This window comes from Saccostrea echinata, unplaced genomic scaffold (genome assembly GCF_033153115.1).
Source record: "Saccostrea echinata isolate AGI-Se365-2 ecotype Australia unplaced genomic scaffold, CSIRO_AGI_Sech_v1 ptg000015l, whole genome shotgun sequence".
NCBI classification, from domain to species: Eukaryota; Metazoa; Mollusca; class Bivalvia; order Ostreida; family Ostreidae; genus Saccostrea; species Saccostrea echinata.
The window spans coordinates 1156108-1217500 of NW_026889764.1; the positions used below are offsets into that span (position 1 = coordinate 1156108).

At 32.7% G+C, this 61393-nt stretch overlaps 3 protein-coding genes across 3 annotated transcripts in view; all 3 read right to left on the bottom strand.

Moving 5' to 3' along the window:
- LOC133187975 (serine/threonine-protein phosphatase 6 regulatory ankyrin repeat subunit A-like) overlaps nucleotides 1–7552 on the bottom strand; it is a 10157-nt gene extending 2605 nt beyond the window's left edge. The window contains exons 1-2 of the mRNA XM_061323366.1: nucleotides 7531–7552; nucleotides 5057–5092 (exon numbers count right to left, since the gene is read on the bottom strand). Of these exons, the coding sequence (XP_061179350.1) occupies nucleotides 5057–5092; nucleotides 7531–7552 (58 nt within the window). The remainder of the gene's footprint in view (nucleotides 1–5056; nucleotides 5093–7530) is intronic.
- Nucleotides 7553–29419: 21867 nt separating this feature from the next.
- Nucleotides 29420–37041, bottom strand: LOC133187698 (putative ankyrin repeat protein RF_0381). The gene is made up of 3 exons (XM_061323101.1): nucleotides 37008–37041; nucleotides 36438–36461; nucleotides 29420–31174 (listed from the first exon to the last, which is right to left on the bottom strand). The coding sequence occupies exon 3, from the start codon at nucleotides 30916–30918 to the stop codon at nucleotides 29815–29817; it is 1104 nt and encodes a 367-aa protein (XP_061179085.1). The 5' UTR covers nucleotides 30919–31174; nucleotides 36438–36461; nucleotides 37008–37041; the 3' UTR covers nucleotides 29420–29814.
- A 3049-nt stretch (nucleotides 37042–40090) lies between these two features.
- LOC133187976 (uncharacterized) lies at nucleotides 40091–45857 on the bottom strand. The gene is made up of 7 exons (XM_061323367.1): nucleotides 45804–45857; nucleotides 44412–44601; nucleotides 44059–44166; nucleotides 43724–43787; nucleotides 42721–42881; nucleotides 41701–41727; nucleotides 40091–40155 (listed from the first exon to the last, which is right to left on the bottom strand). Exons 1-7 carry the CDS (start codon nucleotides 45855–45857, stop codon nucleotides 40091–40093), a joined length of 669 nt encoding a protein of 222 aa, XP_061179351.1.
- Nucleotides 45858–61393: the final 15536 nt, after the last annotated feature.

Consider the following 61393-nt stretch of genomic DNA (forward strand, 5'->3'; position numbering starts at 1 on the left):
TTTCCCTCTAGACTCACTCGCCGTACGATTATCGGCGGGGGTATGCACGGCCTCCGCACAATGTCTGTTGCCATGACAGATGTGTTAAAGGAGTACTTGGACGATGAGGACCGATGTTAGGGCATCGTTCACCTAACAACAAAGCTTTGTGATAAACGTGATGACTTCAACTTTTCAATCGTCAACTTCCCTTACTTGTGTAGCAATTATATACCCTTATTACCTGCATATGAGGTTTATGTCTCTCAGTTGATTCGATACGTAAGAGCATGCTCTACGTATGAACAATTTCTAAAACGAGGCAAGCTATTGACAAACAAGTTAACGAAACAAGGACATCAACCATCTCGTTTGAAGTCATCTTTTGGCAAGTTTTTCGGTCGATACAATGACATTGTCACCACATACAACCTATCATTGAGTCAAATGCTGACTGACATTTTTCATATACTAATTGTTAGGCCATTATTTACACACTGAACTATCTACGGATTTTCTGGTTTTGGTTTCCCGATCATGACAAGGTGCAAACGGCGGGTGTGATCGGTTGGCAGGGGATGCTCACTACTCCATGGCACCTGATCCCACCTCTAAATTTTGAGGTCCGTGTTTACTCTGCTCCTCATCTGTATCGTTTCATTGGACTTTCGAGATTGAATACTGTTCGTTATCTTCATATTTCACATCACTGATTACCACCGGTGTACGGCCACCGGACTGGAAATCTGACTGAGGCTTTATAATTTTATCTGCGTCGATGGCCGATTCTTTCAATTGAAGCAGTCGTTGAATAGTCCGTCGACCAACGTTAACCTTCGATCATCGTCCGACCATCGGCAGACAGTTCGTTAAGTCGGTTGTCGGTCGGTCGACATTTAGGAAAGGGTTTTCGTAAATGTCGGGCGACTGTGAAAATCAAACTGCGGCTTAGCGAACGATGATCAGGTGACTGTTGGCCGACTTAGAATTAATTTTTGGAAATTTTCGGTGTTCTTAGGAATTTTAAAATGTGACTGCTCGTCGCCCGATTCCAGTGTCGGCCGATCATGTTTTTCAGCCGACGACACGAGAAAAATTTGATCGCCCGACCATCGGCTTTAAGGGGACTAGACACAGATTTGAAGTCAATATTTTCTCAAATTTTCTGTATTATATCATGACTTATAAGTTGCTATAGGATTTCACACGGAAATATAATTTTTAAAAAACTCATTTTATCTGGAAATTATTGTACCTACGAATTTCGGGACGTGTTTGATTGAAACATCCTTGCACTTTCACAAAGTAAACTTTATTCTTTAAACTTAAGAAAAGAAGAAATTTTGTTGTGTATTAATTAAAAAAATATTAAAACAATAATCCAGAAAATTCATAGTAGAAATGTGAGAAAACAGAACCAACTCACTAGTATTTTCATTCCGTGCTCAGTGATGTGTGCAGAGTTTAACAAATTGAACACACCCGGTGAAATCTAACAATCCACAAGATTCCCAAAATTCGTAGTTTCAATAATTTTCAGATAAAACAAGTTTTTTTTTTTATTATATTTCCGTGTGAAATGCTATAGAAACATATAAGTCATGATATAATACAAAAAATTGAGAAAAATTAACTCCAAATCTGTGTCTAAGCCCCTATAAATGTGACAGGCATAACACAGAGTGAATAATTCTTGTCTTCAAAGAAAGTGTGCTATACTAAGGTATAGTTCTGCTTGACTGTGTTTTATTTACAATGGAATTTACGATTTGCTTTCTCTTTAGTGTCTTTTATATCAAGAATGGACATGCATAAAAGATAGATAATTGAAAGAAAATACACAAGACCCTATAAAAAATTAGAATAGTTTTTGAAAAGACAAGAATTTAAAAGTGTATAAAAGTGTGGCACCAGTTGGATTTGAACCACGACTCAAAAAAGTATCTTCTGTGTATATACCTAGCTGTTTTACCAATCTAGCTATTCTGGCTTTGAAAACAAAGGGTATAAATGCGAACTAGGTTCATAAAAACAGGTCTCCTTATTTTTTGTAGGTTTTTTTGAATTTCGACCTTAGAGCAGGAGTGTCTCTTAAAAATTCCCTCCTTAAATTATTCTTTTCATCACAACCTCAAAATATCATAATTTTATTTAGGGGCAGGCCTGCCCTGAAAGACTTCTAGGCCAAATTTCATGCAAAAATCTGTGCTTTAAGGGACAAAATGCTGTTTTGGCCAACTTTGGAGGTTAATTTTTAAGTTCTAAATAATAAATTTTAGGTTCAAAATACATTTTTTTTTTTAAATTTAAGAAATATATACGTTAGTTAACAACTAATGAATATTGAATTTAAAAAGTGGCGTTTTCCGGAAAAATTTTCTCTCCTATATATAGGTCAATTCGAATACATCCTTTGAATGTATTGCTTCCTGTTTTAAACAAATTGGAAAATGCCTCTCAATCCTGAAAAAAATATAATCAAATTGAAGAACATAGGTTAAAGTTCTTTTTCGGACATCGAACGCCTTTTCAAGAAGTGGGGAAAAAGTACTAAAAATTATTAACTCTCTTAATAAAACTATATGCATGGCATTGACCACAATTAATACGTCTAACAGTTGAACATAAAAGAAATATTTTTAGAAACCTTCCCACGGATGGATTGACATATATTCTAACAGATAGAATTAGATGAAATTGTGCAAAATATATTGTGCAGAATATATTTAACTCATTTTGCATTTTCCCGAATGTTTCCAACTTAACATTCATTTATTTAAACTTCCTTTGTTTGGTTTGAGAAATTTTAATTGAGTATGTACACTGAAATATGAAGATAACGAACAATTTTCAATCTCGAAAGTCCAATGAAAAGATACAGATTTGGAGCAGAGCAAACACGGACCTCAAAATTTAGGGGTGGGATCAGGTGCCATGGAGGAGTGAGCATCCCCTGCCGACCGGTCGCACCCGCCGTGTGTTCCTTGTAATGATCGAAAAAAAAAACCGGAAAAAATCCGTAGACAATTCAGTGTATAAATAATGGCCTAACAATTAGTATATGAAAAACGTCAGTTTTTTGTTCAGTTTCAGTCAGTTTAGTTTGACTTAATGATAAGTTGCATGTGCTAAAGGGAAGTTGACGATTGAAAAGTTGAAATCATCACGTTTATCATAAAGCTTTGTTGTTAGGTTACCATGAACGTATTTTTCTAGTAAAATATCTAAATATGAAACAAATGTGTCAGAATCTGTGGTATCTTTTATTTCAAGCTCACTGGGATATATCGAGTCGACATATGAATGGAAGTAACTATTGTTAATTAATAATACGTCGTCGATATATCAAAATGTCGAGTTGAAAGCCACAGCAAGTGTTTTCTTCTTCTCATATAGAAGGTTTTGAATAAATTCTGCTTCATATGAATACAAAAATAGGTCTGCTAATAACGGGACGCAATTGGTACCCATGGGATTGTCAACAGATTGTTGGAAGACCTGATCTCCAAAAACCACATAGATATTGCCAATCAGAAATTCAAGCATCTTTTTAATATCAACTTCAGAGTACTTGTGTGTACAATCAGAATGCTTTTGAACAAAATGATTTTCTAAATGACCAATGACAAGGTAAGTATATATTTAGAGTTCCATTTTTATTGAAAAAGCAGCTGTCTATGATCTCAAAAAGCCTGGACTTAAATTTATGGTGGGGAATGGTTGTATAAAGTGTTGAAAAGTCGTACGTTTTGATGTTATTGATTTTAGTAAAATTTTGTGATTTAAAATTTTCTAAAAGTTCCTTGGAGTTTTTCATGATCCACATCTGATTTACACCACTTCTCAAATATATTGTTGTACAGTACTCCTGAAGTTTCTCCTTCATTACAGTAAATTTTTTAGTGAGGAGCTAGTAAAGAAAGAGGCTTGGTAGAACATTTATTGGAACCCGCTTTGAATCTTTGTTTGTAAGGATTTTTATGAAGTTTAGGAATCCAGTAAAGGTATGGTAATTCAAATTCATTTTGATTGTTGGGAATATTAAAAATGTCTAAAACGGACATATGAAAAAGGTGAAGATAATGAACAGAGATCGATCACAAATTTGTGAATATGGCATAAAACACAGATCCCAGAAATTCCAGAGGTGGGATCAGGTGCCTAGGAGCAGTAAGCATCCCTGTAGACTATGTTTACAAAAATCTATCTTTCGAACATCAATTTTACGCATTGTCCTGCCTGTAATGAAAACGTCCTCATCACAATAGAGATGATTCTTGATGTCATCTTTAAACAGCTGCAACTATTTTGTAAAGTACGAACTTTTTGTGTATTTTTGTCACACAATTATTTCTTACTTTTTTTTAACATTGACTTGTCTTATTAACTTTGAGTAACTTTCAAGACTCTTAACCTGGTCCAGCACAACTTTTTTGGTATGATTTTACTATTTTTTCGTAACATAATAAGATCCAATTTACAATATTCCTCCGTTTATCTTGTAATTGCTAAGATGTAGTAGATAGAAGAAAACTGACCAAAATGAACTTTATTGTTTTGCACACTGTCTTCAAATTATAAGCACTACAAACACATGAAGTAACTTTAGAAGATGGTATCCAACATTTAAAAAATGTCATTTGATTGAAGAGGATTTTTTTGTATTTTAATGTATAGAAGGGACAATTATCGAATATATTTATGCAAACAAAAATTAGCATTGATTTTTTTAACCAACTTTCTAGCTTGAAGGATTTTATTCACTAACAAAAGTTTACAGGTACGACAAAAATTCTCGTACGTAAGAAAGTAGATTATAATTACCTTGATCTTTTGGAACTTCTTTCTTTTCTTGATCACCTGTACTCAAAATTTTTATTCATTTGATTGAAGAGGATTCTATTGGTATTTTTGTTATTCGATAAAGTATAGAATGGACAATTACGGTATATATTTATGCAAACAAAAATAAGCATTGATTTTTTTACCAACTTTCTAGCTTGAAAGATTTTATTCACTAACAAAACTTTACAGGTACAACAAAAATTCTCGTACGTAAGAAGTAGATCATAAATACCTTGATCTTTTGGAACTTCTTTCTTTTCTTGATCACCTGTACACAAAATTCATATTCAAATTTACTACAATCAAACCATTTTATAGAATTTCAGGGATTTATGAATCAAAAAGTGTTTAGTCTACTGCCTAAGATAGGAAGAACTACCGTATATACTCGCCTATAAGTCGGTTGTATTTTTTGAGGTTAGTTTGGGGGGATTTGCCATTGACCCGCTTATAGAATCGGTTGACGATTTCAGATCAGTGCTCTGATCTTTTAACCTGGTTTGAATTAACATTTTAAGAAATGACACTAATATGTAATTTTAAATCATTAAAAAAAATAAGTAATACACACTTAAAGAGACACTGTGACGGACAAGCGGGAAAATAGACAAATGTAGAATTTTTGCAAGACACTTGCAAATTTTATTCTATTCTTGAAAGTATTATGTTTTAGAAAATTACAGGTTTCAGAAATCTACTTTTATGGAGAAAAATATAAGTAAAAATAATTTTTAGTTTGCCCCAACACGAAAATATTGCTTCACTTCTTCCTCTTTAAGGTACGCATGCGCAGAAAATTTGAAAAGGTTACCATGGTGTCAATTCCATAGATTCAAATGTCGGATGACCGAGGATTTTGATATAATCTTCAAAAAAGATGATCAGAACTTATTCCTCACTTTTGGTTGCTCTAATTCAATGTTGTTTACAAGTTTCACGCTTAAAATAAAAGACACCTGACCTTGTTGACATTGACGATAACAACCACGCCATAGATACAACTTTTCTTTTTCCGGCACTTGCGCGATTTGCAGTCTTTTCTTGCTTTTACCGTGCAGTTGAGATCTCAAAATTTTGCCTTAAGCTTATTCATATTTCTCATAGATCTTTAGCTTTATGATACAATTTTCTTAAAGGAAACACATGATATTGACTCACAGTGTAACTTTCAGATAAAAATAAAGTTATAAAAATATGTAAAAACAAATTTAACTCCCCAAAAACCGACTTATAGGCGAGTATATACGGTACGCACACTAACTCTCGATTCCCGCCTACATTTTATTCAATACAAATGACAATTTGGACATTAAAACTTGTTTGAATGCAAAGAAGAATTCATTAGTAATTGATAAATAATTTTAAAACCAGTGTCAGACCGTTAACTGCTCTTATTTACTTGCTTTCTCAGCTGGGACTAGTACATATTGATTGTGCAATCTATCTAGAAATAGGTCCATAGGATATGACTTCCCAGTCTAAGGTACATTTGTATTGCACCATATAAACAAACGTGCCTTTCTTCTTTAGTATGAGATAATAGTAAAATATGATGAAAATAGGAAGAAATTTTCATATTTTTTTCATATACAGATTGACGACCTCGTTGTCTTTTATTGCATGGAATATGTATTTAGCGTAGATTTAACTAAAGGCAAAATGAAATCTTACTGTTCTGAGTTCATTTTCTCATATTTAACAAATTTCTTTATACTCTCATATATGAGTATGGATAAATTACACTTACAGAGATTCATCTGTGTATGAGTTTTAGGAAATTACCCTTTATGAAATTAAGTGCAAAATGAGGAAAAGTATCACTCAAGGTCAAAGGAAAGGTCAAGAATAGAAAATTATGACATAATATAATTGCTCTTACAAATATGTACCAGTTGAAAAAGTTTGAAGAAAATATCTTGAACATGTTTTTTGAAACTGAGGTAACTGTAAAATGAAGGAATAGTGAGGTCAAAGTCATTGGAAAGATCAAGTAAGAAAATTGGAAGAGAGAATTGCGGAAGGACGTAAGACCACTCATAATAAGTCATAATAAATGCAAACACCTCGAGGTAGTGCAGAATCATATATATGTTCAAATCACGACCCACAGTGGGATTCGAACCTGCGATGTAAGGATCAACTCCTTACTCCGCGACTCTAGAGCGAATGCTCTAACCACTGCACCACGCGGGCGACACATGGAAATGATAAATCATATTAATATGCAAGCATCCCCAAGTAGTACAGATTCAAATTTTTTTTTATCATGATCATCGGGGGTAGGTTTGAGTTTAGTAATTACATGTAGGTATGTAGGAAACAACTTTTTAAAAAGTCTTGAATACGCAATTATCCTCAGGAAGTGCAGATTCAAGTTTGTTCAAATCATGGCTTGGGGGGGGGGTTTAAAATGGGGCCACAATAATGGGATTAAAGTTTCATCAGGAGATACAGCTGTATTTATGAAAAAAAAAACTTTAAAAATCTTGTCAAGAACAAAAGGACTTTCCTTGTTCAATTTATTTTAGGATTTTTCATGTTTAGCAGAAGTTCTTTGTAATTTCCTAACATTATTGATTTGTAAGAATTGTTCATTTTTCTTATATATCTTAAAATGTTTCATCTATAACAGAGGTTCCTTTTAATTATGTAATATTTTCAATAATAATTCATATCATGTAAAAGCCAAGGAAATTTTGCACTTACCATTACTATTGTTTTTCTGCATTGTTGTGTATTTCCATATTACTAATATTGCAGCAAGTAGTAGTACGATCGCAGAAAGGGAATCAAAGAATGGGATTTTATATTCATCATTTTTCTCCTTTATCTGGTTTGCTGTACAATAAGGATATTAGAGGTTAGTATATTTTGACGACCTACGATAAGAAAAATTCTAATTCATCTATCCTAAAACAAATTCTTAGAATTTTATTTTTAATTAAAATTTGTGCAGATGCCTTGTGGAAAACGTCATTTGTTTGACCAAATTTACCATCCTTTAACAGGCTCTAAATTCGCTCTTTAGTACATCTGGGAGGACAAATAAAGAATTTTGTAGACACGTTTTTTTCTTAGATTTCTTTATGTGTATTTGAAGTTTTGACTCTAAATAGGACAAAAAATGTTTTAATTGATAATCAATTTTAAGTCAAAAATTAAATATTTTATTAATGTTTGAAATATGTGTCACGTAACACATGACAGACATATAACGTAACATGACAGACGTACGATAAAACGTGACATGATTAAATTACATTTCTGATGCTTAGCAATACAAATAATCTGTAAAAAATGAAATTAAACAATTCCTTAAACAATGCAAAAAATTTTTTCACTCTTACGTAGAAGAAAAAAGATTTTAAAGCTACTTTTGATGCACAAACTGATGATCGTAACACTGACAGACTCCTATACTTAGCCAGCCAAATAAACCATAAACTTTCATTATTTTATTAAAAAGATAATGTTGCCGTAAGAAATGGACATTATTCAAATTTTGATTCCTTATAGATTCTTAATTTGAATTTTTAAAAAATAAATCTCTGCTATACGCTTGGTAACATACAAAATTTCCATCATGTCTGTCATGTTACGATATTTCTTGAGCAATACCTGTTTGAAACGAGCCAATAAAATTTATCATTCTAAGCTTATCTTTTATTCTTGGAAATTATAATACACAAGACATTATTATTTATGAAAATACTAATGAAATTTAAAAAAATAAATTATTTCATATAGATCAAACCTATATCGTAACATGTTCGGATGCACGTAACCCTGACAGACTCGTTTTAAAAACTGCAAGAAAACAACTACAAAATTGTATTGTTAAGTTATAAAGACAAATATTGCCTTATGATACACTAATATTCTTAAATAAAAATACTCTTTGGTTTAATTCACTGAACGTATAAATCTGAATGCACCCGTTTGATTCACGTAACATGAACAGACATTTGTTTTGTCCGTCACCGGTACGATAGTATTCAGGCAATGTCTGTCAATCGGTACGTTATGTAAGAAATGTCAAATTTTAAGTGTTTATGTAGTGATGAAGAGCGTGCAAGTTCATATTTAAAAAAAACAACTAAAATACACCTACTAGCTGACAATATTTGATGATATGTGTTTAAAATCTAGGATAAAGACAACTAATAACATACTTTGTGTAACGTAACACTTGACAGACAAAGGTTCGTGGCTTCTCGGGCTCTCTCTGTAGCTCTTCTTATCGAAATGTAAACATATTTGCATAGAACACTGGAGAAAATCTAAATATTCATAACCTTTAAGTCAAATGTATAAGAAGAAGCATCTCCGAGCTCCATTCTTAAAATAGAACGTAACGCCCACTTGCCATGACAGACACAGGAAGCATCCCACAGATTTGTTAATTTCTAAACACACGTGCTTTTCTGTTGAATCTGCGATCACTTAATTGATAAACAGGTAAATTTTTTATCAGTAGACAAGAAAGATAAAATAGTTTGCATAAACAATGGGCCATTTTATAACAATGTACCCGGTGTATTGAGTCTGACAGACGTTACGTTCAAAATATGAGAAGAAATAAATTCCACTTTTTCTTTTATTTTAGACAAAATGTGCATTAAAATACGTTTGTATGTTAATTTTATCCTTCCTAAACAGTAGTGAATGAAGATATTCTGTGTACAAGGTATTATCGCCGTATATTTGACTTTTATTTTGTCATGGTTGAAAATGTCCCCCTACACATGCGTAATTCTAGTGGAATTATCAAATTCATTTCAAGAAAAAAAAAGTAATTTGATGAAAAAATCTGCTTATTTTGTCTTTTTTATATATTTGCATTATACTTTTCAATATAAAACATTTCTTATTTCAATTTTTTAAATAATTTATTTTATATTCCTCTTGTTAAAATCATAGGTCAAGATGTATTCAAGAGCGAATTTAGAGCCAACATTCTGGTCAGACGTAAAACGCGATATTTAAAGACAATGTAAGGCAACTTGGATCTTACAAAAAAAAAACCATATTTTCCCTTTTTCTCTTTAAAGGAAATTTTACTTTCCAAAATCTGGAAAATTAAATCTTTATAGCTAGCATTATTAATATTGCGTATATCCATGAAATTTTTGTGATAAATCTTTTCAATTTTATTAATCTGTAAAGAGCTGCATATTTTTATCCTGACAGATATTTGTCAATAATCATTTGTTTCCCCATGTTTACATTCACGAGACCTTTTTGATTTCAGCTGACGTCATAAATTACAAATGACGTCATTGATCGATAATGGAAATTGTTAGCTATTTATAGAAGTTTATAGCATTAAATACATCATACCATACAAGTATCTTACTTCTATAAATAGCTAACATTTTTTTAAAATGATTTTTTCAAAATCATCGCGCTATTTTTACGTTTGTTCATAAATATATGGCACAATATTGTAGATCTAGACGAACAACTAAAAAGATTAAAAAGACATCAATGAAGAACTAAATAGAATAAACTCAAGAGGACCAAATAACAAATTACCTGCAGGGAAAGACATGAACACAAAAAATAGATGGAAGAAGCGGGAAGGAAGTTACAACAGCTACTGATGTTAAAAATCTTTTTAATATGGAAAAAACGGCACGGATTGTCGAAATACTGAGACGTTATTCTTTCAGTATGTTTCATTTTACTTTATTATACTTTCATGTTAAATACTAAAATCTGATTGGTTTAGACGCATATAACAATCCGTAATGTTACCCTCAGCGTTAGCAACACACTTGGCAACGGGTAACATTACGAAAATGTTACATGCGTTCAAATCATGCGCGTACGGTTCACCGTAGAATTCTCAGAACGTCAGTTGTGCGTTTGAAAGAAGTCGAATAAACGACGTCAATAAAAGCTTTCGTCCGATGTAGCTTACTTGAAAACAACAAACGACAGACGAAACATCCTAGCGAGTGCAAACTTTAGATGATAAAGGACTTTTTGAGTAGCAAACAAACAATAAAGAGGTTGGTAAATCTTTTCCGAAGCTTTCTTATTGAGAAAAATATAAGCGGGGAGTTTGAGAGCTTTCTAAGAGTGAACTTAACGACGATCTCCGAATTTTTTTTAATGACATCCGAAATCAAAAAGACATTCAGTATAATAAATTAAATAGTGCACGTTTTTGAGGGTAACAGTTGAAATTGACACCCCTCGGAAAACCATTGTCAACCTCCGCTGACGCGTCGGTTGACAATGGTTTTCCTTGGGGTGTCAATTTCAACTGTTACCCTCAAAAACGTGCACTAATATAATAGCTGTAAACGTTGTCAGTCCTCAGTGTCCAATATATGTGGAATGTTTCAGTAACAAATTTTTCAAACTGTTTAATCTTTTGTTATTTTATTATATATACAGCAGGCGTTAAATGCATCTCTTTTTTAAAATGACACTAGAAAAAAAAAAGATATATACAGGAGAATAAACATAATCAAACAAGTGATCTGACAGCTGATAAGGTGCTGTTACTACCTTGTGTGATTAAAATGCTTTAAAGTCATTACGCTTTATTTAGAGAATATACATGGATAATTTTTTGTCGAAGTCTGATGGATGGATAATTGGGTTGCCTTGTATACTAGTACACCTAGCTGGCTTTCGTTTTCGCTCACTTCATCATATGTCCTGTATTGAACAGAAGTGTTATTTGATATCAATAATTACTGGATGTTTATTAATAAATAAATATACATTGGTATAGAATAGATCATGGATTACAATTTATTATTCTTCAAGATTTTATTACTTACTGCATTCTTCAAAACCCCAATCCGTTTGTGACATTCTTTCCTATGCATCTGTGACTAAAAAAAATTAAAATGACAAGAATATACATGATTACGGGTAAGGGATTATCGATTAAGTTGTGGCATTTAATCTGACTGTGTTAAATATTTAAAAAGAACATACAAGGGCCATTTAAAGAATTTGTAGACTTTTGTCATAACTCTTTTTATTTAACGTCATATTATAACCAAATTTGGTACACAAATTTTAACTATAAATTCAAATAATTTGAGTCAAAAAATTTTAATTTTTCTTGATATTTATCAAAATTATAAAAGATTTAAGGCAGCAAAAATTGGGTCACGGAGAAGGGTCAAAATTGAGTTATTTATTAACCATACACTTTATAATGTCTATAGTCATACCTCTAATAAATGACGCTTAAACGAAATAAAACTCAAATGTTCAAATTAAGGTTTTGCCAAAGGTCAAGATGTCCAAAAACTTATTTTTACAATAGCTCCAAAACTATGTGAGATATAAAGTTAAAACTTTCACAGTTTAAAAATATATCATTGATTAACAGATGGAAAGTATCACTTGAAAACAAATATTTAAAAAAATATTTTTTGAGAGAAAAAATTTCAAAAAATTTACATATTTTAAAAAAATGCACCTGCTTAATTCTGCACTTTTAGTGAAAACCATCATTGCAGAAATAATGTATGTTTATCAATGAAGCGCAAGTTGGACGTGAATGCTCTCTGAAAGGCTGTTATTGAAAGCATGACATGTATTGAAGGAGATTGTGTAAAATCATCTGCATCAATATAAAAGGTTGTTTTAATTTTTAAAAGGCATATTTCAACAAAATATGTCATTTTATGAACTTTCTGTGTGAAAGCACATATTTTAAAAATTAGAAGTAGGGTTGAATTGAATTTTTAGAGATTTCTGTGAAAAATACTTATAATATATCATGTTTTACCCTCAAAACTTTAAATTATGACTTTCAAAGTAGGATTATGCATCTGACATGTAGAAAGAAGTTAGAAAATGTTGGTTTTTTATTTTAGATGACTTTAAACTATGTGCACCACCTGACCGCAGTCAATTATAGTGTCTACAGACTTTGCCGTAAAAGTACTCTAGGCTGATTTTTTCAAGAAAAGACTAATTCTGGGTTTGCGAATGAGTTTTCAACAAAAGTGACAACTGCGATAAAATGTGAAGAAGTAAAACATTTTTTCACAGAGTGATAAATTTTACAGAGAGTGGATTTACTTTCATTTTATTCACCTGAAGTGATGCATGTATTACAGCAGTGGAGGAATATAAATAATGAAATGAGGTAAATTTGTCTAATAAAAAAAATGCACAAGTAAAATTTATTTAGAATTTTTCAAAAATAAGAAGCTTATGACCAAAAAATGCATAAATACTGTCAGGGCATGAGAGTGAATACTTATTCAGAGTTCTAATCATGTAGCACACATGTAGTACAGAATGTCACTTAGCACCATGGTATGCCTGTTATGGTTCTCTGGACTTTTTGCATGCTTACGCAGCTGACATCCATGATTTTTCAGTTTGTCGGAGAATGTGTTTTGTCATGTTAGCACTTTTATGTAGGTTTTGACCCTCTCTTTTAAATTAAGTCTCAGTCAGGATGCTTATTTCAGCATGATTTGTTAAGCATATTAATATACTGAAATATTAATAAATTACAAATTAAAGTGATGAAGAAATTTGACATATTTACACAATCAAAATATCAGAATAACCATAATTCAGCTAATAAAGTGTCCTGTTTTTCTTATGTCACTTCCTATAAATTTTATCAGCAGTTTTTGTACACCCACCCACCCCCAAGAACCATGTAGGATGGCCTGATATTAGTCTTTTTGTTGCATTTTTTCACATTTGAAAGTGTTAAAACTCATAAAAATGTTTAAGATTTATATTTTGGAATTTAAATGTTGAATTTTTATGTAAATTTGGTGAAACAGAAAGCTGTAATCTTGAATTAATCATGCAAATTCATCAAACACCTTTGGAATTCCTGAGTAATTCAATGAAAAGAGGATAATTATGCATGTTCAATTGGAATTTCATGGCTAATTTGTGTCTGCAGAGAAAGCCAGTTACATAAATCCAAACAATAAATTACATCTGAATTGTTTCCTCCATTTTCTTATCATCAAAGCAAGTTTAATGGAGTGTCAGAGCTGTCCAGATTCTCCCTAGGTGCTGATATCATTTGGACTGCCCTGTGTTACAACACAGCTTTTAGATAAACTTCTGCACATCAGCTTGTAGACAAGTACCTAGGCTTTATTTGGAACATAAATTGACCAGATGCAGATTTTATTATCAGTCTAATATTTAACAATTTCTGTGAATTCTGTCATTCTTAGGAGGGCAAAATGCAATTTTGTTATGTAATAATTGCATAATGGTCTCAGACTTGTGAACTATTTTTTGTTTGTTGTGAAGAACAATGTATATACTCTCCACGGATAAGAAATTGTTTGCCAGACTTAGTCTATTAATGATGAAATTCTGCTTCAAAATATGCACAAAAAAACTTCTGTCAGAGTGCTCTGTGTGTATTCTTGACTGCTCTGGAGTAAGGGAGATAAATGCATATATCTCCAGCAATAAGGGGAATTAGATCACCAAACTTAAGGATGTTGGTGGCAGTTATTTAAGAAATCTCAGGTGCAAAAATGAAAAAAATCTGACAACTTCAAGGGTCCTTCAAATAAAGACAAGATCCCTATAAAGTCCGCCATCTGCAATGTACTTTCGGTTTCAAATCTTAACATTTGGACAAAATAAACAGGGAAAACAACTTTCTAGAGGCTATCGATGTCCAACTTGCCCTTCATTGATAAACATATATTGTTTCTGCAATGATGGCTTTCACTAAAAGTACGGAATTAATTAGGTGTATTTTTTTTAAAATTTCTAAAAAAGATTTTTTCTCGATAAATATTTTTTTAAGTATTTGTTATCAAGTGATACTTTTTATCTGTTAATCAATGATATATTTATAAACTGTAAAAGTTTTGACTTTATAAACCACATAGTTTTGGATTTGATTTGAACATATTTTATTGTTTAAATGTTACAACAAAAGGATCGGACACAACTTAATTACACAAAATAATGTTCAAAAATTAAACTACACTGGAACCAAGGGTCAATATGATTATCAGCTTACATAGTTTATGCATGTTCAAAATTGATTTGATGTAGTATGTACAAATGAATCTAAATATATGTATAGTTTTGGAGCGATTGTAAAAATAAATTTTTGGACATGTTGACCTTTGGCAAAACCTTAAGCATTGTTATATTACTTCAGATGCTAACATGTATTGTAATACATTGTTTCGTTTAAAAAATATCAATTTATAAAGACAGATAGATTTCATTAAAAAAGCAAAAAGAGATGACGTCGAAGGACGTCACAGTTCAGCGAGTAGCATTAAAATATTGCTTTGCATTCGGGAAACCTCTAAAACAAACTCTGAAAGTGCTGGGGAAACCAGGAAATATATCAAAAATGAGCAGTGCATTTGTTATACATGGAAAAGGCAGTTTTTGAGTGGTAGAGACTTTGGATCGGACGATGGCCGACGGTCTGCGAAGAAAAAGATACATATATGTATGTAATAGTTTAGAAATCTGGTCAAGAGTTAATAACGTCATGGAACTTGATTTGCGCTTCACTGTTGCGGAACTTGTGAAAGCAAAGTTAAGCGGTAAAGAATTTGAAAACACTGACAAACTAACTTAAACTATTGGAACAATTGTTAGCAAACTAGGTTTAAAGTGATATGGATACGTTTCTATGAATGTGTAAGATACTTTAAACAGTGTATGAAATGAAAAGGCAGAGTAATTTTGAGAAACTTTCTTGTCGTTGTTTTTGACTTTACAATGTTGTTAAGCGTGCTCCGTGGTGTCAAAACATGTTGATTTTAAAATTGTGTATCATGAGTTCCATTTAATCAAATCGAATGAAACTTCAGACATCGACAAAAGAAATGTTTTTACATATGAAAATGTGTTGATCTTAAATTTTGTAAAAATAATATGATGAGGGACATTGTCTACGTATTTTCTGAAAGATCCTCGTAAGGGAATAAATTCAATATATACCATGTTTATTCCATGCAACAGATAAGAATCACTTAAACATGTTTATACTGCAATTTTTAAACACTTTAACGTGTCTAATTTACCAAATAAATAATCATTTAAACGTGTTTAAGTTTTCAACTTTTTTTATTTTGAAACATACATAAAACAGTAAAAAGCACACTGATCTACAGATGAACACGTGCAAATAAGGCTTAATTAATAATTGGTTTAAGATGGAGCGCAGTAAAAAAATATTAAATGCAAACTTTATAAACAATGATTATATACTGTAAGTCATTTTAATTCCACGGTGATAAAATTTCACGATTTCGAAAAGTAACAATCGCGATATTTTTAATTTCACGCTGCAATAAATTAATTTAAATTTCGTATAAGCATTTAAACGTTTTTAAAAACTAGTGATAGCATTCACTATGGGTTTAATTTTGCGGAAAAATGATGAATCGCGAACACAATAAAATTTAAACTATCGTGATTATTTGCCAATCTACAGTATACGGTGGAACGTAAACTGTTTTGTAAACAGGGCACGAGCTCTGTTATTGTTAACGTTTACGTTTCACCGGGTGTCTTCATTCTGTTAAACACTACAGACATCACTGACCACGGACTGACAATACTGGTGAGTTGGTTTTGCTTTCTCACATTTCTACTCTGAATTTTCTGGAGTATATCTTTAAATTTTTTCATTACTACACAGCAAAATGTATACTTTTCTTAAGTATTAAGGATAAAGTTTACTTGTGAAAGTGCGAGGATGTGTCAATCAAACGCGTCCCGAAATTTGTAGTTTCAATAATTTCCAGATAAAATAAGTTTTTTTAATTATATTTCCGTGTGAAATGCTAAAGCAACATATAAGTCATGATATTATATAGAAAATTTGAGAAAATATTAACTTCAAATCTGTGTCTATGTCCCTTAAAGTCATTTGATATACAGAAGTCACAGGGAGGTCAAGAAATTTCTCAATTTCCAAATTTTCTAATTTTTATTCAAATTTCAAAAATTTTAAGCCACGTTTTGATTGAGAAAATAAAAAAAGCACAAGTTTCCCTTATTTCAGGCACAAGTATCAGATATATCTTGCGTATAAAAATCTTAAATAGGCAAACTTGTGCTCCATGATTCCCGAAGTGAAAAGTATCTCAGATTTTACAAAATTCCAACAGAATTGAAGAAATTCGTTAAAATTTTATACTTTGTCATCTTCTTGTGGCCAAATTAATTTTGATTTTAAAACAATCATTTAAAGTTCTTAATTGCAAACTATCACAATTTTAACAGTTTCGATTTTAAATAAGGGGCCAAAATTGGCCTTTACTATACCTAGTTCTTTGCACTGCTTCCATATTTTTGTGCCAATTTATGTAGAGTCATTTAATACGTTTTCAAGGAATTTTGATTGCTTTCTGAGTAATTACATTGTTTTTGAGTGAATAACTTAATTAAACTTTCTGAAATAACGACTTTAAGTTGACGACTACAACACGTACATGTTTTTTTGTGATTTGGCATTGTGGTAAATCGGCCTCTTGTTTCATCTTGTATGTTGATATTTTGCTTATGACCTTTAAAATTTAAAAACATTGTTTTGACCTTCCATTGTGTATACGACATTTTAAAGAAACAAACTGAATATTAATAAGAGGGATCATATATATATAGAGAGAGAGGCTATTCAATGTTTTGTAGATGAATATGGAATTTATTTCACGAGTGGGACAGTATTTTTTGATATTTTCACGAGTGCGAAGCACGAGTGAAAATATCAAAAAATGCTGTCTCACGAAGTGAAATAAATTCCATATTCATCTACAAAACATTGAATTTTCTGTTTATTACATTTTCTTTGATTTTCCTTTTGCCTCTGTCTTCTCTTAAACAGTGTCATAGGCTTGACGTCATAGTTGAGCGGTTGAGACGTCATAGTTGTGAGATGGAAAACATTACATAACATGGATTTTAGCAACATATTTGGGAAGAAATTTGCAGTTTTAGCTCTATCAAGATTGTTAGTTACTATCTCTATCTTATGACAGGCCAGAAATTATTTTTTACTTACTTTGATATCTTTTCACACTGTGAGAGAATATCATTTTGGTATCCTTTCACACTGTGAGAGAATATCACTTTTATTCAATATATAAATCGCAGTATTTTACTGTTGAAAATGTAATAAATATAGTTAGCTCACCTAACTAAAGTTCAAGTGAGCTTTTCTGATCAAAGAGTGTCCGGCGTCCGTCTGTCGTCTGTCGCCCGTCGTCTGTAAACTTTCCACATTTTCGACATCTTCTGAAGAATCACCGGGCCAGTTTCAACCAAACTTCCCACAAAGCATTCTTGAGTGAAGGGAATTTAAGTTTGTTCACAGGAAGTGCCACGCCTTCTTTCAAGGGGAGATAATTAAGAATTTGTGAAAATTTGGTGGCATCTTTAAAAAAAACTTCTTCTCAAGAACCACTGGACAAGAAAAGATGACACTTACGTAAAACTTCATTACATACTCTAGATTCAAGTTTGTTCATATAATAAACCCCGGGGATAGGACGGGGCCACAAGAGGGAGTCAAAGTTTTACATAGAAATATATACGAAATGTCTTAAAAATCTAAAACAACAAAGTCATCACTAGTCATGTTATAAAAGAAGTATCCTCAGGTAGTGTAGATTCAATTTGTTCAAATCATGACCCCCAAGGGATGGGGGGGGGGGGGGGCACAATAGAGGGTCAAAGTTTTGCATAAGAATATATAAGAATCATCTTGAAAAAAAATCTTCTATTCAAGAACAGCAAAGTCATGATTAGTCATATCATTATAGAAGCATCCTCAGGTAGTGTAGATTCGAATTTGTTCAAATTTTGGATGGGTAGGGTGGGGCCACAATAAGTGATAAGAGACTTACATAGGAATACATAGGGAAAAAAAAACTTTAAAATTCTTCTGTTTAAGAAAAACAAAGCCTTGATTACTTTTATTGATATGGAAGCATACTGAGGTAGTGTAAATTTAGTGTGTCCCCCCTTTTCAATACTGAATTGATTTTTGCTTCTTCCTAGTCATTGTGCTCAGGTGAGCGATGTGGCCCATGGGCCTCTTGTATGTATTACAAGCTACAATAACAGATCATATTGGCTTCCTGATTTTAACTGAAGCATTGACCTACCTTTCATCAGTAGCTGATAGATCAATTGTAGAGGCAAATTTTTTTGTGTTGATTGATTTGCATTGTATCATCAAATTAAACTATATCGACTGGCAAGTCTATAAGAAATGCATCGCACCAGATTCGCATATCTGCATCCATGCATGTTTAGAGTAGCTTCGGATTACATATTAATACTTTGTTATGACTGGATAGCGTATTGTAAATAAATGCTTAAATTTGTTGACTTGAGCATAAATTTCCTTGTAAACAAAAATTCTTTTCACAAGAATGATTGATTTAAATGGCTATTTGAGGAAGCGGAAAATATTACGCTTACTTAAGCAATATATCTATAGTAGTTAAATTTCAATATATCGTATAATGCCCAATTCAATACTAGCAATTTTAATATCCATACAAGCTTACCTGATATATTGGAACAACTGCTTAATTTTTTTGATGCATTTTAAATACAACTTGTACAAAATTTTGTGCAAAATGGCTGGCACACTGTGTAACAGATGTTATAACAAGAGATTAAAACAATAGGCCCATGGACCACAACGCTCACCTGAGTAATAATGACCCTCTGTTCTTCGTCAGCAGATTCTGTTTCCTACAAATTCTTATGTAAAACTTTGATCACACCCTACCCCAGGTAGTCATGATTTGAAAAAAAAACTTCTTGAGGATGCTTTCATATAAATATAAGTAATCATGGATTTGCTGTTCTTGAGAAGAAAACTTTCAAAAATTGACTATGAATTCCTATGTAAATCTTTGATTGCCGACTGTTGTCGGCCCTACTCCCGGGGGTCAGGATTTGAACTAATTTGAATCTACACTACCTGTAGTAGCTTCCATATAAATATGAATAATCATGGCTTTGCTGTTCCTGGGAAAAAAGGATTTTTATAGACTTCACGTGTATATTATGTTCCTATATTAAACTTTGATCCCCCATTTCTGCCTCCACCCTTCACCCAGGGGTCATAATTTCAGCAAAGTTTTACATAGGATACATAAGAATTTTTTTTTAAATCGTCTTCTCAAGAACAGCAAAGCCATGTTTTAGTTATATTGATAACGGAGCATCCTCAAGTAGCGTAGATTCAAGATTGTTCATATCATGACACATGGGGGTAGAGTGGGCCCACAACAGAGGATCAAAGTTTTACAAAGGAATATAAAGGAAATATCTAAGTAATATTTATGCAGAAGCATCCTTAGGTATAATGTAGACTCAAATTTGTTAAAATCATAACCAACGGGGGTAGGGCCTTCGGCTCATATGAGCTTAAATTTTAAAAGTATTCCCATGTCAACCTTTGATCCATCATTGGGGCTGCACGAGTAATATCACCGTGGATCAACTTCACCAAAACCATGTGGATGATTGTTTCTCAATATGATAATTGTGGTGCTGCTTTTAAAAAAAAAATCTTTGCATATCCTTATTGCACATTGATTGACCCATATTGTGACCCCACCGTAGCCTTAAGGGTCACAAATTGACTAAGTATGATATTCACTACTTGTAGATGTTTGTAGATTAAATTAACTAACAAATCCTTCTGATCTCGACAAGAAGATAAGATTTTTTAAAGATTTTTTCCTGCATATTTCAATTCCAAACTTTGGCCCCTTATGAGGCCAAGTACTAGTCCCGGGAACTATGATTTGATTTGATCCAAATCGATATTACATGGGAATACTTTTAAATAAACCTGGCTGTGGATCTCCCGTTCTTGAGACGATTTTACAAGATCAACCCCTTTGTGGCCCCGACCAAGCCCCAGACCCCATGGTTTAAACAGCTTTAGAATTTAGGCTATGTAAGGAAACTTTAATCCAAGTTTTATCTTTTCCGGTCCAGTATTTTTCAAGATCAGTTTTTTTTAATAACCCCATCCTTTTTTGCTATTTGATTATTATTTCCTCTTGGTCCTGTCTTGAATTCAACAAACTTGAATAATCATTACACAGCGATATTTAATGTCAAGTATGGTGCCTTATTCCTGAGAAGAAAGTTAAGAGATTTTAAGTTTAACTGACGCCAAACGGACGGATGACAGACAAATGTTAATCAAAGAAAGCGCACTTGAAACCTTTGGCTCAGGTGGGCTAAAAATGAAATGTGTGTACACAATATTGGTCGATTTGTATTTAAATGACAGAAGTGGTACTTAGTAATCAAGTTTCAAATACTAGTATTTAATTTTATCCATTTCATTATGTCTAGCTATGTGCTCAATTTCACCTTTGTGAAATGGTACGGAAGCTTACACGAAACCATAATGAGCTTTCGTTCAAAAAAATTAAAGCAGATATGTAGCGATTTCCTTATAGAAATTTCTTTTGCTTTGCGTGATTAGTTTCAATTTTATAGTTTGTTTTGGAGAGTCAGAGCCACATTTAAGTGAAATATATGGAGATAACGAATAGTATTCAAGCTCAAAAGTCAATTTAAACGGTACAAATCAGAAGCAGAGCAAATACGGACCTCTAAAACATCAGAGGTGGGATCAGGTGCCATGGAGGAGTGAGCATCCCTGTCGACCAGTCACACCCGCCTTGTGCTTCTTGTAATGATCGGGAAAAACGGAAAAATCCGTAGACAATTCAGTGTATAAATAATGGCCTATTAATTAGTATGAAAAACGTCAGTCAGCGTATGGCTTAATGATAGATTGTATTTGCTGACAAGGTCATTGTATCGACCATAGAACTTAAGAAATTATGACTTTAAACGGGACTGTCGATATTCTTGTTTCATCAACTTGTTTATCAATAATTTACTTCGTTTTAGAAATAATTCATACATAGAAAAAGTACATTTCGGAAAACAAATTTTAAGTGTATATAAGATTATTTTTTGAAAATTTCTTGGCCCCATTTAAACATTTAAATGATACGCTTAGAAAACTACACATTTTAAAATGTAGTTCTTTTTTAGCATGAAAAGTGCATACAGGAGTATGAGTAACCTCATGTAATCTAGCATTTGCATTTTATTTTCTTACACGGAAAAAGTTGTTATGGTGAAATATCAAACCTGTGAGAATTCTAGAAACTTAAGAGAAAAATTTGGGGACAATTGCGATAATGCCTGAAGTATTGTTGTATAGATATGTTAGAGTAAATATGTGAAATCAGGAATTTCATGTATTTCCTTTTGGAAACTAACTATAGTTAACTGTAGTATTTTTTTGTGAGGGAAGACTTGAAAGTTTGGAAGAAAATGATAGAGAATTTCCTTTACTCAGAAATCATACAAACACTGTAAGAAGCTATGTGCTGCCAATAGATCCTCTTGGTACAGGTCACCACACATTAATCTAGAAAATCTACCAGAACTGAAGGGATGTTTAAATAACAAGAAAAAAAGTTAGTAAATATACAATTCACCAAATTCTGAAGAAAACTTGCATAAAATTATGGCATGACAATTTGGGCAGCTATATGGATGGTAAACTACGTACTTATGTCAAAATTAAAGATCAATTCGGCTTTGAAAATTATCTTTATATCATTAAGAATTTCGAGTTGAGGAGATGCCTGAGTAGATTTAGAATATCATTTACAAATTGAAGTTGGAAGGTTCCAACGTATCCCAGCACACATGCGATTATGTTCAAAATGTGATTTAAATGAGGTGGAAGGTGAATTACATTTTCTCTTCAAATGCACTAAATTCAAAGATGAAGGAGAAAGTTTCTTAAAATCTGTCTCAGAATTATGTACCAATTTCCCTAATCTTGATTTTAATGAGAAGCTTATATGACTATTTTCAAATGAAAATGAGTTAATCTTTTAAAGAATACTAAGTCAATTCATATCAAAACACTGTTTATAACTTTTTAAGCAATACTGTATTTAGCTGTTCCATTTTGTAGATATAATTGTACCCATTTTGCTTATCTACATTAGACATGAGGAGGAATGCAACCTTTTATCCTTGCTATATATTTGACCAGGATTAATGCATTTCCTAGAGCACCGTCCCTTGATGTCTTCTGTCGACTGTAGAACCATTAATATATCCTTATCTTATAATTCAGCAACATGGTAAAGCTTGTTTAATTTTGACTTATTTATTGATATTTTCTCAATTTTATATGATACACACATTATTGAAGTGCTGATCTACATTAGTTATGAGAAGGAATGTTGTCCAGACACTTGCACTGCTGAGGCATGCATAGCCCAAAGTACTGTCCCTTGATATCTTTTGTAATTTAGAAACTCATTTGTAATGCCATATTTAGTTACTCATCACCTCTGTTTTGCCTAGACTCAATATCCAGTATTTTTAGCACTACTGGTCAGAGACCAGAAGAGCTTATGCGATAGTAAGGTGTCCGGCGTCCGTCCATCTGTCTGTAATGAAATATATGGAGATAACGAACAGTATTCAAGCTCAAAAGTCCATTATACAATACAAAATAGGAGCAGAGCAAACACGGACCTCCAAACATCAGAGGTGGGATCAGGTGCCATGGAGGAGTGAGCAGCCCCTGCCGACCGGTCACACCCGCCGTGTGCTCCTTGTCATGATCGGGAAATAACGGAAAAATCCGTAGACAATTCAGTGTGTAAATAATGGCCTAACAATTAGTATGAAAAACGTCAGTCAGCATTTGACTCAATGATAAATTGTATTTGCTGACAAGGTCATTGTATCGACCAAAGAACTTACGAAATGATGACTTTAAACGAGACAGCTGATATTCTTGTTTCATCAACTTATTTGTCAATAATTTACCTCGTTTTAGAAATTGTACATACGTAGAGCATGCTCTTGCGTATCGAATCAACTGAGAGATATATACCCCGTATGCAGGTGATGAAGGTATATTGCTGTATAAGTAAGGGAAGTTGACGATTGAAAAGTTAAAGTCATCACGTTTATCATAAAGCTTGGTTGTTAGATTACCATTAACGTCTTTTTCAAGTAAAATATCCAAATATGAAACAGATGTGTCAGACTCTGTGGTATCTTTTATCTCAAGTTCACCAGGATATATCGTATCGACATAAGAATGAAAATAGCCATTGTTGATTGACAATACGTAAACAATTTTTCAAAAATACTACTCCTCCTACAGTTTTGGTCTGATTTCAATATAATTTAGCACACAAGTAGACTACACTAAGATACATAATTCTTTATATCGGTTTTTGATTTCGATGAATGGTGTTGGCATGGTTTCTAAAAATAGAAATTTCTGTGAAATACATTCAAAATGCTACTGCTCCTACAGTTTTGGTCTGATTTCATTATAACTTGACACACAAGTAGACTACACTAAGATAAGCACTATTTACTCACTGAATCGTCTACGGATTTTCCGTTTTCCCCGATCATGACAAGGAGCACACGGCGGGTTTGACCGGTCGGCAGGGGCTGCTCACACCTCTGATGCTTTTTTTGAGGTCCGTATTTGCTCTGCTCCCGATTTATATTGTTTAAATGGACTTGGAGCTTGAACACTGTTCATTATCTCCATATTGCATTGTAATTTAATATGAATCTTAACATTGGATGAACAATTGGGAATTTTCAAATAAACTTTACAGATTGAGAGAAAAAGAAAGCGAAAGCTTTAGAAATGATTGATTGATTGTATGCTGTTTAACGTCCCATTCGAGAATTTTTCACTCATATAGAGACAACACGTATGCCGGTGAAGAGCTTCGAATTAAGACCTATACTCGGCACTCAGTGCCATTGAGCAGTGAGGGTTCTTTATCATGCCAACGCCTACCGTGACACGGGACTTCGGTTTTTAAGGTCTCATCCGAAAGACCCAGGACTTTCACTTCTAGTGCCAGGCGCTTGGGAAGGAACAGTCACTACCTATGTTTACGTCTTAGGTTTGACGCGGCGCGGCGAACAAGAATCGAACCCGGGCCTCCCGATCACGAAGCGAGCGCCCTACCACTAGGCTACCGTGACCGGTAGTTTTAGAAATGATTCATTAATTTAATATTTTAATAAAAAACATAGTTTTGTTTTATTTATTTCAAGAATTTTATTATTATAAAGAAGTGTTTTATAACAGTGGGACGGACAACTTCGGAATGGACATTTTTCCGAATTTGTGCACCCTTTTCCTTTTAAGCCATCATCTTGCGATTTTTTAAATGGTGGGGGTTTTACACTTAAATTGATTCATGAAATAAAAACTTCAACATTTTCTCCTAGTTTTTGAGATATTAAGTGGCAAAGATAAAAATCCCATGGGGAAACATGTACTTAAAATAACCCCTTGAAGAACCCCATAAAAACCCCATGGGGTTTAAAATTTTCCCCATGGGGAAAATAAAACCATTTGACCTTTTGTGGGGGTTTTTAAAACCCATATATGACTAATGTCTAAACTTTACATGTGTTTTTCCCCCACATTTTTGTTGCATAGGGTAAAAAAGAAAAAAAAAATGTAAAGTTCCTCTTCCTTTGGATCAAAAACTAAAGATTTTGATCCCTACTATCTGTTATAAATTGTAACACATGTAATATCTTTGTTTTGAGATATTATAAGGGAATACAAATACTGTTTATAAATTAATTCATAAATTATGTCCCACCCCTGGATCCCCCACTCATAAGAATAAACCCTTGGGCCCACCACTAACACAATTCTTTGAATCTATATTATATAGATAGATTCTATATATGACTCATTCATATAAAGAATAAATTTCCTTATCTCCCAAGCAGAAGAGTTACATTGCTATGTTTTGATATTTCTTTCATATCTCAGTTTTTTTTTTTTTTAAATTGATAAATTATTTAACACTCCCATTGGATCCCTATATAACTCATTCATGTTAAGCTTAAAGTTAAATAATTAAATATCATTTTCTTGAAATTAAAACTTATATTATCAGATAAAGCTACGTTCCTCTCCCTTTCAATCAACAGTCTGAACTTTAGACATAAAAAATGTTTCCCAAATGTTAGGACAAATGTTAATAGTTTAAAGTCTAAAATTAAAAGATTGTACAGCTAAAGCTAAATATTGTATAATGAATCTCATTCCCTGTGGATAATCAAATACATGTGACTTTATTTAAATCATGTATGCACCTTCATCTCATTGCCAGCTTATTCTTACCTGTCTTGTATTCAACCAATATGATATTTTTATACCCCCATACTGAGAATTTGAGAGTTAACATATATTGGTTTACATGAACAGTTCTTGGGACTTCAGAGGGGTCTTACTTTTTCAAACAGTTAAAATTTTAAAATTATATAGATATTGTTTTACTAAATTTTATTCATTCAAAATATGTAAAAAGAAATGATAAACTGACAATACGTCAAGTATTTTGATTTTGTTTTTGTCTTGGATTTAATGTTTTTATATGTAGAGGTAATTTTTGTATTACCTGTTTGTATTTTTATATAAATTAAAATGTAGTTATTCGCCAAATGTATGTTATACCGGTTAATGATTTTTAGATGTCTTTTGTTGTAGATCTTTAGCATCATAATGATATATTAGTAAAAAGCTTTAATACATTCAGCATTTCCCCTGATTATTTATTTATTTGTTTATTTTGAATTTAATGTCTGGTAAGTCTGTAAAATCAAATTCTACACAACCTGCTTTTTTCGTTGTTTTATGATCATAAAAAAAATGTTTAGAAAAAAACTTCCATGTAGCCAAAGATTGAGAAAATAACCTCTCAAAATGGGATATGTAAATATGAATTATGGTAGCATTTTTGTATGGTTTGTAAATTTGTATATATAATTAATTTATTTATATAAATGTAAAAAGACTTCCTGGCGAGAGTTGAGTACTTAGTATTAAGGTCGTTTAATGCAATCGCAAATCAAACGCATTTAATTGATTTCCGAAAAACACAGGGGGTAGGTCTTTTTGACCCTTTCCCCCAATTGCCGCGAGTATAAAAGAGGGGCGCACGTGGTAAATTCCTCCTCTTACTCAATAGCTACTCCAGCGTCTGCGCTTGTAATAATTGTTGAATTACTTAAAGCCTCCTTGAACGGTTACATCAAACAACCTTAACCATGCCACCCATAAGATCAAAGAAATCCCAGTCCAGTGCCAATTCTACCAGGGCAAGTAATAGGAACAGAGGAGCCAGACAGCAGAAGGGCAGAGGGGGAGAAGAAATTTAGCTGTTGTCCGCCAAGCCCAGACTGACACCATGACAGATTCCCAGGTCAGGGAGGAAGCCATTTCAGCCTCCATGGGAATGGCCGAGGAGCCTGAACATGAGCTGCTCGTTAATAAGGGTAGGCAGTTAGATTTCACTAGTTATTGGCCTGCCCCGGAGGAAGCTGCCGTGACATCGGCAGATAATTTCGGGGCGATACCAAACATAGAGGTTTGCGCTGGGGACGATATAGATGCCCAGGTGCCACTTTCCTTAAAACAAAAAATTTGGGCTGGGAATTATATCAATTTAGCCCTGTTGACAAGGGGCAGTGCAGAACTGCAGCAGTTTGCTGCTGGGAGTAATTTTGTATTGAATGAAAAGGGTGAGCTTGAGGCTAAGCCTTAAACGAAAAAATTACAACCATCGATAGATGGACAGATGCATTTCTTTTATTTTTGCATATTTACATTCAAAGACATCCAGGGAGGGCAGCCGAATTGGTGCAGTATATGTTTGTTATTCGCGATGCGGCGCGAGGAAATTTCCTGGCATGGGCTGGAGAAATTATGACGAGCAATTTAGAGTGCGTCAAGCAATTTCTTACCGAAAATGGTCAAAATCGAATTTGGATATATCAATTTAAGTGTGTGGCACCCAATGATTATTAAATGCTTGTTCTGACATTTGTCATTGAAACAATTATTAAATCTGCGGCCTTTTATCTTCCAAAAACATGTTTTGTTATTTTCTCGGAAAAATATTCTATTAAATGCTTGAGGAATTCATTTAAATGCATTGTTTAACGAATCAGGTTGAAATCATGGGAAGAAGACATGTTGACAGTTAGATTTAGAGCAATGCCTTTTAAGACAATATTTAGCATTTTTACTTGAAGCAAATAACTTGGAGTATATTTGATAGTCATAATTTTTAGTTTTTTTTTTAAGGAAATATTTTATATCTACAAGAATTTTACTCTAAAGTCAGTTATATCAAAGGGTTGAAAATTTAACAATTTATGAATTTTAAGAATTTGGTAAGCGGAAACTTTGATGGTTTAAAGTTCTTTATAGTGTTTTTTTAAAAGGATTAGAAAATTGACAAGTGGAAACTTTGATCATTATTAATCATGGGTGAAAGTTTTCACATTGTTTAAGTTTCCACATTTACAGTAATCTAACGCTAAAAAATATCTTAATATCTTATAAATGATAATAAAGAAAAGAGTATATGTATTACGTGTACATGTAAATAATAGACTGGATTATTCAATATTTTGTCACGAATATGTGACATAAACATACCTTACATTATTCGAAAAAATGACATTAAGTACATAATATACCATAAAACAGAATTTAGATATTTATTTTTTACTTAATCAGCCAGAAAACTGTCATTTCAATCTCAAGAAACTATTTTAGGTTTTAAAATGTCACTCACAGAAAAATAGTGATAATTACAGCAAGAGAGAGCATGATCTCAGTAATTTACCTTCAATATCAATGTGCTGCTGTTTTTGATATTAGTATGGAAGGCTATAAAATGTGCTTTCTAAGCTCTGTAGAGGTTATAATTTATAAAGATTTTAGGGCAGTAAATTACTTATGTCAAACTCACAATACACAAATAGTAAAAAAAAGTATTATATGTGTCAAATTGAAAAATTGATGATTGAATGAATGGTTATAAATGAATTACTAAAAGATTAATTTTTTGAAGTGGTAGTGAGCTCAGAGAATCCAGGTCCCCAGGAATCCAGAATCCAGGTTTTACAAAAAAAAAAAAAAAAAAAAAAAAAAAAAAAAAAAAAAAAAAAAAAAAAAAAAAACTGATGACCAAGACAAAAACTTGAGATGATTTTAAAATGTTGCAGAATTTTAAAATGATTTTTGTTATAAACTGCTTGCATAAAAATATCTTTCTAAATTCTTTTTAGAAAGATGAAACCATTTTCAAACTAAAGTAATATAGAAATGTATTCGCAGAATTACATTTTGGTTGTAGTTCTTGTTTACTTTTTTATTTTTACTTTATTCGTTGTTATACAAGGAATATTGGTAATGTGTCAGATGATTCTAATTTTGGTTAATGTGAAGAATGACTGAATTAGGAATTTGGTTGAATATATACCTGATTATGAGTAAATGTGTCTTACAAAATGTTTTATGAATCTATTTATATTGTTTGTTTCTTTTCTTTCTTTTCTTTTTTTTTTTTTTTTTTGAATTTCGAATATTAAAAAAAAATTGTCACATAACACATTTATATATATATATATATATATATATATATATATATATATATATATATATATATATATATATATATATATATATATATAAACACTAGCGAGTTTTATGAAAAAAAAAGATTATTTGTGATCCAAATAACTTAGCCTTGTACATGAATCAGGAAACACTTATAGAGGGCGAGTAGTCGAATTATTTTACGTTTCATTATTTGACATCAGCAAGCGCAATACACTTCTTATATTTATAAGATTTGTGAGTGACAATTAATATCCCTGACTGTTGGTTTTACAAAAGCATTAAAATTGATTTACCTTACAAACAAACAATTTATAAGAAAATAAAATGAATATATAGTGATGACAGAAGTATAATCTTTAGACTTGTAGTAGTTCTTAATGTGTTAAAGAAGCAATTCTTTGGCTGGCTGCATATATTTCTGCTCTTACTATATAAGAAAGTCACAGTGTCCCTTAAAATGAAAGATAAAAAAGCATGTCTTATATATACGCCTTTTTTTCTAAAGCTTTGTTGATTGTCTGGATGACTTCATCATCACAAGAATTCTTTGCTGCCGTTTTTAGACTTGATGTCTCCACATCCAAAAGTTCTCTATAATTTGTAAGTAAATGTGTAATTAATCTCTTATTTTTGTGTTCACATGCTACTGCTAGCACAGAATATTTCTCTGCTGTTACTGCCTTGAAATCAATTCCTTTTTCGAAAAGGAGGTCAAATAATTTTTCCTCACTTCCGTCTTGTTTTATTTCAACTGCCACATAATGAGCGGCATTCCATCCTCCGTAACCAAATCCTTGCATACCTCGATCATTGGTCGTCACGTTTATCTCATCTATTGTAAATCTACTGCATAAGTATTCACAGATATCGAGGTGTTTGTGAATACAAGAAATATGCAATGCAGTTTTGCCGTCATGAGTTTCCATGCAAAGACTCTGTGGCGAGGATTCTGGGACTAATGTCTTATCTATTAATTTGAGAACATTTAAATTCCCTCCTTTTGAAGCAAAATGCAACGAATTCCAACCATTTTTGTCCACATCAAATATAATTTTCTTGTAATTTTGAGTTATTAGATTACAAACATCATACTGTCCATATTCGCAACAGATATGCAAAACAGATTTCTGACTTCTTGTTTTCGATAATACTATATCCTCATTTTCCTTTAACAGTTCGAAAACATATATGTTTCCAACCCTAGCTGCATAGTGAGCAATGTTCCAATCATTTCTGTCCTTCTCATTATGCATGAACGAATCTTCTTGTATCAATTTTTCACACATTTTATCATTTTTCATCACACAAGCAATGTCTACAATGCGTAAATCATTTTTTGTTTGTTTTATTTTGATACCTTTATCTATTAAATATTGCAGAATGTTAACGTCTCCACTGATCGCGGCAAAATGAGTTGCATTCCACATTTGTTTTGTTTCTGCATTTAATAATTTATCGGAAAGACCTTTCTGGGATAGTAAGAAAGTACAAATTTCAAATCTACCTCTCTTACAGGCAAGATGTAAAATATTGTGCCCCAAGTAGGTTTCATCACAGAAATCAAATCTTCTGTCAGAAGCCATCAGTTTTTCTAAAATTCGTTTGGAACCTCCTTCGGCTGCATAATGCAGAAGAGTGTAACCATACTTATCACGGATTTGCAAGATATCTAATCTTTCTGGTTCTTCTTTAAATTTTGTTATTCTAGTTGCCAGCAAGTATTCAAAGCTTTTATATACCCCATTTAAACAATGACGTCTCAACAGACTCCATAAATCGATGTCTTCAAACTTATGGCCACAAACTTATGGCCACTTTCCAATTCATCAAGAATATTACCTGAAAAGATATATAAAGAAAACATTTCATAACTAAATTTAATCCACCTTCTGCATTATCGTTTTCCTTACTAGGTCTATTGAAAATTTAATGTCATCATTTTCCTTGAATTAATATTTTTTTAGATGTATCGATTCATCAAGTTAATCATGACACATTTTTACGCCCCCGTCGAAGATTGGGGGTGTTAAAGGTTTTGCTTAGTCCCTTCGTCTGTCTGTCTGTCTGTCTGTCTGTTTGTCTATTTGTCCCCAAGAACTTAAACCTTGTCCACTTTTGATTGGTTGAAGCTAGGGCTTTCACATTTCGATTGTATTTCCTGTGATGAGACCATTCTTTGGGTACCAATATATCTGACCTATTGATCTTGACCTTTGAGTTTTACCTATTTTTGAAGAATTTTACAAAACTTTAAACTTGGCTATAACTTTTTAATGGTTGATGCTTGGCTTTCATACTTCACATGTGTATTTCACGTGATAAAACCTTACCTCGGGTAGAAATACTTTTGACCTTGACCTTGGAGGCTTGATATACTCATGAAAATCTTTAATCTTGGTCTAAAGTTTTGAAAGGCTAGAACTAGGGTTTTCATATTTCCCATGTGTAGGATCCTTGTGGCAATATTTTCCCTCGGATACTAAGAATTTTGACCTTTGAGTTTGACCTACTTTCGGAAAAACTTTAACATAGGTCATAATATTTAAACGCTTTGTGCTAGGGCTTTCATATTTCACAGGTGTTTTCCTTGTGATATAACCTTCCTTTGAATACCACCATTCCTGATCTCTTGACCTTGGCCTTTGAGCTTGACTTACATTTAAGAAACTTTTAATCCTCGCCATGCAAAAGGTGCCTTATGGAGGCTTCAGTGTTTCACCGTAATACATCTTATTGTTAGTTTTTGTTGTTGTTCATTACGTTGTTGAATGCAAGTATCTATAAAAACAATACGCGTTTCTTCATTTTTTTTTTTGGTCCCCCGCTTTTGCAAAAGGGTGGGGAGATTAAATCTCATTCAATCTGTCAGTCTATCCGTCTGTCAGTCTGTCACAAAAACTTTAACCTAGGTGATAACTTTTGAATGAGAAAAGATAGGGCTTTCATATATCACAAGTACATTACCTGTAACAAGACCTTTCCAAATATACTATGACTTTTGACCCTTGACCTTCAAGTTTGATATACCAATCAAAAATTCTAAAATTACTTTAACCTTGGTCATACCTTTTAAATGAAAAGAGATAGGGCTTTCATATTTCACATGTATATTACCTGTGACATGAACTTTTCAAAAATACTATAATTTCTGATCCCGACCTACTTTTGAAAATTTTAATATTGGTTATAACTTTTGAAGGAGAGAGGATAGGACATTCTTATTTTGCATATGCATTACACATGTACTTGTGACAAGCCTTTTCCGAACATGCTATGATTTTGAACCTGTGACCTTGGCCTTGAAGTTTAACATAATTTTTCAAAAAGTTTAACATTTATGGTAAATTTTGATTGAACAAAGAAGGGCTTAAAATTTGACAAGTGCATTACCTGTGACAAGAAATTTCCAAAAGTGCTATGATATTTGACCCAATGACCTTTTAGTTTGACCTAATTTTAAAAATTTTTACCTTTGCTGTTAACTTTTGAAGGAGAGAAGATAGGGCGTTCATAATTGACACGTGCAGTGCCTGTGACAAATATACTATGATTTTTAACCCCATAACCTTGACTTTGGAAGTTTTACCTTATTTTCAGAAAGTGACACGTGCATTACCTGTGAAGATTTTCCAAATGTACTATGATTTTTAACTCCATGACCATGACCCAATTTTCAAAAAGTTTTACATTGCTGACAACTTCTGAATAAGAGAAGATGGGACTTTTGTTTTGAAATGTGTATTAGCTGTTTGAAGGGCTTTCCAAGTGCTTTTTGACATCGTGACCTCAACCTTAAAGTTTAATCTACAGTCTTTTTCAATTTTCTTTTATACTGGTAGTAACTTTTGATTGAAAGAAGATAGGGTTTTCATATTTTACATGTACATTACCTATATCAACACGTTTCAGAAAGATGTATTATTTTTACTCATGACCTTGACCTAGAAATTTGTCCTACTTATCAGAAAAGTTTTAAGTTTGCCCATAACGTTTGCTCCAGAAGAGACAACGCTTTCATATTTTTTTCACATTTGCATTACTTATTTCTTGTGAAAACACATTCCGGATTGTGATATAATATTTGGCCTCATGACCTTGATCTCGAAGTTTGATGCAGTTTGAGAAACTTTAATATTTGCCATAAACTTTATTGATTCAATAATATATATCTTTTTGTATAATGGCCATAAAAGACAGGACACACAAACAAGACAGTTACAATATGCCATAAATAATTGCATCCCGACCACTAAGACACCGAAAACGTGGGACCGCAATTCTTTGAGTTTGCTTATTACTCCCAAATATAGTGATTGGAATTCCGGTCTGGTCCATCGCATTTTTATCCTTTCCTGTTACAATAGGAATCTAGACTTAACGAATTATAAAGAACCTAAATAATTCCCTCATTTTGCAACAAAGAAATTTATATATTGAATAAAATTTCTGTTTTTACAGACGTGTTAATTTTACAGTGAAAACTCAGCACTTTTACCTAATGCAACATAAAGGTTTACTGTGACAGGTACGCAAAAAGAACAATTCCTCATAGTACATGTATATTAGAAAATGAAATAATTCGAGACTTTCAACTGTATAATTAGTATTAAACTGCATCAAAATTTTCATTGCATTTATTTTTTTTAGTTACTGATTGCAATGCACTTAACCACATGACGACGTCATGGTATTTAAAATTGACGCATTTTATGTGCAGTCAGTGGCGGATCGTGATTCTTTTTCACTGTGAAAAATGCATTTTTTTAAATTAAACAAAATGAGGATATAGCCTATGCCCTTTGCCATAATCCAATTTGTTTCTGACCTCCATGCATTGCACATTATATTATGTATTTATTGCGTGATTGTCAAATCAGGTGACCAAGCTGCACTATATAGTTGGGTTATTTCGATTAATATTTGATTCACGTGGTAATATAATATAGCTTTTCAAAATTGAATTCGGTTTAATAAGATATCTATATTCTGTTGATTTCTTCATAATACGCCTATCTTACCAGTGCTGCGAATAATAAATTTGCTGGAAAAACCCTCTGTCCCTTCACGAAGAGTGATAAAGAAAATACCCACCATCAATGGCAAGAGCGAGTTACATGTAACCTTCTTGACACTAACTTAAAATGCCAAAGTTTCTAAAAATTGTTGTTAAAATCCATGTTTAAAATTTTCAATCTCACAATGGCTTATCTTTGACTTCTTACAACTGCTCTGCAATGACGTCAAAGCTTACGCATCTGCCCTAGTCCTAAAAATACAGCCATGATACATGTAGGCGATAAGGACAAAAGGAAAATAAAAAACAGAAATTTTAATGTTATGTTGATGAATATGAAATTTATTGAACTCGAGAGACAGGAATTATTTTTTTTTATTTTTTCACTGAAAATAGTTCAAAAAATCCTGTTCCAACTACAAATCATATCCACAATTTAATTTTTTTTATCTCAAGTATAGCTAAAAAAGTCAAACAATTTGTTTGGATGTTCGGTTACGTGAAAATATTAACTGCAATTTATATCTATACTTATAAATTAATAAATTTTGCAAATAAACTCCGAAAGGGGTGCACCAGAGTTCTTACTTACTCCTCTAACGATACACTAGATACAAGATGATGTCCGTAAACTATATTTACATTTCACTCGCATAGTAAGTATCGTACATTAAATTAAAAGTCTACTTTTATTTTCTATAAACAGCCATGAAATAGCAAAAACAAGAGTACGATGGCGTTTCCGGTTGGCGGATCTAAGTTACTGGCAACTTTTAATGAAACTGACAACAAGCAATCGTTTATTTATTTCATAAAACGTCATTACTGAATTATTCAATCAAAACTTGATTTAGATGACATAAAAGAAATAAGTTGTGATAACCAATTAAGAAGGGAAATGTGCAAATTATTTTTGTCATTCACCGATCTTAATATTGACGGAAGCTTCTAGAACATCATATAGCATCGAGCCAGATGTTAAAAAGAAAAACGAGACGATTATAGCTGCAGGAACATAAAAAAGCTTATGTGTGAATGGTCATTGAAATAATGGTAAATCATTGATAACACTATAAGTTGTGAATATATTTATATATCGAAAGACTATTACAAATATATACATGTATGTAGTAGGTTTTTCTAATAAATTTATCGGTAAAATTTGTATATATTCCTTACTGAGAGCATCGTGGCAACGAACCAGAAGTACAATTTGTACTTCGTAATAAACTTGCTTACTTGTAAAGAGAAGGTTAATGAATAAGGTGTTGTTCAAAAACAATTACAGATGTAAAATTTTGTGCTTTAATTTTTGCTAAACAATCTTTTGTATCAAATACTCGGCCAATTCATAGGGCGTTAAAAGTTAATTTTCCAAAGGTACTTAAGTCTTGGTTTATAAATATGTACATGTATGTACCTTATTGATATGTAAAAAAACGTAAAGTACATTATTTACATATCAGTAAGATACAAACATATTTATAAACCAAGACCCAAGTACCTATGAATTTTTAACCCCCCCTCCCCCAAATCAATTTATCAGTAAAATATGCATATTCACTGCTTTTATCCTTGAATAAGAGCATCTGAAGTACAATATCTATAACATAATATAACAGATTTCACAATAAACGTCAATCAATGAAAAATTTTGTTAATTTTTAAGTTTTTACAAGGGGGAGGGGTGGGGGTGGAGACGTACATCTACTTCATGCGAGATTTTGAACAAAGTATTTCTTCCTGCTATAAGCCTGTAGGCTGTCAGTAGAAACTACAAAATATTTTCTGTCGGTAGTAGACTAAGTATAGATTCAATTCCCCGCGCTTGCGCGGGATTTTATCTAGTTAAATATAAATATGCCAGGCCCGTAGCAATATATTCAACAGTGGTGGTGGGAGGACTTCCACAAAAAAAAAATTCAAATCATGGAAATTGCCAATATGCTCAATCTTACAGCAATAAAAAGTAGGGGTAGGGACAACAAGCATCTAAAGGATTTACTACAGCAAGTACTATATCCCCCCCCCCCCCCCCCCGCGTTCTACGGGCCTGTAAATATGCTGTATTGTAGATTTAATACTCACGTGTAATAGAACCATCCCGTTCACCTGAAAACAATCCAAAACTATGATTTAAATGTATTTCATACTTTAAAAACAATTATTTTAAAGTCATTTTACTTATATATATATATATATATATATATATATATAAAGTAACAACAAGTAAAGCAGATACTTTCCCATGAAAGAAGTTTTAAAGAATTAGCCGTACAACCTGATGCATGTCAAAAATGTTTTTAAAAACTTTCTTTGGTTTACACCTATTGGAGAAGCTTGACAATCTTCTTCACTTGCATTAAAAACCATAGAACGTCCTTATTCTTACCACTAGCTAGATACGAAAGATATGAACTTCGTTCAGGATCATGAAACAGTTTAAATTAGACATCAATTAAAGTTCAGTATCTGTAAAATACTTATTAACTGGGAAGTGAAACTCAAAGGCAATCTTTAAAGGCATTAAAATTTTTATTTTGAATTGCTTGACTTTATTCTACATACATTTCAGGAAATGTACAGAATTTGACTTAAGTCTAAATAGTTGCATACGATCCCAGTGTTAGATATCTGTAGAAAAATTATAATACATACATTGAAGCTCCGTCCTTTCCGGCTCACCTAAAACAAATTGATTTATATATATCGAACATAGTAGAGATTTTAAAAAAAGATGAAAATAACGAACAGTAATCGGTCAAAAAAATCTTAAAAACAATACAAATTTAAGAACAGGACATAAAACATTGACTTCTGGAAATTCCAGAGGTTATAATCAGATGCTTAGGGGGAGTAAACATCCTGTCGACCAGTCACACAGCATATTTGATTCATTCATTCATTCGCAGCACTGTTAAAGCTGCATAAGGGGAGTAACAGGAAATGTTTGCTGTGAAATCACACAAACATACACACACAAAAACACACACAACACACATAATTTCCTCACAATGTCAGAAAATGAAATTATTTACACGACCAGCTTTTCAAAATGGCGCCGAGTAAACATCGGTATCTTGAATGAGATAAAAACAACCAATAGATAGTTTTCAATAGTCCCAAATTATCAAGAGTTATTTCCCGTTGGCCGCCATATTGGTGATCAACATGTTCATATTCCTTCATTATTCAACCAACTTTAACTTTTTATACTGGCCATTGTGGGGTAGGAAACATTGTTTTTCTGAAAAATATACATTAATTTCGTTGAAGTCTCCTTCATTTCATAATTTTTATTCCATAAAAATTTCCCTCCAAATATTTCTCAAATTTGGTAAGACAAAGAGGAAAAATTACCAGGTTGACCACCAAGATGGCGAGCAAGGGAAATAACTCCGAGAGAAAATTTATCGTGTGAAAACTATCTATAAAGGCACGATTTTTGTGTATGATCAGTTCACTGCAAAGAAAAGAACCTGTATAATTAAGGTATAACTTACGAAAAGAAACAGTATTTCCAATTTATTTTTCAACAGACACCATCAAATTAGGATTACGACTCATGGGTATCCGAGGATAAACATAGACGAATAAATCACTGATTGCAATCCACTTGTCGACATGACGTCATCATGAAAAAAATGACGCATTTTATGTGCAGTGTGAGACGGCGAAAAATTTTATTATAAAACGGAATATTATTTACAGATGTTAGATAGATCATTAATACCAATGTGAAACCTTTGTTTAAAGCCATTATTCAATGATTATCGGGAGGATGTATTGAATTAATTTTATTGTGTGCTTTTGTATATAGAGTTGGCATGTTTTACATAGAGGTGTATCATTAAATCGCCTTTTCGTGAGGTCATACACTCAATCTTGACTATTCTTTTGAATAAAAAAAGAGAAAATATTCCTTAACCTGAAAAGTGCTACTTCTCTACACTGTACACAACTATAACTCACGTAAAAATATAAACTAGACTTTTTGATATCATAGACAGGGGCGAAGCTAGGGGGTGTTTAATGTGGAAGCAAATCAAGGCTGGGGGTTTGGGAGCCGCCTTAAGGCCCCCAATGGGACCAGGGAGAAGCCCTGGTGGAGCCCCGGGGGCGAAGCTCCCGGAAGTTGGCGAGTTTTTAGCATTTCTGACACTTAATTTTCAGTACTAGCATCCAGAAAAGATAGTTAAATTAAAAAAATCCTAGTTTCAACGTTTAAAATGCTTATTTCCTCATCATGAAACTAACGATAAAGAAGAAAGTATTGCCTGATTTAGGATGGGTTTTAATTCTTTGTTTGATTATTTCTTTTTTGTGAAAATGATGTGGAAGCATTTGCGTACTTGCGTACGCCTTGCTACGCGCCTGATAGACAACTGCTTCTTCAATAAAAATTGAACTCGGAAATTTTCGTATCTTGTGATTAGTCAACAACAAAATTACTTAAAAATCAATCTGATTCTACACAAAAGCACTCTGGAGTTAATATTAAAAAGATGCTGGAATTCCTTACCGACAACGTCTTATGTAGTCTTCAGGGACTAGATCTTCCAACAAACTGCCGATGGACTCTAATTCTGCTTCTTTATTGGCCTACTTCGTTGTTTTAATATTCATACGAGGCAGAATTTATTCAAAACTACACGACTTCTACATGAGAAGAAGAGGAAAACACTTGTTGTGGCCTTCAACTCGAACGTCAGATGTATCGACGACGTTTTATCAATTAACAGTAGGTACTTCCATTCATATGTCGACTCGATATGTCCCAGTGAACTTGAAATAAAGTCAACAGAGTTTGACACATCTGTTTCATATTTGGATGTTTTTTTTACTATAGACGATAAGGGCCAAATAACAACTTAATTGTATGACAAACAATAATTGTATGACAAACAAGATGATTTCGGCTTTTCCATCATCAACTTTCCTTATTTATGTAGTAATATTCCGCTTTCATCTGTTTATTGTATTTACGTCTCCAAACTTATACTCATGCTATCGATTTTTAAACTGAGGAAGGCTTTTAACAGATAAGTTGATGTTATGAGGATTTATACAACCTCATTTAAAGCCAGCGTTTCGTAAGCCTTGTTAACAAATATAATCTACCATTGGGTCGTATTTTGACTGATGTGTTTCAGACCAATTCTTAGGCCTTTGTTTTCGTATATACTAAATTTGACTTACGGAATGTTCTCTCTACCTGATCAATACATAGGGAGCCGTCACGTAGCTCAGTCGGTAGAGCGCTCGCTCCGTGATCGGAAGGCCGTGAGTTCGAATCTCGGCCGCGACTGACCTAATTCGATATAAAATAGGTAGCAACTGTTCCTTCACCAAGCGCTCGGCACTTTGAATTGAAAGCTAGTTGCTGGTCTTTCGGATGAGACCTTAAAAACTGAAGCCGCGTAACACGGCAGGCATTGGCACTATAAAGATCCCTCACTGCTCAATTTCTAAATTTGAAGCCCTTCACCGGTATATGATGACGTCTCTATATGAGTGAAAAATTCTAGAAGGGGATTTAAAACTACATACAATGTATCAATTAATCAATCAATAAATAGGGCTAACGGTGGGTGTGACAGGTCAACAGGGGATGCTTAATCCTCCTAGGCACCTGATTCCACATCTGGAATTTCCGGAGGTCCCTGTTTCATGCCCTGTTCACAGATCAGTATTGTTTGTAGATTTTTTTCAAAGAGCACAGATATATTTTATAGCAATTGTCATAGGAAATACTTGCTTTGGTTTTCTTCTATTGGAGAAACTTGGAAATCTTCTGTAATAAAATCTAGAAAATATAATACATATTGATTTTTTTTCTCTAAAAACATTTTGATGGGGAAAAAAAAACGTCATCATTTCCTTTAGCTAGATGTGACCTTAATACTTGTTATACTTGTAGAACTTGAGTTACTTTTTAATTCATTCCTTATATTTAATTTTCTAAGTGAAGTGAAGACATTTTCTTCTCAAAACAGATTTAAAATGTACAAAATTTAAATATGAAGTAAAGCGACTGACACATTTTTGACGCTTCATAATTTAATATAGGCAGCACAGACTTTATTCAATAAACATGTTTAGAGAATAAAACACACTAAAATCCATATCTTATCTCATAACAGTCCGAGTGGCCTCACATCAGTCCTCGGGCTGTACATAATTCTATTTATCGTATATTCAAATTATTTATATGTTAATTCACATGCATTAAGTCATTTAAGAATATCTCGTGCATGCATACGTCATATTTTTTTAATATCTAGAAGAGCCGATTTCATGTCATTATAAAACACATTAAGACCACAAATTTTAGTAGATGAATTGTTTAACATATACAGTTGTATATTTTTAAATCGTGTAAATTAAATTTGTTTGCGTTTGATATGCCATTTTTTTGCCTACCGGTCTAATACGTGACAAACATTTTTAGACAAATGTTCCCCCTTGTAAAAATTCCCTTTGGGAAGATACGTTATGCAGCAAAACTTTCTTTGCATTTTCTGCACTGAATTAAGCAAATCTTCCCTCTAGCAGAAATGCCATTTTGCAAATACGGGAAATATCAACTATGACATCATACAAACTAAAACTTCTTAAGAAATACCACAAAATAATTATTTGCGATTTTAAACTGTATGAGAGCATTAACCTACATCAAAACTTACTATAAAATACTTTTTATCGTTAGTTTAATCCCACGTTGCAAGGTGCAAATAAGTCACTGAACCTTTCGGTTTGATGTCATTCAGTAAAACGTGTTTGTATGCAGTGACAGATGGATCAAGTAGCCTACTATTTTCACAACGAATAATGTATTTTATAATTAAATGACATATTATTTGCAGATATTTAAGAGGTCCTTAACTTGGATGTGATGTCTTGTTTTATGATTTTATTCATATATTTTCAGTATATATTACCTAGTTAACTATTATTGCCGTGCATTTGTATGCAGGTGCATTGGAGGGAAATGTAAGGGTTCTAATATATTTTTTTTCATTTTGTAAAACAAAAGTGCAAATAAAAAAAGACAAATTACAATTAAAAAAATGAAACGACTTGCCTCGGTTCACATCTAATGAAGAGGGTTGGGAATCTCCTTCATTTGAATGAACAAAAATGTAATAGATTAATACAAAAGTTTTCTTATTTAAAAGTAATTGATAAACTTTTAAGACTTGTTTTCTCCCTCCAAATAATAAATAATTCTCGATAAAAATGAATTTAAAAACCATTTGATGGGCAAGAAAACGTCATCATTAGAACTTCCAGTAGAGGAATATGAGATAAGGTCAGATACCTGTATTTGCAGAAAAATTATAATACATACTTAGATTCTCCGTTTCTTCCAGCTCACCTAAAACAAATGTTTATTTTAAACTTTTGATACATCCAGTACGACAAAAAAAAAACAAAAAACAAAAAACAAATGTCTATTGTTGTGAGGTGTGTTGTAATTGAAATATGTTTGTATTGTTTCATCGTGTATATTAAGTAACGTAAAGAAACTTCTGGAACATTCCAGAGTGATCAACATGTATGGTCATTTTTCTGGAACATTCTTGAATTTCGTGTATGCCCAGAATGTTCCAGTAACATCTTGTATTTACAATTTCTACAATTTTCTAGATTTGTGTTAATGTATAAACACTGTCAATTGTATGCATGGGTAAGACTGTCGTTCAAGAAGACTGGCGTTCGGAGTACAAAGAGACTTGGATAGGATACTCTCACTGGGACATTGTGTGTACATTGTGTGTAGTAACAGACACTCTGTTGTACGTATGTTTGGATTCTTGCTGTAATTTTGTAAGTTACTTCTTAAATTTTATATATTACTGTAAATAAATTATTGTTAAGTTTAAACTGTGTGATTTATTTTTGCTGGCATTTCGGGTTATTCTGACCCATAACACTATTTTGAACTTTTAATACATCCAGTATGACAAAATGTTTGAATTTACCTGAACAGCTGAAATATATAAGAAATGATTTTGATTAAAAGCCTTGAAACCTTTTTTGAAAGAAAAAAAAACTTAATGAGTAGTAAATGACACTAACTGAATAAAAAAACCCAAACAATTCAGTAAAATGATGTCATTATCACGCTTTCTACACAATAGGTTTTTATCTCTATAAATATGTAATATATTAGGATCTGCAGTTATTCGTATATCGCCATTTATGTCTCCCTGTAGGCGTCTTGCATAAGTGAGAGGTTCTCGAAGGGAGGTAAAACAACAATTAATCAATCAACCATTTCGGCTTTTTTATTCTGTTTACCCTACTATTTCAGGAATAGCTTTATAGGCATATTTGGGCTAGAGTCGCGTACAAGATCTTTACTAACCATTATGCTCCCGTTGATTTATCTTTGATACTTTTCTTCTGAATATGAAGATGAGAACAATAACGACAACAAAACAGATTAACACTGGAAGTGCTATTAGATATACAGGAATCCCTTCCGTGGTCTGTTTGATTGTCCGGGATCCTTGCAATTTATTGAACCTGCATAGAGTTAATATAAAACTTTAAAAACAAAAATTGTCTCCATAAAACATCTATGGAAACATCTTAAAGTAATTCATAAACGTATTACACTTTGCAATCCTAATCCATAATGCATGTATGAACCACTTTGTGGCTGTGCGTGTTTTTAAATTTTACCTTATTCCTTAATCTTTTCAAAAAGCGATTCGATCCAAAGACTAAAATATTAAATAAATTTTAAATAAAAACCTTGTTTGAAGAATAACTTGTATTATTCAACGACCCCCCCCCCCCCCCCCAGCATCTTTGGAATTCTGCGTACGATTAATTTTTAATCCAAGGCAGGCTACTAACAAATTCTATGATTATGATCTTTATTGCAAATACAATCTATATCTTTCGGCCGTATTCTGGCTGTCATGTTTCATACCAATTGTTAAACTATTGTTTGTATAGTAGTATTAACTACGGTTTTTTGATCAATAATGTCTCATGGCAGATGTGACTGGTCGAAAAGGGATTCTTACTCCTCCTAGACATCGGATCCCACGTCCGGTGTTTCCAGGGGTCCGTGATTTTGTTTTTAAACTTACTGTTCGCTATCTTCATCATTTCATTTTAGCTCCTCCGTCTCCAATCCACTGATTTTTTAGATTTTTTTTTTATTTCAAGTTTAAAAAACATTGATAATTTTCTTGACCATAGGAACCGGGGGAGAGGCACGGGGAACGTGCCCCAATAATTCTGCTTATTTGTAATAATATATTATAAGAAAAAAACCCAACTAAATTATCGATAAAACGTCTGATGACATTACTTTACTTTTGATTTATTGAATTCATTTGATGGAAAGATCTTACCTCTCTTTCAGACATTCCTTGTCAGATGTAAAACAGCCGATCGCTAAACTCATGCAGTTTGGATCTAAAAAATAATTTAATTCTATATATGACTGAAAGTATACATTTGATATTTTCCCAATGATTATTTGCTCCTCAAAATTAAAAAAAAAATCAATTTAAGCAATGCAAAGGAGTATTAGGAACAAGAAAAAGCGACAATTCAAATGTTTCACACCCATTCTAGCAACATGATTTACAATTGAACTTTAACTTTCAAATAGTGACATCAACTGTTGATTTTTATTTTAGTCTACTAGTTTAACTTTATTTTGTACTCTTATTTTCATGCTTACATGTATATAACTCATTGCTATAATACGGTTTTTCTGGACATCCATTGGTGAAGTTCTGACATTTAACATGATTTAGGATCCCATCAGCCGCAAGCTCAACACAATTTCCTGTAAGAAATTCCAAAAAACATTTTTTTAAACAATGGGTTTGTAAAAAATGAATTGTAAACGTTTTGCTATAAAGTTCTTCAAATATAGTTATCGGTTTTAACAGTATCTAAAAATAAGTTTAGCAATAAATATACAAAAGAGCAAAACACACTGTCATAGAAATTTTATGTACTATTTCTAATTAATTCACTGGTAGAAAAAAGTCAAATTTATCAAAGGAGAACTGTACATGTATGTAGTACCCGTGTGAATAAGAATGCGTTTCTTGGTGTAACAAAATTCAATAAGTGTCGAATGATATTTGTCAGGAGCGCAGTGATATCCATGTGTTTTGTTGCACTGACGCCTTTCAGCGGCCACTTCCCATTCCGATTGGTTCATCGGACATTCTTCCACTCGGTACACACCGAAGGAATAACTGTATTCTGGGAGCTTTACGAAATATAAGAAATAATTGTCCAGTAATCTATCTAATTCTTGTTTCACTACTGCATTGTGTAAGACAGAAGGATACATGGTTTTCATATTGCACTTCAATAGCTTAACGCCAAATTTTTTACATCCATCTGATATACTTTTTATCCATTCAGACAAAGTGTCAAGGTCTTCTTTTTCTTAATTGGCCCATCGTCTGGCGTAATCTTCCACAAAATTCATAACATTTATGAAATTATGACGCAAGTTTAAGATCGGGTTTCCCAAAATTTTGGCCTTATTATAATAAGTGATTTAAGGTACTCATTATTAGCCCCTACCGCAGGAACCGAAGAGGACTATAGGTTTCCTCTGCATCTGTCAGTCCGTCTGTCCCTCGATCTGTCTGTCTGTCATTCTGTCCCACTTGGTTTTCCGTACTTTTTTTTCTAAACGCTTGCAGATATTGAGCTGATTTTTGGTATGTAAATGTATCTTGATGAGTTACAGATTAAGTTTGCATTTCGTTCCGCTTCAATGATTTTAACAAAATTACGACCTTTTCAACTTTAAGGGGTTTCCGCAATTTTTTTGCTGGTGACGTGTCCAGCAGGACTATAATTGTAGGGTTAAGAAGATTATGAACACTTTGGAACACGCATATATCAGATATTCGATGTCTAGGCACAGTAGAATTTTTTGTAATTAAAAAGTTTGGAAGCAATTGTCGATGTGTATAAGAAATACAAGGTGTGGACTTCAACTTGAAAAATATGGTGGAATACAAGACTGGACCCTTTTTTGATTAAGAATATTACTTATCTTAAGTGCGTCAATTTCTTTGTTGGCATATTGAAGATTAAGGAACAAACGGATTGTTTGAACAGTAGTTTATTTCGTGAAACGTGGCATTGTAAAGAGGCTATGATTTGCAATATCTATAATCACAGATCCGAGCCTGTATTCTGGTGTCGAAGAATCCAAATATGGACTTTCCTTGACTTTTACAAATAGACTATTTAAAACATTCAAAAGGACAGAGTAAAGTTTGGTGCAAATGTGATGAAGGCCTTACTGATAATTTACATAAGGTAGTAGTGAATCAAAGGAGACATCGTGTATATAATACGATGTCCTTGACTACGCTTACGTAGTGTACTGTTAAAAAGTCCCATGTAAATAGAACCAAAAATAAAGTTGATTTTTTTATTATTACGTACCTTTTCATTATCCAACATCATCGACGATGACAATGCTGCTTTTGGTGATATCATTCTCAAAGATATACACACATATACAAATGTACATCTTAACAGAATACAATTCAACATATTTAACAAATCGAAAGCTTCATCAAAATCGGTCAACTGGCATACGTCAGTGGTACCAATGGATTCTTATGGATAAAGTGTCTAAATGAAAAATGCAGTATAATACAAAAAGCACTCAGTATATAGATTAATTTGGTTGTAACATTTCAAAACGAATTTAGAATAAAGACAATATCATTATTATTACTTGTAACTATATTGATATTATATTAGTATTACGATCAATGTTGCTTCTCAAATTATATACAGCTGGATTCTTTTTAACATGAACACTTGGAGATATCAGTGAACAAATCCAAATAAAGTTAGTGGATTTTTTTACTTTACAAATTTCCTTATTTGTGAAATTATAATAACAAACAACGAAAAAACTGTAAATTCCGTTGTAAAGACTTGTTTGCTTTGGGTTATTTTGCTAAATTTGTAAATTATCATCAACAAAATGTTGTTGCACACATTTTGCAATTTTCAGAATCGCAAGATGCCTATTGACAGAAAATAAGCTCAATAAATAACACTCTATAGTCTCCTCCATCTCCAAAATTAAAATGCATAATCAGAATACTGTTCTTGGCACTACATTCGGGTAACTAGTTCTTATAAGGCACTAAATCAGTACGTAAATTTTATCGTTTTGTCGAAACTGTGTCCGGTGTGGTCATCCGAGGTCTTCTGAAAATGAATATTTATAATTTTTTTTAATTAACTGTATGTGAAATGCAATGTATCAATTTGCATTACATTATCAAAAATATGCAAATCAATGACCATATTACTTAGATATGAAAGTCTGCCTTCTTTTCATCATTTAAATGGAATTTTAATAGGCAATAAAACACAACCTTAAAGAATATCTCAACACTTTTATGATTTGTTCGCCAACAATAACTAATATACCCAGTAATACGAAACATATAGCTGGGATTGTTGATCACAGTGGTATCAATCTTTTTTAACATGGTGTACTGCTTGATGTATGGAATTACAATGGGCACTAATTGTGCTCCTTTAAAACTGACCTGTTTTTATATTCCTATGAAGCAGAATTTATTTAAAAACTTCTACAAGAAAACACTTGCTGTGGCCTTCAACTCGACATTTAGATATATGGACGATGTATTATCAATTAACAATAATTACCTTCATTCATATGTCAATTTGATATATCCCAGTGAACTTGAAATAAAAGACGCCACAGAGTCTGTCGCATCTATTTTATATTTGGATGTTTTACTGACTAAAGAGGATAAGGGCCAACTAACAACTACATTGTATGACAAACAAGATGACTTCAACTTTTCCAGTGTCAACTTTCCTTATTTATGTAGTAATATTTCTCTATCACCTTCATATGATGTTTACGTCTCCCAACTTATTCGGTACTCAAAATCATGCTCCAAGTACGATCAAAACCGAGGCAGGCTACTGACAGATAAGTTGATGTTACAAGGATTTCAACATCCTCGTTTTAAGTCGGCATTTTGTAAATTCTATGGTCGTAAGCAAAAATATCCCATCGTTTGGTCGTATTTTGGCTGACTTGTTTCATATCAATGGTTAGGCCTATGTTTGACTACGGAATGTTCCCTCTACCTGATCAATATATAGGGATCACGGCGGGTTTGTCCGGTCAACAGGGGGTGCATAGGTACCTGATCCCACCTCTGGAATTTCAAGGGGTTCGTGGTTCATGCCTTCCTCACAGAAATATATTGTTTATAGATTTTTTGACATCGATCATTGTTTGTTATATTCAACCTTTTTATCCCAATAATTTTTCGACTAATTGGTTCAAAAGTCACCATCCAACAAACATCTTCAATCATTTGTTTTGTCGCATTTTGTCAGATAATACATGGACATTTTCCATTTTACATTCCTTTTTAAAGGAAAAGAGTTTTTAAAGGAAAAGTTGTTAAAATGAATCGGTCTTTATTTGAAATTTGTTAGGTAAGGATTTTAAATTGAAATAGCCATGCAAATTCTCAAGAATCATAAGTCTTGTTTTGTTTCAACATGCAAAAATAAAACATATTACCTTCTTCAAATGACAGGTGAAGCCTTTGATTCTGATTATAATATATTCATACGTTGGAATTGCTCCTATTTCCTAATCATTCACAAATGGAAGAGGAATTAAGAGAAACTTGAATTCACTCTAAAGGTTCATACATCAACAAATCCGTTTTGAATAAAAGAAGGAAAGAAATTTTATGCAACTTTTTAAGAAAAAAATATTTCCGTTTAAGTCCTAAAGTACAAGTTATTATCAACCCTGACAACTTTAATATAAAGTAATTTTTATAACTTCCCCGTTTAATGTACAAAGGTACACAGTCACTGGATCAATAAGCATTTCATTTTTATGTGTTTTAAATGTTATGTCATCATTAATGCCAAGTTAAGTGCAATAAAATCTATTTATCACGTATCAAGTTTTATTCTTAATTTAGAGCCTAAGTATTTATAGAATATTGTCCTTTGCTCTGCAACAAAAATATTAACTGGAAATGTTGTTTTAGTGCATGAAAAGGGTATGTTTTCCAGGTCATGACAAATTGTCTTATAATGATACACATGCAAAACATCACAAACCTTTTAAATCGAAGAAAGGTTCTTATGCGATCGGGTGTTCTCGCCAATTTGATAATATTTTCACTCTTAATTATCTTTCGGTCTTAATGGACTACTTTAAAGCGTACCAGAGATACTAAAATAGGGCACTTTGTTAGTTCTGTTTACCCCTACACCTACTGCAATTTTAGACTCTTTCAATGAAATTCAGTACAAAAGTAGATTTCATGTCCTTTCTTGGTAAATATATATAATTTCTTCAAAATCGAAAGTAGAATAGGTTCATGTAATGTTTGTCCGTTAAAACGTTTCAACATAATACGTTTTGTTACTTTATTCAACAATATCTATTAATAAATTGTAATGAAACTGGTGTGTTAAATTATAACGCTTAAAAAGTACTCTTAGGATCCTACCTGATCATTCAAATCATTCAGTGTACGTTGAATACGATAAAGAATGTACACCATACAAAAACACATATTGATCAGGGACGTTTATGTAACATGTTAAAACACGAGAAGATAAAGGTATACATTTTTTGTATGGATTTAAATAGGACACTATAGATAAAATTATCTGCATCATATCTCAATGCATTTAAACTTCATTGGTTAGACGGGACAATTAAGCGATGGTTAGTGTGGACGATCACAAAATAACTCAAATAAAATCTGGTAAAATCCATCCTTTCCAGCTCTTACCCCAAATAAAACATGGAAGAGGGAAGAGGCAGAACTTCCATAAATTATACATGAAAAGAAAGATCGAACAGAGAGGATATGGTGATGAAAGAAATTTTGAAAGTACGAGAGAAAACATTACATGCTTATGAAGGACCTTAGAAATAGCTACAGGTCTACGAGTTCTACTGACGCATGAAAGGAGGGTAATCTAATGTTAATTATGATTGAACTGCCTCAATTTACAGTATGTGAGTATCCACCTTAGAGCTGAAAGATGTAGTGTAAAATGGAGGTGTGGAGCAGATAAAATAAATTAATGGTTTGGTCCGAAGAGCTTCGAGACTTGCCCGATTGAAGTGAATCAACTTTTTTGCACGCTGCGCATGCTCAACCGTGTAAATCATGTTGCTCAGTATGGAAACTTTTCTTAAGGCGTAAGTAACGTTGCCTTTTCTAAAATGCTCTTTTTTACAAAGCAGAACAGCACGAAATAGGAGGTGGACATCAAAATTATACTAAGAAGTGTATTAAAAACAACAACACATTTTACCAGCTTGAAAGATCGATGATAAAATGCATAAAAATTTCACCATGATAGCCTTGTATTGGGTGTTATGACCTCAACCTTGACAAGTACTAGCAAAAACACTTGCTAACAAACAAAAAAATACCAGATGTGATCAGTTTCAAAAGATTTGTATTCACGTGAGTCAAATATTGACACATGATGAAAAATGAAACAAAGAACGCGGAATGCAATTCTACAATTAAGTTATTCACTGACCCAGGGTGTATTTTAGCGCATGTGAACACGTAAGTATTTTTACTCATCTATTCAGTCTAGGTGCAAATTAACTTTTACATATGAGTATATAATTTACTCCTGATGTATTTTCAGTCATGTTAACGCGTAGCAAGATTTACTCAAGAAAAAATATTGAAAAATATAGCATCAACGATTTCATTTTTAAAAAAATGCATTTTTATATTAAAAAGAAGAGTGACCATGTGTTGTATTATTTAAGTCATATTATTATTTTAAATAGCATTCAAAAGGGAAATGACAATGTTCTTCTTGTATATGGGAGGAACACAGAGTTAAAGAGCAGGTAGAAAGCCTAAGGAAACATTTTCAAAAACTTTGAAATTAAAGACTTTAAACTGATTTACATATAGTTTGAGAGTGCATGTGAGCTCATCGCAAAATTTGTATTTTCACACCAAGAGTATAATTTGCATCCATCTAAAATTTACACCTCGAAGTAAATGAGCGCGTGTGAACGGGGTTTAAGATCATCTAAACAAAACACCAACATGTCTGTTGAAACTTTTGCTGCAAATGACAGTAATAAAGGCATATTCGAAGAAATGGAGCATTGAAGATTGGGTTATCATATCAATTTACTAGAAATATTACGATTGTATGTTTGACTCTTCATAACTTACCTAATTTTAACAACCGCACAACTATGAAGAAGCATGTTCAATACAACTGTTTAGCAATGAGTCATTCAAAACGTAGCAGATGTTTGAAAAAAAAAAATCAATATATAAATATAGTTGAGCGGTTGTTAAATTTAGGTAAGTTATGAAGAATTAAACATACAATCACAATATTTCTAACAAATTGATATGATAACCCAATTCTTTAGAGGCATTTAACTATTGTTATCGTCGCCCGTGTGGCGCGATGGTAAGAGCGTTTGGTCTAGAGTCGTGGTGGAAGGAGTTGTTCCTTACGTCGTGGGTTCGAATCCCATTGTGGGACGTGGAGACGGGTCCTTCGGATGAGACCGTATAAACCGAGGTCCCGTGTCGCAGTAGGTGCTGACACGAAAAAGATCCCTCACTGCTGAATGACCCTCAGTGCCGAGCATAGGTCAAAATTTGCAGCTCTCCACTGTCAAGTGGTGACGTCTTCATATGAGTGAAAAATTCTCGAAAGGGACGTTAAACAACAAACAAACAACGATTGATATCTCAGCGACAATGAGTACTCAGTAATCAAATCTCAGACCCTTTATTTGATCAATGTTCATATCCTGGATGTGAAATGATATAACAATGGAGCAGCTGCTAATCAAATTCTTTAATGATTCACCTGCAAAAATTCCGTTCTTTTCTGTTAAAATTTGTTAATGGGAAGATATTTCCGCGGTCAAAAAAGGTGTATTTTTAAAAAATGGGGATAAAATCTGTCTTCCAAAGATATATATACATGTAGTTAATTCATGCAGTCTGAGTCTGTTTGAAATGCAGTTAGTTAAAGGCTGTGACACCTATGGTCAAAACAACTTCTTCTACTCTGTGATAGTGTCAAGTATAAGAACGGACACTAACCCTTAATTGTTTAAAAAAAAAACTGGATTGGATAAAATAAAAAAGAAAGTCTTCATTTTACGGACAATTAGTTTTTACGATGTGTTGTTCTCTAACATTGACGCTTTCTAATCAGACTTTGTACAAAGCTCCAACCATCTAATTAACTCGAGAATGTGCAAGATACACAATGTTAATGTAAACAGTGGACATTGCCATATCCTATGAGGAGATGGGAGACGGAGAATCAGAAAGGGCCGGACTATATCAATATTAATAATAATGATAATAATAAAAATAATGAATTCTTTTATTTAGACAGGATAGCACAATTAGTAACAAATTTTAGTTTATATTGAGGTCCTGTATAAAAGATATTCACAGACAGACAAATAAGAGAATAGAAAATAGATCAGTATATAAAATATATACATGACGTTATGTAAATGATATTAATGAAATCTAAATTTTACCTAGCTGCAATAATGTAGCCCTCTCCGAGTTTTTTTAATCTGATATTTTCGGGAGAGGGCTAGAATTCCACTGCATCTCCTAATGGTGCAAATATATTTTTTAGATACGGCCGACTGCAGGCAAAATAAATTGTTTTTACATTCAACTTACTTCCAAATACGGAAATTTTATTCACTGTCAACAAGATAACCCTTTTTACGCGAAAACCATGTAAGATAAATCTGCGTGTTTACCGATCGTTCTCCTCAGCAGACATGACAGTTCTCGCGTGATGTACTGAGACTTGCGCTTTAAAATTTAGAATCACTTGATAAAGTAAATGTCGATGTTGATAATTTTTTGTGTTGTATGGTATCACTAACCATCGATGAATAAAAGCATTCCATGTGATATTTTTTTTTATAAACATCGATATTTATGCTTAAAATAAGGGACATCCTAAAAGATCCGCTCCCTAGATTCCGATTTCTCATCGGTTGTCCCAAAATAAAATCGATCAAGGTCAGTAAATATGGCGGATAAATTCAAGTTGTGATGTTGACATACACGAAAAATAACCGATATGTGGATTGTTCTGCATATTTTTGGATAAATTCATGTCTTGCATAACTACATTTTTTGAGTTCAGGTAAGAAACGTTAATAGAATAGCCAATTACTGAAAATTTGAGCTGAAATCAGTGCGGGAGTGAATCACTCCCGCACTTGCACCATTGCGGAGATCCTAAGGAGTTGTAGCACTCTCTCCAAAAAATTGGAGAGAGCTACATTATTGCAGCTAAATCCCCCAAAAAATCATAACTGATTATCATTAACCACAGCATTGAATTCAAATGGAAAATTATATGGAGCATGAAGAAGAGCTTATCTTTTTCAGAAGGAGTTTTACATCTAAATATGATATTAAAAAAATAATTTCTGCGAGTAATAAGCCCATCACATTTGTAAGCTCAACAATTGAATTGATGCGCCCATCAATTGAATCGATGAAAGCAATAATTGAATTAATGTGCGCATCAAATCAATTATTGGTCTATATTGATCTTCAAGTATAGCAATGAAAAAAACTGCGATTACGTATTTAAGTTTTTTCTTGATTTGGGGCTCCACATGACTATTTTAACTATGATTGATTCGAATACTCGATTCCTGCAGATTGAACACTAAATATCTTCATCTCTTTTCTTTTCCTAAACTGCCAAAAAGTACTCGGCATTACTGAAGTTTTGGGGCGACAGAGGATTCGGACAGAGGAGTCGGATTTGGAGAATTTGGGGGAAAATTTCAAAACTCGTTTCTTATGTAGAATTAAATGATTATTAACTGTATCATATCATGAGATCAATTTTTGCATTTTCTATAATGCAAAAAGGCAATAAAGTATAAATTTATATAAAGACTAAGAAATATTCCAGAAAATGTATAGTAAAAGAATCACTGCCATGATATACCAGTAGATAAAATAATCCAGTCTGTATCATACTTATATACTTCAAATTATACACGTTTTAAATCATATTTCGCTAGAAGAATTTGAACTGCTGAGAGTCGACACTATTAAAAGTCTTGGGACTTAGACAGTTATGAATTTTAACGTATGCCTATTGACTGTCCGTCATTAACTGGCCCATTTACTTCTTTTGTTTCTTTTTTTTCTTTTGGAAGGTTTCTTTTCATTTTCCTTTGATTTACTAAGAGTTGTTGTTGAAAGGCCTTGCTTTTCATCCTGTTGCAATACCAGTACATGCTGTCTCACGGGAATGTATCTCTCGAAGGATGAGCCCAGAGTATGCAAAAAGCCTCTCTTTTATCACTGTGTGGGCTCTTGCTTATAGATTATTCTCTCAGATTTCTAGCCATTCGTTCAATCTTTTGAAATTATCTTTGAAAAAAATAAAGAGATAAAAAATATATAATAAAATAATAAAACATTTTCTTTCAATTTTAGTAAAAAAAAAAAAAAGCAAAATATATATATATATATGAGTCTCTGAGCATGACCGGAAGTGGACATAGTGGTCAAGTGTTCGGACAGGTACAAAAATTATTGAAATTGTGGTTTTGCAGGGTGTTCCAGGAGTTCCGTGAGTTAAATATAACCTAGCATTAAGACTTGGTTTTCCATTGAAACTATTGATATTACTCGTTAAATATTTATGAACTTTGAGAATCTTCAATTGAGGTTCGCCTTTGTTTTTCACGGTTCGCTGCACCAATGGTATGTGTATGAGACCAGTCCCTGTGTGGTTTATTTATAAACATTGTGAACTGTAACCAGCTGACTGTGTTCTGTTTACATGGATAACGAGTCGAACACTAAGCCTGATAAGTCTGATAACAAACGTAGACGATCAGATATGAGTTCATTAGGCACGGATACAGAACTGTCCCCCAAACGGTTGAATGATCAGAAATCAAGTCCTATAGAACTTGCAAATAGTGAAATACCAGGGGGGTCTAAACATAAAGCCAATGGGGGTAAGAGTGAAGAACTAGTGCATTCACCAGCAAGAGCGTCAAATAACCAGCAGAATGGGCAAGTTATGCCCCAGTATACTCCTACACTTACACTTGCTCCTGCCCAACAGCGTCAGGGTATGCCACAATATCCTTCCTATCCCTCTTCACCCCCTGGCTTTCCCATAGGTGCATTTCCTGCATCTCCGCCCATAGATTATCAGATAATGAGTACAGCGCCACCATGGGCACAGGTATTAGTGAGACAAGTCAGTGACATTAAGATGAGAATGCAGAAACTCGATCAAATCGAACACGCAGTATTTGATACAAGAAATGCTCTAAAACATATTGATAAATCTGTACTTGATCTTACAGCCAGAGTCAATGTATTAGAAAATAAATCCAAAAAGGTTGAAGACTGTTATTCCTCTCAAAAATCCCTTGAGAAATCAATGACCAAAATAAAAAATAATGCTTCAGACCAAACAGAGAAAATTAACATTTTACAAAATGAATTTGAGAAATTAAAAGCAGAGAACAATAAACTAGTATGCGAAAATGCCAAAATGCAAGATGAAATTTTGAATATTAAATGCAATGCAATGAAGGATAATCTACTTTTCTTCAACATCGAGGAAACCGAACCCGAAAACTGTCGAGTTCTCATTCAAAATTTTTGCAAAAACAATCTGGGTTTTGGAGAGGCTGGAAATATACAGCTTGAAAGCGTCCATCGGGTTGGGAAACCCAGTGAAGCAAGACCCCGTCCAATTCTTGTGAAATTCAAGAACTTCCATGATAGAGAGACCGTACGCAAATCCAGTTACAAACTAAAGGATACCGTTTACAGCATAGGGGAGCAACTGCCACGGGAGTATCGCGGCGAAGGAATAGTTATTCTAGTTAAGGACACACTTGATCAATATGTAAAAATAAATGAAATTTTGTATGACACCATTGTTTGGATAAAAATAGATAAAGTCCTTTTTTTGGAAAACAAAGATATGTATATTGGAGCAGTTTATATACCACCTATAGATTCAAAATTCCATGATATTTACAATTGTGATTTGTTTAAGACGCTTAACGAATGTATTACAAAATATACAGAAATGGGCAATATTTTAATTACTGGCGATTTCAATGCAAGAACCGGTTCACTATTAGATTATATTGAAAGCGATACCCTATACTCCGAAATTAACGATCATATTTCAGAAGTGATGAGTTATATACCCGACATTGAACTTAGTCCAAGATCAACAATGGATAATAAAATAAACACATTTGGTAGAAGGCTTATAAGCTTATGTAAATCATCAAATATCCGCATAGTTAACGGACGATATCTGTCCGATCCTAATGGAAACTACACCTATTGTGGTCCAAATGGGCGATCTGTCGTTGATCTAGTTTTAACAAATTCATTCAACCATATAGCGAATTTCAAGGTCTGTAACTTAACTGAATTCTCAGATCATACACCAATCGACTTTTCAGTTCCATGTACCTTCGGGGATCACAAACATACAAACCATTCTAGTATTTCGAACCGGTCAACTGCCCAAAATTCCATTAAAGTTAAATGGCAAGAACAATCCCAAATTCAAATGAGAAGAGATCTTATAATCAATTTAGACGCTTTATATTCTTGTGTTGATGATGATATTGATATCAATCAAATGGTAAATAACTTTAGCGAAAACTTAAGCAGTGTTTTAGGGAAGTATTGTATACAGAACAGCAAACACACGCGTCCAAAAGAAAGAAATACAGAGGATAAACCATGGTTCAATCACAAATGTAAAGTCTTATACAACCAATATTTATCTGCTTTAGAAGAATATAATAAATTTCATAGTAAAATAAATTATAATAGACTTACTAAAACAAAAAGTGAATACAAAAAACTTCAGAAGAAACTAAAAAATCAATACAAGAGACAACAAGGTGATATGGTGCAGCAGTTGAAGAAAAACAACCCTAAAGAATTCTTTAAACATTTTAGCAAACGAAATACATCAACCTCAAAAGTTACACTTTCAGAATTTTTTGAGCACTTTCGTAACCTTGCTAATGATTCACCATCTACCTATATTTCGATTGCTAATTATATGGATACTGATATTTTAAATAGCCCTGTATTCGAGCTCTTAGACACTGAAATTACTCCAAAGGAAATTGAAACCTGCATACGCAGATTGAAAACGAACAAAAGCGCGGGAAACGATTATTTGATCAATGAATATTTTTCCGAGTTTAGTGACATAATTCTCCCTATTCTACTGACCCTTTTCAACAAAATTTTCAATTCCGGTATATTTCCTACATCGTGGTCTAAAGCAATTATTATTCCAATTTATAAAAAAGGAAAAACTGACGATCCCGGAAACTACAGAGGTATCAGCATCACAAGTAGTCTAGGAAAACTTTTTACATCAATTCTTAACGAAAGAATAACGAAATGGAACAATTCAGAAAATATTATCACTGATGCGCAATTTGGATTTCAGACTGGCCGATCAACTACTGATGCAATATTCGCGCTTCAAAGTTTAATATCACAAAAGTTGAATAACAAACAACGTTTATATTGCTGTTTTATTGACTATAAAAAGGCATTTGATACAATTAACAGAGAAAAATTATGGTATAAGTTGATTAAATTGGGGATTACCGGAAAATTCCTTCGAATCATCCGATCGCTTTATGTCGACGTGCGCGCATGTGTCAAGAATGCTGGAGAGATATCCGTAGAATTTCCAGTAAACACCGGGTTGCTCCAGGGGGAAGTGTTATCACCAATACTATTCAATATGTATGTTAACGACTTGGAAAATCACTTCATAAACGACAAATGCCCATCCGTAGAATTAAGGGAGCTAAATCTTTTTGTTTTAATGTTCGCAGATGACACCGTAATATTCGCTAACTCACCCGAAGAATTACAGTATATGCTTGACGCGTTACACGGATATGTTACCTCGTGGAATTTGACTGTTAACACTGAAAAAACCAAAATTTTAGTATTCAGAAAAGGAGGATGCGTAAATTTTTCATGGAAATTGAAAGACTGCATTTATCCTTTTGTAAAATTACCCTCGGTGTTAGGCGCAATGTATGCAATTATATGATTTATAGAGAATTGGGACGATATCCACTTATTGTACAAAGGAAATTGAAAATTATGAAATTCTGGTGTAAATTATTAAAAACAGAAAACTGCATTTTAAAATCTTCTTATGAATACCTGCGATATGATGCAGAGAATGGGTCGGGAACAAGTATAAACTGGGCGCGTGATGTAAAACTGGAACTATTTAGATTGGGTCTGGGAGAATTTTGGATAAAACAGCAAGCAATAAACTTTGCTCATTTTATGCACGTGTATAAAAATAGAATCCTAGATATATACCTCCAAGAGTGCACTGCATTTATGGATAATTCGTCAAAATGCTTTCTATATAAACATATTGTCCAATCTGACTTCTGTAAAATGCAATCCTATTTAACAAAACCTTTTCAGAGTAATTTAAAAAAACATATTTCCCGCATTAGACTTTCGTCTCACTATCTTAACATAGAATGCGGAAGGTATCAAGGCAAAAGTAGAGAGGATAGATTATGCGATGTTTGTAATACACGTGAAATAGAAGACGAATTCCATTTCATTCTTCAATGCCCTAGATATCTAAATTTAAGAAAAAAATATATAAATGAATATTATTACAAATCGCCAAGTACTTTTAAATTAATCCAATTGTTGGGTACCAACCGCATATCTACTTTAGTTGGTTTAGGGAAATATATTCATTATGCTCTAATATTACGTAACGAAGATCAATCAGGTTAACCTAATTTCTATCTATGTAAGGTTTATATTTTCAGATGTCTGTACATTAAAACATCATTGCTATATATTGTATTATAACTTTGAATTATGTATTGTGCTGCTTATTGTATTGTACTTAATTTGTTCAATATATATTATTGTATATTATAAATGAGTGGAACTGTGGGACTGAGGAACACTTGACCAGGGGTTTCACCCCCCAATTTAAGCTCACTGAGAGTCTTAAACTTTGTAATATATGTTATTATATGTTATTTTTGTAAACTGATGGGCTGTATTGCCCAAAGTTATATCCTGAATAAACTAATTTTATATATATATATATATATAGATATATATATATATATATATATATATATATATATATATATATATATATATATATATATATATATATATATATATATATATACCTTTTCTCCTCTGTCTTTGTATTCCCCATACACACAAAATAATGATTATTATGACGAATAATGTCCCAAGTATGATTAGAAATACAGAGGTCCCATTAAGACATTCACAACTGTTGTCTTTGTCTGGCTTACTAGCATTTGTAGGTGGATTCAAACAATCCGATGTGTTACAGAATCTAAAACTTAAAGATATTTTTAATATACAATGACAAAATAGATCTCCTCTCTCTCTCTCTCTTTCTCTCTCTCTTTATATATATATATATATATATATATATATATATATATATATATATATATATATATATATATATATATATATATATATATATATATATATATATTAGGGATGGCAGTCGAATACAGAATTGCTAATCAATTAACGCAAGACGTTCCGACCGATTAACCGGTTAATCGTATTAAACTACCCATTTTCTTGAAGTTTTTCAAGTAGCTCTATTCCTAAGCACAAGATGATTTAAATAAAGATGTTAGAAGTTAAAAACATTCTATTTGTCTTTATTCTTGATCAGAAAAACTACATGCATACATTTTTTATTTCAATAGACAAGAAAAAATTCAGAAAACCATGAAACATGTCTGAGAAATCGTGGATGATTTTCCAAGCGGATGTCAAGTTCATTCTTCATTGTCACCATAATCAAAACTAAGTCTAAAATATATTACTTAATTTACAATGTTTGTTTTATAATTTAATTTGATAGATAACTGCAAAAGATACACATACCAATTCACAGTGCTGTTTTAACAGTAATTTACACATCACAGACTGACCAATTACCCCGCAATTTTAATCGGGAGAGCCATAGTTACATGTACCTCCAAATCAGCTTAAATAAATATGTGAAACGCTAAATTATCAACGTTTAAGGACGACGGACCTAATTCGAAATTTCGCGCCACTGCGCAGAAAACCGCGCATATGTCTTTAATCAGATTGACGTAACTATGTATCGCAAAAGATAAAAAAAAATATACATTTTTAATTCTTTCGAAGAGTTTTAAACGTTTCCTCTCAATTCCAGAATATTGTAAACATTTCGATTTATATTCATTTGTTGATTCTGTAAATAAATTATTTTTTACGACATTTACCGAAAGCGCATATCAACAATAGCCTGGTCCCCTGGCTCATCCTTGCCATGGCAGTGACGCGGAGTACACGAAGCAAAACAGGGACAGGGAACCAGGCTAGGTGTACAAAAACACATACGTTACTTACGTATGATGTTGATAAAAAAAAAACGACGAGAGAACGGTTTATACTACGGCCAAAATGTACGATCCTATCCCATTCTTGGTTCTATGCCTATGAGCGGACTCTGAACGGTAACCGTGGCTTGAGACGATGATCATGAAGTTGAAGTTGATGTTTAAAGATTTTTTAGACAGTAAATAATTATAATGTCCAACTACAAAACCACAAGAGCATTTTCTAAGTTATAATAATAGTAAAAAAAAAGTATTTTTACTTGACACAAAATTTTTTAAATTTTTTTTTTTTGGGGGGGGGGGGGGTCATTGAATGAATGGTTGTAAAGGACTATTTATATCTTCACTTTTGAATGTGATCATGTGACCACAGAATCTTCTAGATTACTTAAGCTTAAGTATAAAATACTTCAAAGTTCTTGCACTTAAGAACAGCTGAAATGTTGTATTCTTGTTTACTTTTTTTCTGTAATTTATTGTTGTACAATTGAGTTTGGTAATGTGTCAGATGGTCTTCATTTGGATCAATGTGAAGAATGACTGAAACACAAGAGATGCATTATTTTCAAAATATTTAGGAATTTGTAAGACTGAGTATGCTTGATTACGAGTAAATGTGTGTTATGAAATGTTTTGTGAATTTATTAATATTGTTTTTTGAATTCTGAATAAAAAAAAAATAAATTGTCACATTACACTTACACTATTTCTTTTCTTTTATAGTGTAGAGATATTTGGTTGTTTTATTGTATAAAAGAACTATGCACGCTAACTCACAATTCCCGCCTACATTTTACACCCATCTAATTCAATATAAATGGTGTTTTGGCCATTAAAACTTGTTTAAATGCAAAGAAGAGTTCACTAGTAATTGATTGATAATTTTGAAACAGGGTCAATAAGTTAATTGCTTTTTTTTGCACCTCTTCATAAGGGGAGTGGAAAATTTTATTCATTGAAATCAGACTTTAAAACATCACCGGATTTTCAAATGTGCATGGAAATGGATAAATGACCCTTAAATCTTTCCGTGTGTTTAACCATAGATCTATGTAAAATTCATTCAACATATATGATTAATGGACTTCTGAGCTTGAATACTGTTCGTAATTTTCATATGTTTCATTGATAACGTACATCTTTTTATTTGTAACTTTATTTGAAATTGGTAATAAAATGACCACATTTGCTGATTTTTTGTCTGTAACCCCCCCCCCCCCCCCCCCCCCCCCCCCCCCGCTGAAACAACAAAAGCTTGGATACGAATTTATAAATTCATAATACCAGTAAAAGGGAATTTTTGTTCCATGAGAGGGGGCTGTTTTTTTTTTTTAAATATTTTTCGTTGATTTCTATAGTGAAAAACACAAGATTTACCAGAATTATAGAGTTGTAAAAAATTGTGCTTTAATCAATACATTTCAGTGTTTTTTTTCCTCTTTTTTTCTGAATAAGTCTTTTGTATCAA

What these genes read in the sequence shown, in the direction of transcription:
- LOC133187698 (XM_061323101.1), bottom strand. Translation starts at nt 30,918, where the DNA reads ATGGCTTCTGACAGAAGATTTGATTTCTGTGATGAAACCTACTTGGGG.
- LOC133187976 (XM_061323367.1), bottom strand. Translation starts at nt 45,857, where the DNA reads ATGATATCACCAAAAGCAGCATTGTCATCGTCGATGATGTTGGATAAT. An exon ending in ACGCATTCTTATTCACACGG is followed by an intron (nt 44,167 to 44,411) that starts GTACTACATACA and finishes AATTTCTTACAG; the next exon opens with GAAATTGTGTTGAGCTTGCG. An exon ending in TAGCAATGAGTTATATACAT is followed by an intron (nt 43,788 to 44,058) that starts GTAAGCATGAAA and finishes ATTATTTTTTAG; the next exon opens with ATCCAAACTGCATGAGTTTA.